Source organism: Perognathus longimembris, chromosome 26 (assembly GCF_023159225.1).
Source record: "Perognathus longimembris pacificus isolate PPM17 chromosome 26, ASM2315922v1, whole genome shotgun sequence".
NCBI classification, from domain to species: Eukaryota; Metazoa; Chordata; class Mammalia; order Rodentia; family Heteromyidae; genus Perognathus; species Perognathus longimembris.
The window spans coordinates 11,641,730-11,713,818 of NC_063186.1; the positions used below are offsets into that span (position 1 = coordinate 11,641,730).

Here is a 72,089-nt window from a genome sequence, read left to right on the forward strand (position 1 = left end):
ATGTTTCTTTTTTCCAACTTTCTCTGCACTTTTTTATTGTCAAGATGATGTACAGAGTGGCAACAGTTACATACTTAAGGTAGTGGATACATAAACATTTCTTGTCATACTTGTTACACTTTCCTCATTTTTCTCTCTCTTCCCCCCCAATTCCCCAACATACCCCCATTGCTTTCTTCATTTTTAAAAAAATCTTCCCCTTGATTTACATTGTCACTCTGGTCCACAATGCTATGATCTCTATGATTATTAACCATAAAATTCCTTCCAGATGGGGTGAGATATACATATATATTTATTTTCTTTTGCTTAGTCTTAGAAGAAAGGCACCAAAAAGTAAAACACAAACACTAATATGTAGATAAAATAATACCCAGGCTGTAAAAAACTCCAAAGATAAGGAATCAAAGGACTTATTCATAATTAGTCTTAGAGAATTTGGTTGTTTTGTTTTTTGCCAGTCTTGGGGCTTGAGCTCAGGGCCTGTGCACTGTCCCTGGCATCATTTTGATTAAGGCTAGCACTCTACCACTTAAGCCACAGCATCACTTCTGTTTTTTTCTATATATGTGGTGCTGTGGAATTGAATCCAGGGCGTTAAGTACACGAGGCAAGTACTCTACCACTAGGCCATATTCACAGCCCCAGTCTTAGAGAATTTAAAGGACACTATACCCTTTCCCTCACATAAGGTGTATGCATGTGAAAATCTGAAAGAAGCTGGGAAGAGGAACAGAATGAGTGCCAAATGGGGGTGGAGGAGTACAGTAGAAAGGGCCCAGCAGCTGCAATGGACACTGAGCACAAACTAAGCAAGTCACATAATATGTTTATTTAAACATATTGTTGGACCAAGTAATTTAGTTTGTTTAATAATCAGTACTGCAGTTCTCATAAAATGAAATATTAGAAATGTAGCATTTACTTGTTACCAACAATGCCCAGGTTTTAAGTTGAAGAAGCAGGACTGGAAACAAAAAAGAAATTTTAGGCAAATGATTAGCAAAGCACAATTGCAAAACCAGTAATAGTGAAAATATACTAGTGAAGATGATTGAAAAAGTATACAGTAAATCCAAACAAAAATATATAGAATTAAAGTCAAATTTACCTCACTGTGACTACAAGTTATGATTGTACTATGACTAGAGAAATGAGTAAGAGTCACTTATTCATTGAATTAATTCCAACAATATAAACTAATATCTGATGGAAAAAGGAAATGAAGATTTAGTCTTAACCTTCTTTATAATTAATCATATATGTAAGTTTAATCTTAAGAGGGCTTATTTCTCCCAATATGTGTTTTTTCCCTAAATCCATACAGAACATTTCTATCTGGCCTTAACAAGATGATGTAGCACTTGGGGGCAAAGATGCAGGCCAGGAGCCCTGCACTGGAAGCCAAGATTGAGAAGACCTCCACAGCCACCATGGCCTTTCCCTTGGCACTGTGGTAGACAGGCAGGAAGGTGAGCCACACACTGCAGAACACCAGCATGCTGAAGGTGAGGAACTTGGCTTCATTGAAGGTGTCGGGCAAGTTCCTGGCCAGGAAAGCCACAGTGAAGCTGGCCAGGGCCAGGAAAACTAGGTTTCCTAAGACACAGTAGAAGGCAGTGAGGGAGCCCTTGTTACACAGGATGATGATGTGACCATGTTCTGAGTGTACATCTGTATCAATAAAGGGAGGAGAAGTCCCTAGTCAGAGTACACAGAGAGTCACCTGAATCAGAGTACAGATGGGAATGATGAAGTTAGGAGCCCCCGCCACCAGCAACGACCTCATCCTTCTCCCTGGAAAAGTGACCTTGAAGGCCAGAACCACAGTTACTGTTTTGGCCAACACAGCAGAAACAGACACAGTGAATGCAACTCCAAATATGGTTTGCTGTAGAATGCAGGTGACTATGTTGGGATGGCCAATAAACAGCAAGGGACAGAGAAAACAGAAGATGAGGGAGATGAGCAGGATGTAGCTGAGACCTTGATTATTAGCCTTGACAACAGGAGTGTTGTGATGTTTCACAAAGATCCCAAGAACAACTGCTGTGAGTGTAGATAAACCAAGAGCCATGCAGGCCAAGGCCATCCCCAGGGGCTCCCCATAAGCCAGGAAAGTTGCATCTCTTTGTAGGCACTGGTTTCTCAGTGTGTTGGTATACTGATGATCTCGGCACTTTACACACTGCTCCATGTCTGGTGAGGATGTCAAATAACTATTATTCCCTTTACATTACTCAAAAGGATATTAGGAAATCCATAAATGGTGAGAATTCTAATATGTCAGTACTTAGTAGCAGAAAAGTAAATATGACAAGACATTTTCAGTATTATTTTATGTCTTCATCATATTCTCAAACACATTCCACATTCTCTTTTTTACCCATAGTGAGTCACACATATTATTTAATTGCTATGTATAATAACCTAACTGTAAATTTTGCACCTCTTCATGCTGCCAGTTATTCTCAGCCTTATGTGCTCTAGTCAGACCCCAAATCCAAAGCTGACATTTCCCTGTGTGTCTTTCTACAGCCCAAGTAGAAGCCATGTATCCCTTCCTTGCAATGGTTATGTTTGTCTTGCCTATTTACCTGTAAAGGGTTGGTCAACAGAAAATTAAAAAGTATTTTCAAGCTCTAAAGGCATGTTGCACACAATCCTTGTGCTTTTTACACAACACTCAACCTGTAGTACTTTTTGTGATGCAAGAATTTTTCTTGTCAGTAGGAATAAAGATGTGCACAATTTCTACTTTTTTGCTAAATTATTTTTGAAGAAAATGGAGACCTCATCTTCTTTTTTTTTTTTGGTTGTTGTTGGATGTGGGGCTTGAACTCTAGGCCTGGCCACTGTACCTGAACTCTTCAGCTCAAGGGTAGTGCTCTACTAGTTTGAAGAACAGCACTACTTCTAGTTTTCTGTTGGTTAATTGGAGATAAGAATCTCATGACTTTCCTGACCCGGCTGTCATTGAACCATGATCTTCAGGTCTCAGCCTCCTGATTAGCTAGGATGACAAGCGTAAGCCACGAGGATGGGTTTGGAGACCTTATTTTCAAAAAGGCTTTTCTCTTAATATGATAGATGTTAAACTTACATTAGTGGTTGCTTAAATACAACAGAGTGGAAAAAATCCTACATGTAATTCAGAACCCATAATATTCTTTTTCAAGGAACAGTATCAGTAATATTTGTTTACAATGAAAGTGCTAAGTGAAGCAGAAAAACCATAATGCTGAAATCCTAATACAGTGTTTTGCACTGCATGGATTTGGGGACACTAGGAGAGAGTATGAATTTCTTCAAGTCAAGAACTTACCTGTCCCATTAGCCATCTCATTTTCTGAGCAAGGGGTGCAATCAAAGCAACAGGCAGCCTTTCCCTCCTGAGGAGATTTCCTGAATCCAGGACTACAACTCTCACTGCACACAGAGTGAGGAGGCTGAGGAAAATCAGATACATGCCAATATCTGTTCAGACTTTTCTCTGACACTTCAACCATTTTTATCATGTTAATGAAAATGATTATTAAGCATAGTATTTTATGCACATACATGTGGTCAGTGAATTGAATGCTGTTATGGATTCCACATCATACCACAAAAGGTTTATATTCTATAACCTTGATTTCTATGTAGCCTGTTGAAGTATTGAGATTTGTGAGACCTTTAAAAATTGAAGATCATTGGTGAGAAAGTAAGTCCTAGTGGCTGGATCTATGGTGTTTACTTGAACTCATGTCATTATTTGTTATCTCCAGCTCATTTGTACTAATGAGGAGTAAGGATGAAGAATCCTCTTTGAAGCTTTAAAAGTATGCTGCAAGATAATCCACAGGCTTCCCCATTTTATGGTTATTGAACCCCAGGCCCATCATATCCTCTTCTTATTTATCCAGTGGCCATGTCGTGAGAAATGTTGTCTTTGTTCAGGCTCCTTTAACTATTCTTCTCACCAAAGATGCATAAATAGCAAGGAAATAATCATTGAATGGAACTTTAACAATATGGGGCAAAACAAACCTTTAAAATGCAAGAATTGTTTGCTCCAATACTTTGTCAGAGAATAGAAACCTGGTAAGAAAATGCAGTTGATATTTTAAGATAGCATTTTCAATAAATATTTAGAAATAACCTGTTAACTTTTTTTTTGAGCTCATCCTGGGGCTTGACCTCAGTCTGGGCTCTGCCTTTGAGGCCCCCCCCCCCAAGATTAGCATTCTACCACTTGAGCCAAATCTCCATTTGAGTTTCTTTGTAGTTAATTGAGATAGTAATCCCACAGATTTTTCTACCCAGTTTAGCTCTAAACTGACCTGTAATCTTGGATGAGAGGCTTTCAGCCTCCTGAGAATATAGGATTAGAAACATGAGCCACCAGTACCCAGCCCAATTATATTATTCTGCCACTTTCCTATCCAACAGTCAGTCAATACAATTCTTAATTTGGAAATATTCAAATGTACAACACTTGGTTGTTAATAAGCACATAGTGTGTAAATATTTTTGGTGTGTATGCCCAGAACTAAGTCTTAAAGTGGGAGCTGTGGCTATATATCTGAGGTTTATTGCTTAAGGTTACTAAGGTAATGCTTTATGCACAGCTCTACTTCCAGCATTATTGATGGTTAATTGAAGATTAGTCTTACAGGCTTTCCTTCTAGGATTGATTTGAAAACATGATATTCAGATATCAGATAACTAAATAGCTATATTACAGGAGTAGTTGTTGGCACCAAGCCAGGTATAAATTTTAATGGTGGATTTTGCTTACTTATAGGTCCAACCCACCTCTGTACTTTCTATGGCCCATTCTACCATATTTTCAGATAAAGAAAGTTGATGGCCATTTGGAGTATATGGAGAAAACTTTCCTACTTTTATTTCAAGTTCAAGACCTTCTGGAAAGTTCCAAATGTTCACAATGTCATACTCTGCCTCCAGATTCCTTTTGTCATGTAAAATCACTTGATCTCCAGCATGATTGTGAAATTGGATGTTCTTCAGAAAAGGATGCAGCTAAAAGAAATACATTGGATTGTGGTAAAGTACATCCCAGAGTTAAGAAGGAAAACCTGAACTAAGAATGTTTCTGATTGCCTTAAATTTCAGATTCAGAATTCAAGAACAGAAGAGACACATAATGAAGTATCCCAGAAGAAAATTTAGAGGGGAATAAAATTAATCTTTCAGGATTCTGATCACTCAGCAAAGAAATAGAATGCCTCTTTTCAAGAGGAACCAATTCCATTTAAATAGTCATGAGTAAGAAAATTGTCATTAGACTAGCTGCAGTTTTCCACACCCACTAATTTTGCAAATGTCTATAGTTCAAGCTTGGTAAAATTTTAATATGTAAAGTAAGACAAAATTTGATCACTTATGAAAACATATGCCCATGAATGAGTTCATTATTTGCAATTACTTAAGTAATGCAGAAGGAAATGGTGATTTTTACAGCTTTCAGAACATTAGCTAGTAGCATGCTGAGATTATTTGTAACTAAAAGGATCCTTAGAAACATGGAATACATCTTGTCCTTGTTCCTGGCATGGTTTTCCTGAAGATTACATGAATACATGTGTAGAGAATCTTAAGGACATTTGAAGAAGTATGGTTTTGTGGATTTTGGAAAAATACCTGAAATATTTAATACCATACATACAGTAAGAGACATCTCTACAGAGTGACTTTCTTCTTGGCGTGTACCATTCAACACAGAAGGCCTTACCTGTGCAGGGGAAGGTAGTGCCCCTTTTCTATTTCCCATGGCTTGTATTTCTGTTTGATGAAGAAGCATCTCATGGAGAGCCTGGGCCACAGCATACACAGCATTGTATATATCATAACTGTCTGCAGACATAATCATGTCAAAATTGTGCCCAGGCAACCAATCCAAGGAAGCATCATGAAGACAGTTCTCCCACGTTACACAGTCAGATTCAGGATCTGAGCAATTAAAATAGATTAACCACAGCCTAGCAAGGAAAAAGTCTTCTGGGTATTTGGAAGGGTTAACTTCCTTGACAAAATTTGTGAATCCAGGAATCTCTGTGTGATGGTGTGATAAAATGAGAGGTACATGGATTGAACTTAGAATGAAATATTTTCCCATGGTTAAATTCCACTGTGAATTCATGATAAAAACTTTGCCTTTTATTAAATATTTCTCAACACACACCATGAAATATAGTAGGAATTCATTATCAGCATATATGATGAAAACATTTGTTGAAGATTTATTAATCTGGTTATATTGTGCCATAATTTTGAAAATATTTGAGATGGCATAGTTTGAGAATGCTAGCTCAATAGCTATACAAACTCTATTCTTGGCCATCGCTTCTTTCAATGCAGGAAGAATCCACAAACCATTCTCATCTTGTAAGGTTATCATTCCCACCCAATTCCAGCTGAAGTGAAGCAGTAATAAGACCATGGCACTGACTATTGATGTGTCTTTTGGGGCCATCTGATAGAGACCAGGAAACTTGTTATTGTTGCTAATGGCATGATCAAAAGGTCCAGAAGTAAGCTAAATAGAATGAAAATAGGACCGTGTGTGAATGAGAAGGTTCCCAGCTATCACAATCCCAGTCGTGATGTATGTTATTTGACTATGTGAAGTAGGTGGATGATAGTTTTTCCTTTTACTTTAAGAATTTTCTTTAATTTTTAAATTATTGTACAATAGATCAATTTGTTTCTTGAATTCCTTTTGATCTCTTAAACTGTTTTTATCAACTCCTGTCAACTATATCCACTCCACATATTCTTAGAATTTCATAGTTCTATTTTTACATGTATACATTGAATATTATGTGGTATTTGCCCACCCATGTACTCCCTAGTCCTGTACCACTTTCCAGATTCCCATAACTCTCATTTCCTCCTCACCCTTGAGAAGGTATGCTTCATGTTCTAATGTTCATTTTTTATACTGTGTATTTTTCAGAGAGGTTACACCATGAAATTCTACCCCAACATGTATTCTAATTTAGTCAACTTGATCATGCATATATGTACATGGGTATGTGTATGTTCATATCTTTTTAATACTTCAAGTTTCTATTTTAGACCTAATATCACATATGAGAGAACATATATCTTTTTCCTTTTTGAGTCTGATGTATTTCATTCAATATATCTTACACATGAGTGTGTGTGTGTGTGTGTGTGTGTGTGTGTGTGTGTGTGTACACCAGGGGCCAGGGGATATCAGGGCCTCATGCACTTCTTGGCTTTCTCCTTCAAAGCTAGCACTCTACCACTTGAATGACACATTACTTCCTACATTTTCCTGGTTAGAGATGTTTCCTGGGTTGCTAGGATTACAGATGTGAGCCACAAGCATCCAATTTAACATATGTTGGTACTTTAGAGTCATTATCCATTTCCTGATTTTTAAAAGTAAATGAACGATAATTTGTAAAACATCAAAAAATTTATGTCTGCTCTAACTTTTCCATTCCCTTTTACAAACCAATGAGACTATACATATTCCTTTATGTTTGAATACTTACTCTTTTATATGACAAAATTGGATAGGTTCACAAATCTAGTCTTTTAAAATATTCTCTTCTAATGTCTCAAGAGGCATGAAATTAGACATTTTTAATATCCCCCACTCCTCCACTCTTACCTGGGGAAACTTGTACAGGTCTAACAGTGTCCCAATCTGGGAGGATATTTCTCTTGAAGTTCCTGTAAGTACTGCTATAGACTTCCTCTGTCTCATACAATTATAGTTTGGAATCTTTTGTTTCCCAAACAAGCAAATGAAGGGATTTTTAAATGCTGTCCATATTCCATATTGAATATCATAGATATCAAATCCCAGAGTCAAATTATGTAAAAGATCAGGGTTTTTGTTGATCTCTTCAATAGCAAAAGCAAAGGCCAAAATTAACTTGTAATTCTTGAAACTAAACCTGCATAATGAACATAGAAATTCAGGTGGAGTGTTTCAAACTTGTGACTTTGATGTATTGAATGTTTGCTTCTCTGCCAATGAATGTGTTGAAACATTTTTCCAATTGGGATGGAATAATATGAGAGTAGAGTCTTGTGCTTTTATTTAGGATTATGTAAGGACATGGAAGCAGTTTGAAATAAATCACATTTCTAAATTTAGTTAAGCTGAGAGTGAGCTGGGTTTATTTCCACTACCACATATATAGAACACAGCAAAAATTTTCCATTAAACCCTGTGTTGGATTTCATGAGACACAAAATGTTCTGTTGCCTTCACCTTGGGTAACTATCTCCACCTGTGTGAAAATTCTTGCGTTTCAAATCACCAAGTTCATTTATTTTTTCATTTTCATTTATTTATTATTGTGATACACAGAGGAGTTAGTTTCATATGTAAGGCACTGTGTACAATTCTTATCCAACATTTTACCTCATTCCTCATTTTCCCCCCATCTTCCCTCTTCCCAGTTTCCCTCCCCCATGAGTTGTACAGTTGGTACCATATAATTTTATAAGTATTGCTGTTTCATTGATTTGTCTTTTTATCTTTTGTCTCTTGATTTTGGTATTCCACTTCCCTTCCCTACTTCCAATAAACATATATAATATCCAGGGTACTAAAGTCAGTTACAGTGACTTCAGGGGTAAAACCATGGGAAATAAAGACAAAAGAATAATGACATAATTTCACATGGTATGTTGAAAATAACAACAATGATAGACCACTTGTTTCCATAACTTGAGTTCATTTCGTTTAGCATCATCTTATGTGTTCATATGGACATAGCTATTGAGCTACTGTAATCTTCTGCTAGGATTATCCTAGATGTGTACTAATTCCCAATAAGGGAGTCCATAGAATATGTTTCTTTGTGTCTGGCTCACTTCACTTAGTATGATTTTATCCAAATCTTTCCATTTCCTTACAAAAGGGGAATGTCATTCTTTCTGATAGAGGCATAGAATTCCATTGTGTATATGTATCACATTTTCTTGATCCAATCATCTACTGAGGTGGATCAAGTCACCCAGTTTATGATATTTCACCTTTGCTCATGGGCAAAACAATGAACAGCTCTTCTTGCAGTATGAACCAGAACAAAAGTGTAAATATCAAATGAGGGAATTTTATTTGATTTATGTAAAGAAATCAAAAGCAGTTATCTAACTCTAAGGCACTCATGTAAAGAAGACCCTCCAGCATGAGGGATGAGGAAAGAATTGGTGGGAAACTTTACATTGAAATTCACATTCCACAACTTCCATGGGAACTTGCACTAATTACCAATGTATTTAGATTGAAATACTGGAAAGGAAAGAACATAATGGAAGAAAGAGGATCAAAATACTTTTCATTCTCTTTTGTAATGTCTATGTGTGGATTAATTTCCAAAGAAAGTAATATAGTAAAATCAATGCAAATTATTCAAAGAAGGACACAAAGGAGGAAATAAGGAAATATAAATGGTTCATAAGCGACTAAAAGAATTCATAGAAATACAACAAAATGGGATTGGGAATGTGGCCTAATCATAGCGTGATTTCCTCATATACATGAAGCCCTGGGTTTGGTTCTTCAGCACCACATATATAGAAAAATCCAGAAGTGGCACTGTGGCTCAAGTGATAGAGTGCTAGTCTTGAGCAAAAAGAAGCCAACGACAGTGCTCAGGCCCCGAGTTTAAGCCAAAGGACTGGCAAAAAAAGAAATACAACAAAGTGGCAATTAAAGGAAGATTAATTATTGCAGGAAACAATCAGGCTATAGGGCAGAAAAATGAAGGACATAGAAGATAGTACCAAAAAGCTTCTAATACATTGAGATAATATGTGTATGAAAAGAAAGCAAACATGCACAAGGTAAATCATCAGCATAAGACTATTATCAGAATTCATGGCATCTACAAAGGGAAGCTAAATGAATATCACAAGATAGAGGTCCACTCCTTCCAAAAACATATGAAAGAAGACACAGATAAAGCAAAGAAGCAAAGAAATCCATATAAGACCAAAAAGAAAACATCAGGAAAGACATTGAAGACATCAAAAAAACATCAATTAGAATGGAAAGAAATAGAAAAGTAGAAAGTCTCAACAATGGAATGCATAACCTAGAAGACAGAATAGATAGAGGGGACAGTTTTCTAAAGAATCCAAGAAACAATGAGCTTGCAAGAACTTTATACCTCAATCAAATGACCTAGTATAAGGCTAGGTATTCAGGAAGGAATGAGTATACAATGGAAGAGATAGGAAACATTTAACATAATTCTAGCAGAGAAGTTCCTGACCATTTAAAAATATTGAGACATTCAAGTACAAGAGGCCATAGAAGTTCATACAGATCAAACCAGATCAAGCCAACTTGTAATTTCCACAGGATGAATAAAGACCAATCAAAGGATCTTTGAAGCTCGCAGAGTATAATAATTGATTAGTTAAGAAGGAAAAGCTATCAGAATAACTACAAATTTCTCATTTGAGACCATGAAAGCAAGTGTATGCCACAGCTTACAGGCAAACAACTAACGACCAAAAAATAACATACCTAGCAAACCACTCCTTCGTAACAGAGACAAATATAAAGCTATACAATAAGAAAAATGGAAAATTTCGCCACCAAATCATCAATGCAAAATATAGCTACAATGTCCTACATAGAGTAAATGAATAAGAACTGGATAGTGGCAGAGAGAAAGACCCTTAGTAGAGAGCTAGATTATTATGGTTAGCAAAGATGAGTAATGACCATCCAGTATGTGGATAACATGTAAGATTTTACCAAACACATCTCATCAATCAATATTAATGGATTTAATCCTCCAAATAAATGACACATTGAGTAATTGGGTGAAAATTCAAGACCTGTCTACAAGAGACCAATTTTGCCACAAACTTGATCATTCTCAAATGGAAAGCCTGGAATAAAATCTTTAGTGCAACTGGCACCCAAAAACCGAGTGGAGTATCAATTTAAATATCAGATGAAAGATTTCAAATTAAAACTAATGAAAATAAAGAAGGCCATTCTATACTAATAAATAGAACTCATGCTCAAGAGTGTATAACAATTCTAAATATGCAAAAAATATTGCAGATTTTGAAACCCATTGATCATTGGTGACATCAACACATCACTGTAAACACTGGATAGATCATCCAGGGGAAAACTGCAAAGAAACTTCAGACCAAAACAACTGCATTGACCAACTAGACATACCAGAAATCCAGTGAATATTTAACCTAGGAGCATCAGAATATACAGTCTTCTCAGAAGCTCAAAGAACATTCTGCAAAGTAGATCATACTTTAGGGGACAAAGTACACCTGTGCAAGTACAAAAATGTTGACATTATTCCTGGCATGCCGACAGATCACAGTCCAATAAAATTGGGGGTCAGAAGGCAGAGCTGTTACAGACAATTTTCTAAAATTTCTAAAAACATTGCAGAATGAGCAGAGGGTTACTGAAGAGATTAGAAGGGAAATTCATTTATGAAATTTAACAGAAATGAACATATAAAGCAACAGCTCATCTCAGGCACAACGGAAGCAGCACTCAGAAGAAAACTTATAGCTCTAAGTGCCTATAAAAACAAATTGGAGAAATCTCAAATCAGGTTAATGATGAACATTAAGCTTCTTGAACAACAGAAACAAGACAAACCCCATATGACTAGACAGAAAGAATAAAATTTCAAGCATAAGCAAACAAAATAGAGAAGAAAAATACCATGGAAATCATGAAGAAAACTGGTCCTTTGGAAAATGTAAGAGAATTTACAGATACTTAGTAAATCTGATCACAAAAAAAGAGGACAAACACATTATGGAAACAAGTGTTATATCAATGTTGTAATTATTTTCAACATGCCATGTGAAACCATACCCTTTTTTCCCTCTTGTATTTCCTTCCTGTGGTTTCACCCCTGCTATCAGTGTATCTGATCTTAGTACCCGGGATACTGTATATACATTTATAAGAAGTAGGGAAGGGAAAGAGAGTATCAAAATTGAGAGACAAACGATATAAAGGCAAACGATTCCCAAAGCAACACAAAACCATTTGGTATAAACCAACTGTACAACTCATGGGGGGGATAGGGGAAGAAATAGGGGGGAGGTGGAGGAAAATGAGGGAGGAGGTAACAAGTTGAACAAGAAATGTACTCACTGCCTTACATATGAAACTGTAACCCCTCCCTAATTCACTGTGACAATAAAGGGAAAAAATAAAACAGGAAAAAAGAAGAGAACACACTGAAAATTAGGGAAAGCCAAAAGTGGGAAAGCCAATACGGATTCTATCAAGAATTCAGGCCATTAGAAGGGAATGGTTTGTAAACTTGTATAACACATTTGAATATCTCAAGGAAGTTATAAAATTTCCAGAGAGTACTGATATACTGCAACTAACAAAAGAGTTTGGAAGTGACTAAATAGGCCTATAACAAGTAATGAAATGGAAATGGCAGTATGCATCCTCCTATTAAAGAGAAGACCGACTCAATGGATGTATTACTGAGTTCCATAAGGCCTTCAAAGAGAACTTATTCCAATATTCCTTAAACTATTCAATGAATACAAAATGGTAACATTGTTACCAAACTCATTCTTTGAAGTCAGCGGAACACACATCCCCAAACCAGATATAGACACATTTCTTAGATGAACATCAGTGCAATCCTTCTCAATAAAACTCTGGCCATGGGGCTGGGGATATGGCCTAGTGGCTAGAGTGCCTGCCTCGTATTCATGAGGCCCTGGGTTCAATTCCCCAGCACCACATATACAGAAAATGGCCAGAAGTGGCGCTGTGGCTCAAGTGGCAGAGTGCTAGCCTTGAGCAAAAAGAAGCCAGGGACAGTGCTCAGGCCCTGAGTCCAAGCCCCAGGACTGGCCAAAACAAAAAAAAAATACACTAGAATCAAATAGTATGCATTCCAGGGATTCAAAGTCCACTAAGTCAGCAAAGTCTATGATATACATATCTTCAGTTAACCAACCAAATGCCTGAAATGGAGGTGTGGCTCAAGTGGTGAGCATCATCCTTGGCAGGAAAGAGAAAAGAAGAGTGCAAATCATTCCAAGTAGTGATGATTTATACCTGCAATCCTAGCTAATTCATGAAGCTAAAATGCATAGAAGGAATTGGAGATATGGGAGAGAATAAAGAATGTGGGAGAAATTATAAAAATGGTTATAGAGTGAATGAGTAAAATTAAAGTTTGTTATATGCAGGGTGAAACTGCAATAAGTGTAATATTGCTTAGAAAATGGGAAAAAACTGGAAACATCCGTGGGTATAGAACTGAGTCTGATGAATTCTGATGTCTAATTGTATTGCTCCACTTCTCTACAAGAAAGACTTCAGGAATAAATATTGCCATCCAGTCAATACCATGCATAACATATTACTAACCTAGTTGATACTTCTCTTCTTATCTATGACAGTGGTCAGCTGAAACTATAATACCTAATGTGTCTATATTAGCACAGTAACCAAAGTACTCAAACTTGGTTCTTTTGGAAATGAGGAGAAGGAAAATGAGCTAAGTCTGGGTAAATATTGGAGAATAAGGAAAACAAGCCAAGCTAGGCACTGGTGCTTCATGCCTTTAGTTTTGGCTTCTTAGGAGGCTGAGATTGGAGGTCATGTTTTGAAGCTATCTTGAGCATAGCAACCAAAAATTTCCAGGTGTGGAACTGGGGTTCAAAGTGCAGAAGTACAGCCTGTAGCAAAAGAGGTCGCACACAATTTCCTGAGTTCCCAAGACAAGAACAACAGAAAAAAAGCAATCACGCTAGTGTAAAAAAGATAAGGATATCTATCTTGTATAGCTAGGAAGAGTGTAATTTCTACCCCTATCATCTCTGATCCCATCTGAGGCTACAGACCTGTCATATGAACATTTGATAAGGAGTGTACATGGTAGAGACAATGATATTTTATTAAAGTAGGTATGAAAATGGCTATATTTTCTTGGAGTTCTCTTTTTTAACAGCCATTTATTAGTAAGACCCTCTTCTATTGGACTGCTAGTAAGACTAATAGCCAAGGATATGCATGTGCAATAGTAAAGCAGACCTCATCTTGGGCAGATGAAATTCTCTCCTACAGTATCTTTGATAATGCTGACCTTCTTGGTTACACTTGGAATGTGGAGCATATGTACCAGGAAATAATGGCACAGTGCTTAATTTGAACTAGTAACTGTCTAAAGTGTGAGGGAGACTGACACACACTGTGTGTGTGTGTGTGTGTGTGTGTGTGTGTGTGTGTCCAAGAAAATCAGATTTCTTTCTCACTAGCAGGTCAAAATTTCCTCAACAGTAGATAGAAGATACAGTAGTGTAATTGAGCTGATTCTGGTCTAATAAGAATGGGTTGTCAGGGTAGAGAAGACAGAGAGTACTCATCTGTGCACCTTGAATTTCCTCAGCCATTGTCTTTCTTTAGAACAATAAAGTAAATGGAAATGAATTAATGAGTTACTTACGGCTTGCGTTCTTCATGCCCAGAAGCATAATGGTTACTGTCATCTATTCCCAAAGTGTAGAGAGGGAAAAACCCAGCAATCATGGCATCTCCATCCATGTGTGCTCGGTGCTTCATTGTAGAAAAGCAGGTAGGGCCAGCTAAGGACTGGACGAGGAGGGGAAGCTGGAGTAGAAGGAATGTGAAAGTCAAAAGGCTCATCCCTGAAGCATCTGCCAAGTTGAAATCCTGGCTGTAATTGAGGCCCACAGTTTCAGGTATATATTCATGTATCTTCATATATGTGCATAGGTGTGTTTTGTTGAGAAAGATGTGGACTACAGCCCACCTTTCATGTAAACTTCTTGTTAATCCCCAGGAAGAATCAAACCCTTCCTTTGGGTTCTGCACCTGAGGCCTTGCATCCACAAGGAAAACATGTTTTCAGATTCTTCTTCATCCCAAGTGCTATGACTTCCTCCAAGATCACAGATAGTGAGGCCCTAGGGATGAAGTAAACTTTGATACATTTGGTCCAACACCTGTGTCAAGAAACTTATTTTCATGAAATCCATTTGGGATGATGCAAATGGATTACATCAGAGGATGTCAAGTTATGCCAATGATGAAATGGATGGAAAAAGTATGCCATGATGGGATATCCACCAAAGTTCTTAGGGCATTACCCTCTGTGGGTCAGTTCACAAACTAAATGTTTAGAATAGTCACAGAACATTGCTGGTTGATCCAGGCAGGTTTTCACACAGAGTTCTAAAAAGGAACTTGGTTACTATTCCCTTGGAAGCAATGAACCAGCAGCATCTCATTGAGGTCTCTACATGGAATTTGTGTCTAATATAGTTTTACAAGTTCACGGCTCAAAATATGATAAAAAATCGTCCATTAGCCTCAATAAGACAAGGTAATTGCTGAAATTGAGTTTCACATTTGCATTTTTTAACCTGTCCTGGGGCCTGAACTCAGGGTGTTAGCACTATTCCTTCTTTTTGCTCAAGGCTAGCACTCTACCACTTGAGCTACAGCACCACTTCTGGCCTTTTTCTGTGTATGTGGTACTGAGATATTGAATCCAGGTCTTCATGCATGCTAGGCACGCACTTTACCAGTAAGCCACACTCCCAGCCCTCACATTTGTATTCACTTTCACCTTCATACAGGTAATTTTTACTAACCATGCTAACTTAGGTCAAGATACTTTTTTCAAAGTCTCCTCATCTGAGGACATGTGGTAAGAGAGGAAATCCTTCTCTATCACAAGCTTATGTCAAAATCAAAATCAAGTGTATGTTTTCTCTCCCGAGACAGCTGGCAGCGAAGAGGGAATCCTGACTGAGGGGGCAAGGACTAAAGAAAAAGAAAGATAGATAAGAGAAAAAAGACAAGAGACAAAAGATGGGCTTCAGGAGGTCTGCATCTCGAGATTGTACCTCAAGACTGCAGCAGCGTTTATTCTTAACTTCCAGCTTATATGCAGTTTTGGAACCAGGGAATAGCATAAGGTTGCTAAAATTAAAAAACACAAAGAGGTTTTGAAGTTTGCAACATTTGATTACAGTAAACACAGGATGAGGTTGATTAACATAGGAATGTACTCCAGCGGACATAGCAAGGCGGACATAGCAAAGGACATAGCAAAGCAATTCCGGATAGTGGCTGTAAACAAACGTCCTTGCATCTAGTATATCCTGGTGATAACAGCACAAGCAGAGGTCAGAATGAATTTAGCTGCAAGTTTGGCCCCGGACATTTTCCCCGTCTTTGTTTAAAGAAGCAAACCCGCCTGTCTTAGGTGGGGTGGGTCACTTAGCCTGCCTTACCCGGGATCTTCTTCAGAGCAATGCTGAAGGCCCTTGCCTTAGGTCTGTCAAGCTGGCCCCCCCCCTCAAACCTGTCTCTGGCTGCAGTTCACTTGGAGCTTGACCTTATGCAGCTGACTGGCTAAACGCATGAAAGAGTTTTGCAATATGCGTACAGTGCAAGGAAGGAATAGGAAAGCCATCAGCAAAAGTATCCCTGGGCTGAGCAATGTCATTAGCAGCCCCTTAACATTAGTCAAGGAAGGGATATACTGTTGAGGTTGTTCAAACAGTTTTATTGCTGTTTCTGCCACTTTGGAGTCCAGAGGCAGAGCTTGCTCTGGTCCAGCTATTTGCCTATGGAGTTGAAAGAGATCTAAGGACAAATTATTATGGTGCCAAATACCATTTAGATGTGCTACGACTTGTTCCCAAGGATAGCTCGACCCATTATATTTATGGAGGGTCACACAAATAAAGTCAAACCCAGCATGACAGCGCACCTGTTGCAAAGTTTGTAAAGCACGGATTTGTTCTCCCAGAGACAACACAGATTCATACAATGCTTCTAATTTTGTTCTATCTTATCATCAATCCTGCCTTGAAAGTGCAGGGCTTGCGTAGTATTATAAGCTAGCTGATTAACATAGTGAGCTGTCTGCACACTTTGTGTTAAAGCCACAGTAGCTGCTGCAGCAGAGTCAGCTAAGGAAATAAAGGCTACAATGCCTGCTATTAATAGCCCTACAAATCGTCTAGGGCACATGAGCTCTTTTATTTTTTTTTTTATTTTAGAATACCCTTTGTATTCTTTTTTTAAAATTTAATTAATTAATTAATTAATTTATTTTTTGGCCAGTCCTGGGCCTTGGACTCAGGGCCTGAGCACTGTCCCTGGCTTCTTCCAGCTCAAGGCTAGCACTCTGCCACTTGAGCCACAGCGCCGCTTCTGGCCGTTTTCTGTATATGTGGTGCTGGGGACTCGAACCTAGGGCCTCGTGTATCCGAGGCAGGCACTCTTGCCACTAGGCTATCTCCCCAGCCCTAATTTATTTATTAATTGAACACAAATTTTTTGACAAGGTGTTGTGCAAAAAGGGTACAGTTACACAGCAGGGCAGTGTGTACATTTCTTGTGATATCTTACGCCCTGTTTTTCTATGCCTTCTCTAGGTCAGGTAGACATATATACAATATACAATGTATCAAGAACATATACAGTAGCCACGTGGCCCCGCCCAAGAAAGTTCACCTAGGGCTTTAAATGCAATGTCGATATTAGACCATATGTCGACAGTAGTCTTATATGAATGTACATACATAGCTTTTGAGCTATTGTATTCCCGAGAGGTCAAGTTTTGACTTTTATATGTTGAGTAATTGTTTGGTTTTAGTTACATACTGTTGGTTCACTGCCCCAATCCTGTGGGGAATACTATTTGACAAGCAGTTTTTGGTTTCACAGACTTGGTCTCTACTGTCTTTCCGTCTTCCTTTGTTAACAGTCATATATCAGAGTTTTCTGCATATGGCTGCCCAGTTTTCCCAGCACACTAGTTGAAGAGGCTCTGTTTATTCCATTGTATGTCTTTAGCTCCTTTGTCAAATATCAGCTGGCTGTAAGAGTGCGGTTTTATTTCTGGATCTTCAATTCTAATCCATTGGTCTTCCGATCTGTTTTTATACCAATACCATGCTGTTTTTGTTATGATGGCCTTGTAGTAGAGCTGAAGTCTGGTATTGTGATACCTCCTGCACTGCTTTTTTTTTTTGCCTAGAATTGCTTTGGCTATTCTAGGTTTTTTGCTGTTCCATATGAATTTATGGGTTGCTTTCTCTATTTCAGTGAAGAATGTAGCTGGGATCTTGATGGGGATTGCATTGAATTTGTATAACAATTTGGGCAATGTGGCCATTTTCACTATATTGATTTTGCCTACCCATGAGCATGGGAGGTCTTTCCATCTCCTTGTGTCTTCTTTGATTTTCCTTTTTAGATTTTTATAGTTCTCATTAATTAGGTCCGTCACGTCTTTGGTTAGGTTGGTCCCTAGGTACCTTATTCTTTTTTTTTTTTTGGCTACTGTAAATGGAATTATTTCCATAATTTTCTTTTCTGCTTGTACATTGCTGGTGTACAGAAAAGCTGCTGACTTTTGTGGATTGATTTTGTATCATGCTACTTTGCCAAAATGGTTTATTAGGTGTAGGAGTTTGGGGACTGAGTTTTTTGGGTCCTTCAGATATAAGATCATGTCATCTGTGAACAGGGATAGCTTAATTTCTTCCTTGCCAATGTGGATCCCTTTGCTGTCCTCTTCTTGCCTTATTGCTATGGCTAGGGATTCCAGCACTATGTTGAAAAGAAGTGGGGAGAGTGGGCATCCTTGTCTTGTTCCTGAATTTAGGGGGAATGATTTAAGTTTCTCTCCATTTAATATGATATTAGCAGTTGGTCTGTTGTATATGGCTTTTATTGTTTTGAGGAATGTTCTACCTATTCCTGTTCTCTCCAAAGCTTTTAATAGGTATGGATGTTGTATTTTGCCAAAGGCTTTTTGGGCATTGACTGAGATAATGTAATTTTTAATTTTAAATCTCTTTATGTGGTGAATTACGTTGATTGATTTATGGATGTTGAACCATCCTTGTGACTGTGGGATGAAGCCTACTTGGTCATGATGTATGATTTTCTTGATCAGTTTCTGGATCCTGTTGGTTAATATTTTATTGAAGAGCTTTGCGTCTGTGTTCATTAGTGATATTGATCTGTAGTTCTCTTTTTTTGTTGGGTCTTTGCCTGGTTTTGGAATGAGTATGATATTAGCTTCGTAGAATGAGTTTGGGATTTCTCCCTCTGTTTCTATTTCGCGGAAGAGTTTGAGGAGTATTGGTATTAGCTTATCACTAAAGGTTTTGTAGAATTCGTTGGTGAATCCATCTGGGCCTGGGCTTTCTTTGTTGGGAGATTCATGATTACCTCCTGTATCTCACTGTAAGTTATTGGTTTATTTAGTTGATTTATTTATTCTTGGTTCAGTTTGGGCAGTTTGTACTTCTCTAAGAATTGATCCATTTCTGTAAAATAATTGTTTTTTGCTGAGTAGAGGTTTTGGAAATAGCTCCTTATGATTGTTTGAATATCATGTGTACTTGTTGTAATTTTTCCTGTGGAGTCCTTGATTTTACGTATATGAGTCTCTTCTCTTCTTTTTTTTTTTTTTGTAAGTCTTTCGAGGGGTCTGTCAATTTTATTTATTTTCTCAAAGAACCAGCTTTTAGTCTTATTTATTTGTTGAATGTTCTTTCTATTTTCAACCAGATTTATCTCTTCTTTAATCTTTGTGACCTCTCCCCTCCTAGTCGTTTCTTGTTTCTCCAGTTGTTTTAGTTTCATCATGAGGTTATTCACCTGCTCTGCTTCCATTCTTTTAATGTGAGTGCTGAGGGCAATGATCTTTCCCCTCAGTACTGCCTTAGCTGTGTCCCATAGGTTTCTTTGTGATGTGTTTTCTTTGTCATTGTGGCTTATGAATTCGTTGATTTCATTTTTAATTTGGTCTGTGGCCCAAGTGTTGGATAGCAGTGTGAGATTTAGTCTCCAAGAGTGTGTATAGCCTCTGTAGTATCCTTTGTTGTTGAGGGTTACCTTTAATCCACTGTGATCAGATATAATACATGGGATGACGTCAATACTTTTGTATTTGCTGAGGTTCTTTTTGTGGGCTATGATGTGGTCTATTTTGGAATATGATCCATGGGCTGCTGAAAAGAAGGTGTATTGGGTCTCTGTAGGGTGGAAGATTCTGTATAGGTCTGTCAGATCCATTTGGGATATGGTGTTACTTAGGTCCTCAGCTCCCTTGCTAATCCTCTGGGTGTTGGATCTGTCTCTTTGAGAGAGTGGGGTGTTAAGATCACCCACTATGATTGTGTTTGCGTCTATCTTGTTCTGTAATTCTGTGAGAATTTGCTTGACATATGTGGGGCCTCTTTTGTTCGGTGAATATACATTTATCACAGTGCTGTCTTGATTCTGGATTTTTCCTTGTATTAATATGTAGTGTCTTTCTTTGTCTTTTTGAGTTGATTTTAATGAGAAGTCCAGCTTGTCTGAGATCAGGATGGCTACACCTGCCATTTTGGTAGCTGCATTTTCTTGGTAGATCTTGCTCCATCCTTTCATTCGGAACCTGTTTTTGTCTCTTTCTGTAAGGTGGGTCTCTTGTAGGCAGCAGATGTCAACTTTTTGTTTGCAGATCCATCCTGCCAGTCTGCTCCTCTTTATTGGAGAGTTTAAACCATTTATATTTAAAGAAATCAAGGAAAAGGGTGTTTTTTCTCCTTCCATTTTCTTGTTGGGCTGTTTTTTCCTCTTTTTTTTCCCCTTGTCTTTAGTGAGCTGTTCTTTCTGTTGGACTTTGGCTATTGTAGTTTCTTTCTGTTTCTGTCTGTGTGTCTTGTACGATCTCTGTTGGGTGGGGCTCCACTCTTTGAATTCGCTGTAGGGCTGGTTTTTTATTCACATACTCCTTTAGCTCCTCTTTGGTGTGGAAAGATCTGGTTTTCCCTTCGAATGTGAACTCTAATTTCGCTGGATATTTGATCCGATGTTGGATAGTTTTAGCCTGAAGTACTTGGATGGTGTTCTTCCACTCACTTCGTGCTTGGTAAGTTTGTGTGGATAGGTCAGCTGTTATTCGAATTCTCTTCCCATTGTAGACAATTTCTTTCTTCGCTTTGGCTGAATTCAGAATTTGCTCTTTAATCTTGAGGTCTGAAGTCTTGGATATTATGTGCCTTGGGATGGCTTTTCTGGGGTCTGGTCTGCCAGGTGTCCTATAGGCTTCGGTTACCTGGATGGGGTCCCCTGTGAGATTGGGGAAGTTTTTTTTTTTGGCCAGTCCTGGAGCTTTGGACTCAGGGCCTGAGCACTGTCCCTGGCTTCTTTTTGCTCAAGGCTAGCACTCTGCCACTTGAGCCACAGCGCCACTTCTGGCCGTTTTCCGTATATGTGGTGCTGGGGAATCGAACTTAGGGCCTCATGTATACAAGGCAAGCACTCTTGCCACTAGGCCATATCCCCAGCCCTGGGGAAGTTTTTTTTTGCAATAACTTTATTGAGAACATGTTTAAGCCCCCCTGCTCTGGTATTTGGCTCCTTCTTCTATTCTAATTATGTGCAGATTAAATCTCTTGTCTTTGTTGGTTAGTTCCTGGATTAGTCTGCCCTGAAGCTTCACCATTTCTTGGAGTGTAGTCATTTTCTGGTTGTTGTTAGCTGCTTCATCGTCCAGGTGAGGGATTCTGGATTCCATATGGTCAACTCTTTGTTTTATGGTTTCAATTGCGGAGTTTATGGATGTCAGAGAGCTATTTATGGTTGTCAGATCAGCTCTGATCATGGAAATTTCTTTCTTTAAAGAGTTGTATTTTAAATCTATTTTTTCATGCATTTCAATTCTCAGGATGTTAAGATTTTCTTTAAAGGAGGCTTGCATTGTATCAGTTTTTGCTTCCATTTCTTCCTTGGCTTCCTGGGTGTCCTTCAAGATTTTTGCTCTAAACTCCTGGAATTGTTTTCTGATTTCCTTTCTGACGCTTTCCATCATTCCTGTTAACATGGCCTCATTTGCTTTTTTATTCTCCATCTCCTCTTCAGTCGTGCTGCTTTTTGGAGCTGGCGAGTTGGCTTGCTCTTTGATAAACTGTGTTATGTTTCTTCGTGATTTGCGCATCTGGAGATCTGTGGATAGCTTCTAAGGTTTTGTTTGTAGCTCTGCCCTCCCTCCTGTGTAGGCGCGTCTACCAGAGCAGGTGCTGCCGCCGTGGCCCCGCCCACCTGTGCAGAGTATGCCTACCAGAGCGGGCGCTGTCGCTGGGGCCCCGCCCACCTGTGCCCTGTGCACCCGCTATAACAGGCGCTGGTGCTGTGGCCCCGTCCAATTTAACGGGGTACACCTCCCAGAGCAAGCCCCGGGTTGTTGGGTTGTGTTTGCGCCCTCCTGCGAGTCCGTTGTGGGGGGCGGTATGTGTGGGGCTCAGTGGGATTGACTGTCCCTGGCACGGGTTAGCACCCTCAGACCTCGCCTCCGCTGGGAGGCGGGGGGCGTGATCAGGCCCAGGTGTCCCTGCTGTGCTGGTATTGCCCACCAGTGCCTGTGATTTTAGTTGTAAGAGTCCATGAGGTCCAGATGCCTCAGGTGGGGCTTGCACTGCCGGCCATCCCCCGGCCCCTGTTGGGAATGGGGCAGGGCCGATTCGGCCAGATCAGGATCCTGTGTGGCCTTGGGGCTGCTCTGCCCTTCCCCTGCTAAACTGACTTCCCAGCACCTGATGGGAGATTCTCGCCTGATTTGGGGGTTCTTTTTTCCCTCGGGGTGGGGAGGCAGAGGGAGGGAGCTCTAGCTTCTTTGTAGGGCTTGGGTCTCTGATAGCTGGTCTACTGTTGGGTGAGGGAATTATGGGGGACTCACTGATCCTGGATTGTGTGTGTCCCGCGCAGCCGTTGGTCCTTCAGGGGGTGGCGAAGTGTCGTGGTGGCGTCCTCCGTTCCCTCCTTCTGCCGCACTGGGTTCCCCAGCCGCCGTCCGTCCCAACCCGGTGTGGACCTGAACTTCTCGTCACTGCTGTCGTCTTGGTCCACAACCTCCCTAGTGACCGTGGGGTCTCCCGCTGTCTGAATTCTGCACTCCCAGCAGCCTGTTTGCCGATCGCCAGATTCCCCTTTCCCAGCCTGGCCCTGTTTGGGCCAGGGTCGGCTGGTGGGGGGAGGGTGCCCCGGAGATTCTCCGGCTCTGTGTAGGTTTTCGGCTTTTCTTTTTTACTCCTTTGTGTTTTCCTGCATATCTCCACTGCTTCTGGCTGCTGGTTTTGCTCTTTTCTGTTATCTTGAACCCACGTGATGAAGCAAGTGAATGAATTGGAGGAGGGGAACATGCTAACACAGGAAATCATTCCCCAGCAAGACACTTTTTCCTTTGAAGGGCAACAACATTCAATTCCTCCAAAACAAAATCACAAAGAACCAACAGCCCCCTCAACAATGGGCTAAAGACTTAGAGACTTCTCTGATGAGGAAATGAGAATGGCCAAGAGACATATGAAAAAGTGCTCTACATCACTGGCCATAAAAGAAATGCAAATCAAAACAACATTCAGATTCCACCTCTCCCAAGTAAGAATAAAAAAAACTAACAATAATAAATGTTGGAAGGGATGTGGCTAAAAGGGAACACTACTTCATTGGTGGTGGGAATGTAAACTGGTTCAGCCACTCTGGAAAGCAGTACGGAGATTCTTCAGAAGGCTAAACATAGAGTTCCCCTATGACCCAGCAGCCCCATTTTGGGACATCTACCCAGAAGACTACAAACAAGAACACACTAAAGCCACCAGCACAACAATGTTCATCGCAGCACAATTTGTCATAGCTAAAATATGGAACCAACCCAGATGCCCCTCGGTAGACGAATGGACCAGGAAAATGTGGTACATATACACAATGGAATTTTATGCCTCTATCAGAAATAATGACATTGCCCAATTTGTAAGGAAATGGAAGGACTTGGAAAAATTACACTAAGTGAAGTGAGCCAGGCCCAAAGAAACATGGTCTCTATGGTTTCCCTCATAGGGAATAATTAGCGCAGGTTTAGGCTAGTCACAGCAGAGGATCACAAGAGCCCAATAGGTATGCCCTCATGAACGCATAAAATGATGCTAAGGAAAATGAACTCCATGCTATGGAAACAAGTGTTATATCATTTCTGTAATTACTTTCAACATGCCATGTGAAACCATAGCCTCTATTGTTGTTGATCCTCTTGTATCCCCTTCTTGTCATTGTACCCGCACTAACACTGTATCTTATCTGAGTACCCTGAATACTGTACATACTGGTATTAGAAGTAGGAAAGTGAAAAGGAATATCAAAATCGAGAGACAAAGGATAAAAAGACAAATGATTTCAAATGCAATACTTGCAAAACCATTTGGTGTGAACCAATGGAACCACTCATGGGGGGACAGGGAAAAGGGGAGGGAGGAAGGGGAAATGAGGGAGGAGATAACAAAGAGTACAAGAAATGTACCCAAGGCCTAAATATAAAACTGTAACCTCTCTGTACATCACTTTGTCAATAAATCAGAAAAAAAGATAGCCTATTCCAACTTTAGTGCACAAGAAATTTTTGCTTTAGTCATGAAGTAACAGGGAATAAACAATCTCTCATTCTTGGCAAAAGTAACTTTTTGAATCTCATTAATAAAAAATTACCAGCCTAGCCTTATCTAGTCTTGTATGAGGCATTAGACAATACATACACATCCCATCCCAACTGGAGGTAATGTTTTAACATATTCCTTGGCAGAAAAGCAAGGATTCAATCCATCAAAATAACAAGTTTTGAAATACTCTGAGATTTCCATGCTCATTACACAGTTTTACCTTAAAGAACTACCAGTTTGATTTGGCCTTGAAGTTTGCTGTTGAAGAGATCAACAAACTCCTGATCTTTTACATAACTTGACTCTGGGATTTGATATCTGTCATGTTCAGTTTGGAGATTCACAGCATTTAAAAATCCCTTCATTTAGTCTGGAAGACACAGTGTGTATTTGATTAGGTCACATTGCTTGGATAGAAATGTCACAATAAAACCCCTTTGTTCAACTAATTGATGTCAGTAAAAGTCTTTTAAAAAATAAAAACAATCCGAGAGTCAAAAACATCTCTTCATTTGCTTTTTTGGGAACTACATAGTTCCTAACTACTCCTGTAGGAATGGCAGCAAGTCGATAGCAGCATTACAGGAACATTGGGATTAACATCTTGCCCAGATAGGTGTACTGCTGGACTTCTACAGGTTTCCACAGGTGAGAACGGGAGGATTGGGAGAGTATTTAAAAATTTCTACTTTGGTGCCATTTCAGGTGTTTAGAAGAGAATGAGAAGAAGTGCCTGCATTTATGATCCTATGAAATTTTGCGATACCAAAAAGTAAGTATTCAAGAAAATGGGCTATCTATAGTCCCATGGTTTGGAAAAGGATTGAACATTTAGAGCAGACAAAGAGACTGGAGTTTTTTTTTCATTGTCAATGCTTTTCTTTTTAAAAGTCAGGAAATGGAAAATGACTTTAAAGGGTAAAGTTATGCCTAGCTGTGTGTTGCTGTCTCACAGCTATAATCTGAGCAACTCAGAAAACATATATCTAATTATCCTGCAAAAATCAGGAAGTAATGTGTGGTTCAAGTCCTGAGGAAATAGCCAAGAAAGTGCATGGGGCTCTGACAGTTAATAGTCCTGTACTAACACACACACACACACACACACACACACACACACACACACACACACACCAGAATGTGAAAGATATTACATTGAATGAAGTAAGTTAGGCCCCGGAAGAGAAAGGAGGCATTGGTTCTCTCATATATAAATATTAAATTAACATATGAATATGAAATATGATATAAGTGCAGAACACACATAGGATTTACATATATATATATGTATATATATGTACATACATATACATATGTATGATTAACTTGTAAAGTAGGTTACATAGGTGTGGAATTCCAGGCTATAATCTCTCTAATGAAATAACTAAAAGTATACAAATGAACACCAGACAAATATAGCATATACTGTCTGAAGGGAGTAAGTGTTATGGAGATGCACAAAGGAGCAGATGAATAGGAAATAGATGGGTGGGAAAATACAACATGGTATTCAAGGTCCATATGGGAAAATGGAGCTAGGAGTATATAGGTGAGATTGTTAGAGAAGGGAGGATTTAACAGAAACAGTGACTAAGACTATCACTCTATCTTATCTGAGTACACTGGATACTGTATATATTGGTATTAGAACTAGGGAAGTAAAAGGGAATATAAAAAATTGAGAGACAAAAGACAAAAAGACAAACGACTCCAAAAGCAATGCTTGCAAAACCATTTTGGTGTAAACCAAATGAACATGAACATCTCATGGGGGGACAGGGGAAGGAGAAAGGGGGAGAGGGGAATGAGGAAGGAGGTAACAAACAGTACAAGAAATGTACCTAAGGCCTACTGTATGAAACTGTAACCTCTCTGTACATCACTTTGATAGCAAATAAGAAAAAAAAGAAATAGTCACTAAGATCAAGAGACAATGTAATAACAAGGTGATATGTTGTATACATATTAATTTTTTAAATTTATTTCGAAAAGTAAAAGAAAATCCTGTCACCCGGTTTAACAGGTTATTTAATATACATCATTACTGAGTTTGTAATGGATAGAAATCTTCTCATTCATGGAGCATCCAATTTTCATTCCCTTTAGCTTACCTTTGGACCTTTTGAGCATGCCCTGGGTGATCATAACAAGTGTCTTGCTCTCTATCAGATGGTCCCATAGGACACATCGATGGCCACTGCCATGGTCTCCTTACTGCTTCACTCCAGCTGGAACTGGGTGGGACTGTTCACCTTAGAAGACGAGAATGGCTTGTGGATTCTCCCGGAACTGAAAGGAGAGATGGACAAGAACAGAGTCTGTGTAGCATGTGAGCTAGCAATCCCAAACCATGCATGTCATTAAGATTCATGACATTTTTAACCAGATTAATAAATCTTCAGCAAATGTCCTTATCACATATGGTGATAATGAATCCCCACTAGATTTGATGGCGTATCTTTTTTTTTTTTTTTTTTTTTTAGTATTTTAAAATTTTTATTTATTAGGGCTGGGAGTATAGCCTAGTGGCAAGAGTGCTTGCCTCCTACACATGAAGCTCTCAGTTCGATTCCCCAGCACCACATATATGGAAAACGGCCAGAAGGGGCGCTGTGGCTCAGGTGGCAGAGTGCTAGCCTTGAGCAAGAAGAGGCCAGGGACAGTGCTCAGGCCCTGAGTCCAAGGCCCAGGACTGGCCAAAAAAAAAAAATTATTTATTAATTAAATTTTGTTGACAAGGTGTTGTGCAAAAGGGGTACAGTTACATAATTTAATGGTGTATCTTGACCAGTATTTAATAAAAGGCAAAGTTTTTTTTTTATGAATTCACAGTGGGATTTAACCATGAAAAGGAGATATTTCATGCATGGTTCATTCCATGTACCTCTCATTTTTTTCACAACATCACCCAGATGTTTCTGAATTTACAGATTTTGCCAAGGCAGTTAACTCTTCCACATACCCAGAAGACTTTTTCCTGGCTCAGCTATGGTTTCTCTCTTTCAATTGCTCAGATTCTGAGTCAGACTGTGTAACATGGGAGAACTGTCCTCATAAGGCCTCCTTGGATTGGTTGCCTCAGCACATTTTTGAAATCACTGTGTCTGCAAACAGTTACAATATATACAATGCTGTGTATGCTGTTGCCCAGGCTCTCCATGAGATGCTTCTTTATCAAAAAGAAGTACAAACAATGGGAAACAGGAAATGGACAGTGCCTTCCCCTGCACAGGTAAGGCCTTTGGTTTCTAATGGCATACACCATAAGCACAGTCAATTTCTAGAGGACTTTCTTGCTACATGAAATTAAATATTTTAGTTATTTTTCAGGAATCAAAGAAATTATATTTCTGTAAATGTCTGTTACTATTTCTAGACATGTGTTCCTGTACTCTTCAGGAAAAACAGGCCAGTAACAAGGAAGAAATCAATTCCATGTTTCTGTCAATTCTTTTAACCTGAATATACACATAGGTAATGTTTTGAAATGTGTATAATTACCTTTTTCCTATGAGTTTCTAAGGATGACCAGCTGACCAAAAGTATCTATATTTTTCATGTGACCTAGTCTCATTCTCCTTTAGGTATTAAAACTTGAACAAGCTCAAGCTATAACTATAGACACTTACAGAATTCGTTGTTGTGGAAAACTCTGCTGCATTTATGATTATTTAAATGAAATAGTTTTCTCCTGGAAAGAGGCTTACTAATACTTTGCTGAGTGACTAGCATTCAGGAAAATTATTTTTATTCCTCCAACGATTTTCTTCTAGAGTACTTCACTAGGTATGTTTTCTTTTTGGAATTCTGAATCAGATTAAAGACACTCAGGAGCTTTGTTTCATTCAGTTTTTGTGTCTAACCACTGGGATGTACTTTACTTTAACATGTTGTATCTCTTGTGCCTGCATCCTTTTCTGAAGTACACCAATTTCACAGTCCTGCTGGAGATGGGGTGATTCTAGGTGACTAAAGCATACTGGAGGCAGAATATGACATTGTGAACATTTGGAATTTTCCCGAAGGTTTTGATCTTGAGGAGAAAATAGGAAAGTTTTCTCCATTTTCTCTACATGATCACCAAGTGTCTTCATCTGAAGATATGTTAGAGTGGGCCATAGGTACTACAGAGGTGAGTTGTTATTTAATTCAAATGATTTTAAGAATATATAAGTAAGTAAAACGAATACCTGGTTGAATGCCAGCAACTGACTCCTGTAATACTAGCTATTGAGTTCTGAATATCTTGGTTTAAAGTCAGGCCAAGCAGGAACACCTGTGAGACCCTTATCTTCATTTAACCACCACAAAAGAGGTCCTGGGTGCTTGCTGATGCTTTTAATCCTCTCTACTTGGGAGGCTGGCATCTTCAGACCTCATCTAGCTCATATTAAAGCCCCACAAGGCAAAACATCTGTCAGACTCTATGTCATTAAACCACTAAAAATCTAAGCTAGAGCAGTGGATCAAGCAGCAAATTACTAATCTTGAACAAGAACAGCTCAAGGACATTGCTTAGACACTGGGTTCAAGTTCCAGGATCAGCACCCTCCAAGATAAATGTTGATAAATGTTAGTTTTGAATATTGTCATAAAAACAGATTGCATATTTCTTAGCAGGGTTATAACACCAATGAAGTACCAAAGGAATTACTTTATGTATTTGAAAGGTTTACTTTGTTTCCTTCTCTGGTTGTTTCATTTAATGATTAGTTGAGCTGCTCCTTAGGTATCTTTCATGAGAGAAATCATTGAATGAGGTAGCACATAAACCTTTTGTGGTCATATGATGTGGAATCCATAGCAGCATTCAATTCACTGACTGGATTTATGTACATTGACAAGGCTATGCTAAGGAATCAAAGTCGTTCAAATAATGGAACTTTTGGAATGTTAGGAAAAACCTGAACAGTTTCTGACACAAATCTGATTTTCCTCAGCCTGTCCATTCTGTCTGCAGCGAGAGCTGCGGTCCTGGATTCAGGAAATCCCCTCAGGAGTGAAAGGCTGCCTGCTGCTTTGATTGCACTCCTTGCACAGACAATGAGATTGCCAATGGGACAGGTAAGCTCACAGCAGAGGGAGAAATACTTGTTCTTTCCTAGAGCCCCACAAACCATGCAAAACACTGCAAAAGCTGTGTATTGGGGTTGCAGTCAAAGTCCCCCTTTATTCACATAGTAGTAATTTCATTGTAACAATGGATGATACTGCTTATTTAGGGGGAAAAAGAACAAATCACGGGCTCCGAATTATGTATAGGATTAACTTTTTCCAGCATATATATGTATGTTTATTTAATGACTCAGTAATGTCAGTATATTTTCTATCATATGATGTGCAAAGTCCTTTTAAGAATGTGGTCTCTGCTAGCCTTGAGCAAAAAGAAGCCAGGGACAGTGCTCAGGCCCAGAGTCCAAGCCCCAGGACTGGCCAAAAAAAAAAAAAAAGAATGTGGTCAGAATCTTTCACAAAATTGCTTTTACATTATAAAGAAAACAGGCAGAGGAGGACTTCTGGGAAGACGGCGGAGGAGAAGCAGAGCCCTAGTGGAGCTCCCTCCGACATCGCAGTTTTCTCACCCCATAGAAACTTTTACTCCTAGAAAGACAGCCAAAGTAAGTTCTAACAGTACAGGGATTCTGGCCAGGAAGGAAAAATCGACTTGACTTTGCTGGTCTGAAAACACAGATTTGAGCTCTGGGCGACGTCCTGCCGCCGCGCCAGTGCCGGCACCGGCACAACGCCCAGCACAGCAACCTGCACTCCGCGCGGCTAAAGCACACAGCGTAGACCAGCGAGAAATACTCCAGACGGCGGCTGAGCATGGAAGACCTGAAATCGCAGAGAAAGTGTGAGTACCCCACAAAAGATATTCCCACTCGCGCCTACAGAGTAGCTTCTGGAAGGCATCCCTGCCCCCACCGCCAGAGCAAAGCGCCATCTTTGCCACTGGCATAGGGTCAGACCAGATTGGAACTGAAGCGGGCCTGGGGAAAGCGAGGTCAAAGTAGCCATCTTTGAAAAGGGCAGGAGGGACAGAACAGTGAGAGCCAGCTCCGCCCAGGAGAACGCCCCCTGCCCTGGTGGGAGGCTAGTGCTGGGCCGCAGCTTAGCCAGAGGTGCCCCGTCCTGCCCGCCGGAATTTCTAAATTTAAAGCAAAAGCTGGGAGCAGCTACCGGTGGCACAGAAACACCAGAGGGAGGAACAAACAGTTCCTGGGACAGCTAAACGGTCCTGTCACAGAGGAAGCCCAATTCCCAGCCCCAAACGGAGCTGCATTCCATAGCCACCTCTGCCAAGGAGGCCGCCTCCCCCAGGCAAGCAACTCTCAGCTGAGCAAAACAGGCCAGAGGCGCCCCGCCCTGCTGAGTCCACAGCCTATTCAAAGCCAGGCATCAAAGGCAGCGGCCCCACAGCAGACAGAGGAGCCACAGTTCCTGAGACTGCTCACATCCCCATCTACAGAGGACGCCAAGGCCCACCTGCAAGCTGTGCTAACCTCAGAGACCCAGGATTGCACCAACAGGGGAGAAGGGTCAGAACAGATCCACCCCTTGCAAACTGAAATCAAGTCAAACCAGCCAATCAGGAAAATAGACTGCAGACCATTGCAAGGAAACCAGAGACTGGGGAAAGACCACCTAAACAAGGAGGACTCCATTTTTTTTTTCTTTTCAAACATTTTTTAAACTTTTTTTTTGTAATTTTCTTTTTAATTTTTTCACATCTGAAACATCATTGGTTTTTTTTGTTTGTTTTTTATTTGTTTGTTTGTTTTCCATTTTTACCGGTTTGTTTTATCAAGTTTTTTTTTTGTTTTGTTTGTTTGTTTGGGTTGTTCCTTTTCTGATTTTTTCCTTTTTATTTATTTTTTCTTCTTTTTAAAATAATTTTTCTCTGTTTTGTGTATCTGTCTTCCAGTATTTTTACTTTATTTCTCTTTGCATCCTCTTTCTTTAAAAATTACTTTCCTATGAATAACACCTCCACTCTTTTCTGCTAACTCTCCATTGTCTGTCATTTTAACCTTGTTCTTTCTACTGATTCTACTCTTCTCCACATTTCCACGTCACTGAAACTAAACCAAAATCACCACCAACCCCCCAATACATTTTACTCTATTCTCTTTACTACCTCCAACTTACCCTCCTGACTTACTCTGGACCTCCAGGTTCCATTGACTCCTGGTTATTGGATAGAGGGTATCCCAGCTTAATCTGAGTGAATCAAAGGGGTTCATAGAAAAAGCCAGTCCTAAAAGAACTTAATATAAAAACAAGAATTGCGTATAGGGTTGTAAATAAGTAACTACTGAATACAGGGCCCAGGATCTTTTGTTATATTGAAATTGTATTCTTTAGGAACACCAAATCTAATTTTATAGACAGGTATACAAGTTATCTGTATATAATTGTGAACTTGTAAGATTTACACAACAGTGCTTGGTAAGGGCTGCTTTGGGTCTTAAACGGTGCTCACAGGTGCTGGTAGACTGGCATTCCCAATTCAAATGGGCAGAAGAAACACAAGAAAGATGGCAAACAATGAAGTCTTATCCCCCACTCAAAACAAGCAGGAAGCAGAGCAGTCAATCAAAGACATAGAAGAGAACCCCCAAAATGCTCTACAAAGTCTATTGATAAACATGATAAATGAAAAGTTTGAATCTCTTCAGTCAATTATGCTAGAGCGTGAGGAGGCAAAGCAAAAATTAATTGAGAATTTCATGGCATCCACAAATAGAAAGATAAATGAACTTCAAGACAACACTCAAAACCAAATTAATGAAGTTAATGAAGTAAAGAAGTCCATACAGGACCTAAGAAATGACATGGAAATCATCAGGAAAGACCAGTCAGAAGGAAAAGAGATTCGAAATCAAGTAGCTAGCCTACAGTCCCGACTAACTGAAGCAGAGGATCGAATCTCAGGAGCTGAAGATTCCTTAGATTCTATGGAGAAATATCAAAAATCAATACAAATCCAGTCCAATCAACAAAACAGATCGCTACAGGAGATTCAAGATACGATCAGGAAGCCCAATTTAAGAATAATAGGTATTGAGGAAAACTTGGAGAAAGAAGTTAATGGGATAGGCAATCTATTTAACAGAATATTAGCTGAGAACTTCCCAAATATCCAAAAGGAAAGGCCTATACAGATACAAGAAGCATTTAGAACCCCAAACTGACCAGACCAGAATAGGACATCCCACCGACACATTGTGATCAAAACAGGATCAGTAGAGTACAAGGAAAGAATCCTTAAAGCTGTTAGGGAGAAGAAAACAATCACATATATAGAAAAAGCAATCAGAATTACCCCAGACTTCTCAGCAGAGACCATGAAAGCAAGGAGAGCCTGGAATGAAGTATACCAAACACTAAATAAAAATAACTACCAAGCAAGAATTCTGTACCCAGCCAAACTCTCATTCATAGCCAAAGGTCAAATAAAAGTCTTCCACAGTAAGGAAAAACTGAAACAATATATCTCCACCAAACCAGCTTTACAGAAAATCTTCAAAGATGTACTACACAGGGAAAATAATCAAGATCCCAATACAGACAGAGAAATGAACCCTAAATAGTAATCATCAGATCAAGAAATGGGAAGACACCACTTTAAACAAGATAGTAATAATGAAAGGAACAAACGATCATCTCTCAATCCTAACTCTCAACATTAATGGAGTTAATTCTCCAATCAAACGACATAGGCTCATAAATTTGATCAAAAATCAAGATCCATCTTTCTGCTGCCTCCAAGAGACACATCTATCCAGCAAAAGTAAACATCTTCTAAAAGTGAAAGGCTGGAATCAAATCTATCAAGCAAATGGCCCCCATAAGCAGGCTGGAGTTGCAATCCTAGTATCAGACAAAACTGACTTCAAAGTAAAAAAGGTAAGAAGAGACAAAGGTCACTACATACTACTAAAGGGATCTCTCCTACAGGAAGATATAACCATCCTAAATATCTACACACCAAATGCAGGAGCACCCAACTTCATCAAACAAACACTACTGACTCTAAAATCACTCATAGACCCAAACACATTGATAGTTGGGGACTTTAACACTCCACTATCACCTTGGGACAGATCAACACGCCAAAAACTGAACAAAGAAACCACAGATCTTAATTATTGCATAGACCAAATAGACTTAACCGACATCTACAGAATATTCCACCCAGCAACCACAGAATACACATTCTTCTCTGCAGCACATGGAACATTGTCCAAAATAGATCACATCTTAGGGCACAAAGAAAATCTGTACAAATTCAGAAGTATCAAAACCATTCCCTGCATTCTCTCAGACCACAATGGAATAAAATTAGAGCTCAACTCAAACAGCCACCACAGAAAATCCTACAATTCATGGACACTAAACAACACACTGCTGAACCATCAGTGGGTCATTGAAGAAATTAAAACGGAAATTCAAAAGTTTATGGACTTCAACCAAGTTGAGGACACAAAGTACCAGCTCCTTTGGGACACAGCAAAGGCAGTACTCAGAGGAAAATTTATATCTCTGAGTACATACATCAACAAACTGGAGAAACAGCAACTCAGTAATTTAAGGAAGCACCTTAATTTTCTGGAGAGAGAACAGCAAGCCAAACCCCAAGTCAATAGATGGAAGCAAATAATTAAAATCAAATCAGAATTAAATCAATTAGAGACGAAAAAAACCATTGACTTTTTTTTTTTTTTTTTTTTTTTGCCAGTCCTGGGCCTTGGACTCAGGGCCTAAGCACTGTCCCTGGCTTCTTCCCGCTCAAGGCTAGCACTCTGCCACTTGAGCCACAGCGCCGCTTCTGGCCGTTTTCTGTATATATGGTGCTGGGGAATCGAACCTAGGGCCTCGTGTATCCGAGGCAGGCACTCTTGCCACTAGGCTATATCCCCAGCCCCCGAAAAAAACCATTGAAAGAATCAACAAAACAAAGAGTTGGTTCTTTGAAAAAATCAATGAGATAGACAGACCCCTGGCAAACCTGACCAAAAAACGAAGGCAGCACACTCAAATAAACAAGATAAGAGATGAAATAGGTAACATCACCACAGAAATAACCAAAATTCAGAAAATAATAAGGGACTATTTTGCAAACCTTTATGCCAACAAAATCAAGAACTTGGAAGAAATGGATGATTTCCTAGAAAAAATTCATATCCCCAAACTCAACCATGAAGATTTAAACCTTCTAAACAGACCCATATCCAGTATTGAAATAGAAACGGCAATAAATGATCTTCCATCCAAGAAAATCCCAGGTCCAGATGGATTCACTGCAGAATTCTACAAGGCCTTCAAAACAGAACTCACACCAATATTTCTCAAACTCTTCAATGAAATTGAAAGAGAACGTTCACTACCAGACTCATTCTAGGAAGCCAGTGTAACCCTCATCTCAAAACCAGGCAGAGATTAATCACGGAAAGAGGACTACAGATCGATCTCCCTGATGAACATAGACGCAAAAATTCTCAACAAAATTCTGGCTAATTGACTTCAACAGGTCATCAAAAAAATTATACACCACGATCAAACTGGATTCATCCCAGGGATGCAAAGTTGGTTTAATATACGCAAGTCAATTAATGTAATCCACCACATCAACCGGAGCAAGGTAGAGAACCACATGGTTTTATCTCTGGATGTGGAAAAAGCGTTCGATAAAATCCAGCACCCATTTATGCTAAACACCCTGGAAAAACTGGGACTCCAGGGAACATTCCTGAATATAATCAAGGCAGTTTCTGACAAACCAACAGCAAGCATAACTCTAAATGGTGAAAAACTAAAGCCATTCCCTTTAAAATCAGGAACAAGGCAGGGATGTCCACTCTCTCCCCTGCTCTTCAACATAGTACTAGAATTCCTAGCCCGAGCAATTAGGCAAGAAGAAAATATAAAGGGGATCCAAATAGGAAAAGGTGAAGTTAAACTTTCTCTCTTCGCAGATGACATGATCCTATTACTAAAGAATCCCATAGACTCTACCCCCAAGCTACTAGAGCTGATCCAAAACTTTGGCAAAGTTGCAGGATATAAAATAAACCAAATATCAACGGCCTTTCTCTATGCTAAGGACCCGAAGACTGAGGCTGAAATCAGGAAAGCAACTCCTTTTGCAATAGCCCCCCAAAACATAAAATACCTGGGAATAACCTTAACCAAAGAAGTGAAAGACCTCTTTGATGAGAACTTTAAAAGCTTGAAAAACGAAATTAAGTCAGAACTACAGAAATGGAAAAACCTCCCATGCTCCTGGATTGGGAGGATTAATATAATCAAAATGGCTATATAGCCAAAGGCTATCTACAAATTCAATGCAATACCCATTAATATCCCAACACCATTCTTTAATGAAATAGAGGAAGCAAGCCAGAAATTCCTATGGAACAATAAAAGACCTAGAATAGCAAAAACACTCCTAAGCAGAAAGAACAGTGCTGGAGGAATTACAATACCCAACTTCAAGCTGTATTATAAAGCTATAGTAATAAAAACAGCTTGGTATTGGCACTGGAACAGGCTTGAATACCAATGGAACAGAATTGAAGACCCAGAAATGAACCCACAGAACTATGCCTACTTAATCTTTGATAAAGGAGCTAAAACAATAGTATGGAAGAAAGATAGCCTCTTTAACAAGTGGTGCTGGCAAAACTGGCTCAACATATACAACAAACTAAAACTAGATCCTTATATATCACCCTGCACCAAAATCAATTCCAAATGGATTAAAGACCTTAAAATCAAAACAGACACCAAAATCAATTCCAAATGGATTAAAGACCTTGAAATCAAAACAGACACCGTGAAAACACTAAAGGAAGGAGTAGGAGAAACACTTGGGCTCCTTGGCGCAGGACGGAACTTCCTTAACAAACACCCAGAAACTTTACAAATCAAAGAAAGGTTGGACAAATGGGACTGCATCAAACTGCAGAGCTTCTGCACGGCAAAGGACATAGCTCGCAAGATAAACAGAAATCCCACAGACTGGGAGAAGATCTTTACCAGACGTTCAACAGACAAAGGCCTCATCTCTAAAATATATGCAGAACTAAAAAAATTGCCTTTTTCCAAAACAAAACCGCAAAGAACCAATCGCCCCCTCATCAGGTGGGCTGAAGACTTACAAAGAGACTTCTCTGATGAGGAAATGAGAATGGCCAAGAGACATATGAAAAAATGCTCTACATCTTGGCCATAAAAGAAATGCAAATCAAAACAACATTGAGATTCCATCTCACCCCAGTAAGAATGTCATATATCAAGAAAACTAACGATAACAATTGTTGGAGGGGATGTGGCCAAAAGGGAACCCTACTTCATTGTTGGTGGGAATGTAAACTGGTTCAGCCACTTTGGCAAGCAGTATGGAGATTCCCCAGAAGGCTAAATATAGAACTCCCCTATGACCCAGCAGGCCCACTTTTGGGTATCTATCCAAAAGCCCACAAACAAAATCACAGTAATGCCACCAGCACAACAATGTTCATTGCAGCACAATTTTTCATAGCGAGAATTTGGAACCAACCCAGATGCCCCTCAGTAGACGAATGGATCAGGAAAATGTGGTACATATACACAATGGAATTTTATGCCTCTATCAGAAAGAATGACATTGTCCCATTTGTAAGGAAATGGAAGGACTTGGAAAAAATTATACTAAGTGAAGTGAGCCAGACCCAAAGAAACATGGACTCTACGGTCTCCCTTATTGGGAATAATTAGTACAGGTTTAGGCAAGTCATAGCAGAGCATCACAAGGCCCAATAGCTATACCCTTATGAACAAATAAGATGATGCTAAGTGAAATGAACTCCATGTTATGGAAACAGTTGTAACTACTTTCAACGTCTTATGTGTATCTGTAGCTTCTATTATTGATGATGTTCTTTTATCACCTTCCTGTGGTTGTACCTCCACTATCTCTGTAATCTTATCTGAGTATATTGGAAACCGTGTATACTGATATTGGAAGTAGGAAATTGAAAGGGAATACCAAATTTGAGAGACACAGGGTAATAAAAGACAAACAACTACAAAGCAATACTTACAAAACTGTTTGGTGTAAGTGAACTGAACACCTCCGGGGGGGGGGAGGGAAAGGGGGAAGAGGGAGGGGGGTATGAGGGACAAGGTAACAAACAGTACAAGAAATGTATCCAATGCCTAACGTATGAAACTGTAACCTCTCTGTACATCAGTTTGATAATAAAAATTTGAAAAAAATACATTATAAAGAAAACAGAGATCTTTATTTCCTAGTACCCAAAACTGTTCTAAAACAGAGCAAATACTCTAGTTTGGTACAAGTGTCATGCAGGGCATGACTCTATAACTTCAAAGAATGATTTTTACCCCTGTTCTCTACTGCTTTACAAGTGAGTAGGAGAAAAAAATATCACAACTGCAAGGAAGATCCACACTGCTTCTATCTATAATGAACAGAAACACAGAGAAAAGCACAAAATCTTCTAGTTATTTTGAATAAGGACATTGACTTGTACACAAAAGGCTGAGAATGTTATTTGCCAGACCTGAGGCTTGAACTCAAGGCCTGAATATAGTCCATGGCATCCTTTTGCTCAAGGCTAGCACACTGCCATTTGAGCCATAGCACCACTTCTGGCTTTTTCTATATATGTGGTGCTGAGGAATTGAACCCAGGGCTTCATGTATGCGATGCGAGCACTCTACCACTAGGCCTTATCCCCAGCCCTAAGGGTAAGAATTATTATGGAAACATGAAGAGATGTTTAAAATTATTGTCAGGACATTACAAATGGCATGAATGATAGAATATGAATGATAGTCATTGCAAATAAATAGTTTGAACTAGACTTGTGGAAATGAGAGTAGGAACATGAGGAAGGTATAAAAAATACTAACTATGTCTGGTAATATTTGATCATGAGAAATTCATGCTAGTAATTATTGATATGTCATAATTTTCTCCAGGTAGAGATTTCCTAATTTCCTTTGTAGTAGTGAAAAGGGAATAATGGTATTTGACATCCTCACCATACATGGAGCAGTGTGTAAAGTGCCAAGATCATCAGTATGCCAATTCACTGAGAAACCAGTGCCTACAAAGAGATGCAACTTTACTGAATTATGGGGAGCCCCTAGGGATGAACTTGTCCTGCATGGCTCTTGGTTTATTTACACTCAGAGCACTTGCTCTGGGGGTCTTTGTGAAACATCAGAATACCCCTACTGTCAAGGCTAATAACCTGGATTTCAGCTACATCCTGCTTATCTCCCCCATCTTCTGTTTTCTCTGTTCCTTGCTCTTTATTGGCCATCCCAACACAGTCACCTGCATTCTACAGCAAAGCACATTTGGAGTTGCATTCACTCTAGCTGTTTCTGCTGTGTTGGCCAAAATGGTATCTGTGGTTCTGGGTCACTTTTCCAGGGAGAAGTATAAGGTGGATGCTGGTATCGGGGCTCCTAACTTCATCATTCCCATTTGTACCCTGATCCAGGTGACTCTTTGTGGACTCTGGCTGGCAACCTCTCCTCCCTTCATTGACATAGATGCACACTTTGAACATGGCCACCTCGTAGTCCTATGTGAAAAGAGGTCCCTCACTGCTTTCTACTGTGTCTTGGGACACCTGAGCTCCCTGGCCCTGGCCAGCTTTTCTGTGGCTATTCTGGCCAGGAACCTGCCTGACATCTTCAATGAAGCCAAGTTCCTGACCATCAGCATGCTGGTGTTCTGCAGTGTGTGCTCACCTTCCTGCCTGTCTACCACAATGCCAATGGAAGGTCATGGTGAGTGTGGAGGTCTTCTCCATCTTGGCCTCCAGTGCAGGCCTCCTGGGCTGCATCTTTGCTCCCAAGTGCTACATCATCTTGTTAAAGCCAGATAGAAATTACACCATGGCTTTCAGACAAAACATGGATGGAAAGAAATAGGCCCTCCAGAGATGAAAATTACATGGTTAATGAAATACATAAAAACTGTAGACTAAATATACTACCTTTATTACTTTCAAAGATTAGTTCACATTGGTGGTTTCACTGGTTGAATAAGTAAAGCTTACTCATTTCTCTCAAAAATGTCATCATATCCAGCTAAATTTGAATATTATACAGCATACTTTGGTTCTTTCTATTTACTCTGCAGTTGTCCCATTATTTACACTTGTATGTTTTCACTGTGGGCTTATGTCGTAATTTTTCTTTCTTAATCATGTGCCTTAAGTTTCTTCTTTGGTGCCAGTCTTGGGGATTTTGAACTTAAAGTCTGAGTACTATCCCTGAGTTTATTATTCAAGCGTAGATCTTTATCACTTCAGCAAGAGAATTATTTTTGGCGCTCTGGTGTTTAACTGGTGATAAGATTCTCTTGGACTTTCCTGTCCAGGTTGGCTTCAAACCATTATCACCAAGTCACAGCCACATGAATAACCAAGATTATGGGGATTAATTCGAAATTTTAACGTACATTAACTTCCTACTGGGAGGTCTAAATTCATAAATCTCATTTTTGTATAACTGAAGGAAGATCTCAACACCTGGAAGACAATGTTTCACAGAACCCTAAGGGATTTAGGATGGAGAATCTGTAGATGGCTGTCCATCCCATTTCTTTCCATAATGCCTTCCCAGTAGTGTTGCATCCTAGGTACCAGCTCTTGGCACCCTTTATCCAGAGAGTGCAGTTTCTGCTAGCCATGGTAAGGACACGACCCTTAGATTTAAAATATTGTGGGGGGGGGCAGAGCCTTTCCTTTCTATCTTTCCCCTGCTACAGGGGTCCCGTGTGTAGAGAGTTGGCGAAGCTTGGGTGAAAGCCAGGATCAAGAAATCACTGAAGTCTACCTGGGAGGGGAATGGAGACCAGTTTCATATAAGGTGTCTTCAAGCCTGTTATGCATTCTCAAGGAATCTGCTTTTCTGTGTTTGAACTCTCCTTTCTACCACTGCTACCATTTCTGATATCAATATTCTGACTGCATGACAAATACACACGGGTGTGGGGAAGGAAGATGAGAGTGTATCTTGGTCATAGAAGGATGGAGAAGTTCTCTAGGAGTTAAGCCCTGTTTGAATCCTACAGGGTCAGATATAGGGTGACACACAGAGGACAATGAGGGCTTTGTAGATTGGACATCCAGGAAGTGGTGGGACCTGACTTACAACCTGGTATCCCCGAGGGTAAGAGGAGCTGAAAAACCAAAGACAGAGGTTTTGAAAAACAGACCTGAGTGAACTCACCTGAATGGGGCCAAGACCTCCTCCAGGAGCATCCATCTTCTTTTCACCCTGCAGGAAATGGTGGGGAGGCTGGATCCTCAGTGTATATGGCAATGATGTAGAGGGTGGGGTTCCTAGAGGGGTGGATCTTCCATTAAAGTGGGTTGTGCTGGCAGGGGAGTGACCAGAGAAAGGGAAGGCCTCTTTGAGATTGGGTGAAGCTTGTGGGACATCGCCAGAGAGAGGTGGAACAGAGGTGAAGAAACAGCTTATGGAGAAATGGGCCTGCTTGTGGGATGTTGAACCAGAGACAGGTAGAACTTCCAGGAAAATGGTGGCACCTGCTCAGGGACAGAGGTGGAGAAGGGTAGTACCTTGGTCAAAATGAAGCATGCTTCAAGGGAGGCTAGTGGAGCCCCCTGTTGGTTGGGCAGGCTGGAGAGGTTTGGGAACCTGATGATAGTGGCAGATGTTGGCTAGCTGGGCCTGTAAGGAGCAAATCACTACCCTAGACAACTGAAGAGTTTCCATTACCAGTAGTTGGCTGTGGAAGTGAAGGCGAGACTGAAGTTCTGGAGACTTTTGTACTGGACTTTAAAAAAAATCACAGATTTAGGAGAACCTCACCGAACAGAAAACGTATAGGACCCCCAGACAGAAACAGAAAGAAACTACAATAGCGAGAGCCCAACAGGAAGAGCAGCTCAATAAAGACAAGAAAGAAGGGAGAGTTGCAACAGCCTAACAGGAAAATGTAAGGGAAAAAAACACACATATCCATGATCTCTTTGAATATAAATGGTATAAGCTTTCTGATAAAGAGGAGCAGACTAACAGAGTGGATCCATAAACAAAAAGTTGCTATATGCTGTCTTCAAGAGACCCACCTTACAGCAAGGGACAAAAATAGGCTCCAAATGAAATGATGGAGCAAGATCTTCCAAGCAAACCCACCTACCCAAACGGCTGGGGTGCCATCCTGATTTCAGACAAGCTGGACTTCTCATTAAAATCACCTCAAAAAGATGAAAAAGGGCAGTACATTTTAATATAAGGAAAAATCCAGAATCAAGACATCACAGTGATAAATCTATACTCACCGACCAAAAGAAGGCCTAAATATGTCAAACAAATTCTCCCAGAACTACAGAATAAGATAGACCCAATCGCAATCATAGTGGGAGACTTTAACACTCCACTATCTCCAAGAGACAGATCCAACCAACACACAGAGGATTAGCAAGGTAGCAGAAGACCTAAGTAACACCATATCCCAAATAGATCTGACAGACCTGTACAGAGTCTTTCACCCTACAGAGACCCAATACACATTCTTCTCAGCAGCCCATGGAACATACTCCAAAATAGATTATGTCATAGTCCACACAAAGAACCTCAGCAAATACAAGCATTTTCGGGGTATGGGCCCGAGAGCTTAAATTAGCTTACCTTACTAGAATTTAGTGTAATTGGTAGCACTAAGAATTTTGAGTTCTTAAGTTAGGTTCGAGTCCTATAATTCTAGAAATAAAAGGGCTAGTACCTTTATACTTTACTCTATTGACTTCATCCCATGTATTATATCTGATCACAGTTGAATCAAGTTAACCCTCAATAACAAAGGATACCACAGAGACTATACAAATACTTGGAAGCTAAACCCCTCACTGTTATCTAACACTTGGGTCACAGAGAAAATTAAGGATGAAATTAACGAATTCATAAGCCACAAAGACAATGAAAATATATCACAAAGAAACCTATGGGATACAGCGAAGGCAGTGCTGAGGGGCAAGATCATTGCACTCAGCACTCACATTAAAAGAATGGAATCAGAGCAGGTGAATAACCTCACGATGAAACTAAAACATTTGGAGGAACAAGAAATCTAAAATGACTAGTAGGAGAGAGATCACAAAGATTAAAGAAGAGATAAATCAGATTGAAAATAGAAAGAACATTCAACAAATAAATAATACTAAAAGCTGGTTCTTTGAGAAATTAAATAAAATTGACAGACCCCTTGCAAGACTTACAAAAAAAGAAGAGAAGAGATTCATATCCATAAGATCAGGGACTCCACCAGAAAAATTACAACAAATACACACGATATTCAAACAATCATAAGGAACTATTTCCAGAACCTCTATTCACTAAAGAACAATAATTTTACAGAAATGGATCAATTCTTAGAGAAGTATAAACTCCCCTCCCTCTTCATCCCCCCTCCCCTTTACCCTCCTCATTCCCCCCTTCCCCTCCTCATCTCCCCTCCCTTCCTCTCCTCACCCAGGTCCTTCCCCTCCTCATCCCTGCTCTCCCTTCCCATCTCTCCCTTCCTCCTCCCCTCCCTCTTCATCTCCCCTACCCTTCTCCCCTCCCTTCCCTACACTCCTCCTTCCCCTTCTTCCTCTTCCCCTTCCTCCTACATCCACCCTCCTCTTCCCCTCTTCCTTTCTTCCCCCACCCACGCTTCCCTCCTTCTCCTCCTCCTCTTTCTCCTCCTCCCCTTCCCTTCCCCTCTCCTTCCTAGTCCCCCATCCTACCCCTGCTCTCTTCTTTCCTTCTCCCCCTCCCTCCTCCTCTCCCCTCTTCCCCTCCCCTTCCTCCTACTCTTCTTCCCCCTCTCTGCCCTCCCCCCTCCTCCTCCCCTTCCTCCTTCCTCTCCCTCCCACCCCCTGATCTCCCAGCTCCACTCCTCCAGCCATGCCTACAATCACAGTTTTCCACCGTGAAGCCATCTAAGGGACCCATGGAGGCCACCCATGTTGGGATGGTCAGGTGTGCACTGCGGGCTGGGGGGGGGGCTGCTCCCCAACCAAGGATCCCACGGATTCACCAGCCTCCACCATCATCACCACCATCATCATCACCATTACCACCACCATCGTCACCACCACCACCATCACCACCACTATCACCATCGTCATCAGCACCATCACCACCATTACTGTCATCATCACCAAGGCCACGCCCCACGCTCCATAGCTGCCCCCGTTGTTACAAAGGTGATGGATCAGGAGTTACTGGTCCATCAGTCGGATCTCCCCTCCCCTCGCTCTCTCCCACCTTTTCTCTCCCCGCCCCCAGTCCCCCTTCTTGCCCCCTCCATCAGTTGTATCATTCATTTTCCATAGTGGCCTACTGCGTGGGGGCCCACTACTGCATTTGCTCGCCCTCCCTCCCTCCAGCTCTGTGCCCTCCTCCTCCCCAAAGACAGAAACAGGAACAAACCGGACAAAAGGAAAAAAGACCGAACCCCAGATTCCCCTGGAGTCACGTTCTCACGTTCTCACGTTCTCTCTCAGAGTTGGAGGCCCTGTGGTTCCTCCTAACACGCCCTGCATATATATACATATATATCAAATATATGTTATAAATGAATATATAATAAAATCGATTCGTATATAGTAAACCATATGCATTATATGGTATGCATATATAAAATGTGTATATGTAAACATTTTTAAAGCCTGGGGCAAAATGCATTGTGTATATGTAAACGGTTTGGTGAAATGATTAAAAAAAAGTTTCTCTATGGTAAGAAATGAAGGAGGGGAGGGCGTGGAGGGGGCAGGAGTCGAGGACCTTCAGTCCCACACCTGTATCAGGGAGCAGGGTTACCTGAGCCCTGGGCTGCGAATGGAGATGGGTGGGTTCTCCGCCACGGGCCACCCTGAGCCCACGGCTGCCTTCCCGGCCCACGGAGGACCTGTGCTCCCAACACCAAGGAGGGAGGAGGAGGGAAGGAAAAGAGGGAGGGAAGGTGGGAAGGGAAGGTGGGAAGGGAAGGAGGAAAGAAGGAAAGGTGGGAAGGGAGGGAGGGAGGGACGGAAGGGAGGAAGGGGAAGAGAGGAGGAAGGGAAGTAGGGAAGAAAGGAAGGGAGAGGGAGGGAGGGAAGGAAGGGAAAGGGAAGGAAGGAAGGATGGAAGGGAAAGGAAGGAGGGAAGAAAGGAAGGACAGAGGGAAGGAAGGAAGGAAGGAAGGAAGGGAAGGAAGGACAGAGAGAAGGAAGGAGGAAGGGGTGGTGGTGGAATCGATGGCCGGAAGCTCTAAGACTCCAGGAAGTCAGGTTTGGGGCTTCCAAGAGCAGGAAAGGGAGGAGGCCTGGGAGGGGAAGTGGAAGCAGGTGGGGTGCAGGAAGGACAGGAGGCCGATGCCCAGATGCCCACAGCGGGGTAATGGGGGAACCGCAGGCTGTGCAGGCCCAGCCAGGAACCGGATGCGGAAGTGCAGGAGGCCGGGGGCAGGGTCTGTGTTTATGCAAATGACCATGGGCGGTTGAAGGGGGCGTGGCTCCGCTGCTGGGGTGTGTGGCCACACTGCTGGGAGGCTGGGGCGGTGGGCGTGGCCCAGTGTTGGAGAGCAGTGGGCATGGCTCTGGGGCTGGGGTGGGCAGTGGGCATGGCTCTGCTGCTGGGGTGGGCAGTGGGCGTGGCTCCGCTGCTGGGGTGGGCAGTGGGCGTGACTCCGCTGCTGGGAGGCAGGGGGAAATGGGCTTCACTCCGCAGCTGGGAGGTTGAAGTGGTGGGCGTGGCTCCGGGGCTGGGAGGCTGGATGAGCTTGGCTCTACTGCTCAGAGGCTCTGGGCAATGGGCATGCATGGCAGGGAGGCTGGAGACGGTGGGCGTGGCTCCAGGGCTGGGAGGTTGGGTGGGCGTGGCTCCGCGGTTGGGAGGCTGGGGCTGGAGGCCAGCCTCTGGAGGCTATCCTGCCCGACCCAAGGCTGGGGGGAGGCACCACCAGAAAGGCCAGGGTGGAGGCGTGGCTCAAAGGTACAGCACCTCCCTCAAGGAAAAACAAAATTAAAAAGGTGGGCTGGGAATATGGCCTAGTGGTAGAGTGCTTGCCTCCTCGTATACATGAAGCCCTGGGTTCGAGTCCTCAGCAGCACATATATAGAAAAGGACAGAAGTAGCGCTGTGGCTCAAGAGGTAGAGTGCTAGCCTTGAGCAAAAAGAAGCCAGGGACAGTACTCAGGCCCTGAGTTCAAGCCCCGGGACTGGCAAAAAAGAATAAACCCAGCAGCTTCCCTCCTTGCAGTGGGGCCATTGTGAATGAGCAAAGTCAGGCATGGTCAGAGGACGAGGTCATAGATGTGGGTCCTAGAACCTAATATATAAAGATATGTAAATATGTCTATATAAATACACTTTTATAACTACAAATATAAATATGTACTTATAAATATATACTTTCTATGAATATATTTATATATAACAAAGATGTATATAACCTACAATATTGAATGCATAACATTATATAATATATGTTATATAGTAATATAACATACATTGTATGCACAATATATACTTATGCATGGTATGTATATTCTCATGCAAACATAATATATTAAATATTAGATTAAATATATAAATATATATGAATATATTATAACTTTATAATATATTATTTTATTGTATTTATATAATTATATATACTATCCAATGTAGTAGATGGATAAAATAGTTATATAATATATGTTTATATAAATGCACCTTTATATAAATACATATTTACAATCTATATTTTATATAAAATGTATTTTATTATTTTCTTTTTGTGTGTGTGCCAGTCCTGGGTCTTGAACTCAGGGCCTGGACACTGTCCCCTGAGCTCCTTTTACTCCAGGCAAGCAATCTACCATTTGAACCACTTCTGGTCTTTTCTGTCATGAATTGGAGATAAGAGTCTCACAGATTTTGCTGCCTAGGCTGGCTTTGAACCTGGATCTTTAGATCTCAGCCTCCATCCTGCGTTTGTCTGGACAACAGTCCTCTTGTCGCTGGCAACTAGGAGTGACTTTGACTATGCCACTCAAGGAGCTGGGATTACAAGCAGGAGCCACCACACCCGTTCATAAAACTCCTGCTTATTGGAAAGTTGGAGAACTTCGTGTTTCATGGAAGTCACAGGTTTTCATGGACTTTGGCTACTTTTATTTCTCCACCAAACCTCAGGAGTCTTCAGTGTAGTGTATCTGATGGAAAACATACATTCTGTTATCTTAGTTATTCCTGTCTACATTTTACCAAAGTCTTGAACTTCTTTGAGTTTCCGGGACACATTATTATATTATTATAAATTATTATTATGACTTGTATGTCAGTCTTGGGGCTTCTAAGCAGGGCCTGGGCACTATCCCTGAGCTTCTTTTGTTCAAAGCTAACACTCTACCAATTGAACCACAGCCCCACATCCAGTTTTTTGCTGGTTCACTGGAGAGATTAGAGTCTCATAGACTTTCCTGTCTGGGCTGGCTTTGAACCCTGATCCTCAGGTCATGAGGAACACAGTTGGAGTTATGCCCAACTCCGCAGCAGGCTTACAGTGCACTGCAGCCAGCCCCAGTTGCCATTCTCTGCCTCAGTTTCCATAACCGTGTCCTTTTCATACTAAGCCTCCACCTCTATGCCAGGCAGCAGCCTGGGCTTTCTGAAGTTCTCTGAAGATCTTGTTCCAGAAGCTCATGTTCTCTTCTCTCCCTTCAAGCAATATTTGTTCTACTCCTGTTAAACTCCTGTTTATTTGTGATAAAAAAAAAATTAAGGCTAGGTGTGATAGCTTATGCCTGTAATTCCAGCCACTTGGGAGACCAAGTCAGGAGAATTGAGATTCAAGATGAGCCCAGGAAAAAAGTGTGAGGGTCTATCTGGAAAAAAACGGGGAAAAAAGGCAAAGACAGGTACCGCTGGCTCACGCCTCTCATCCTAGCTACCCTGGAGGCTGAGATCTGGAGAATTGAGTTTAACAGCCAGCCTAGGGAAGGAAAGTCTGTAAGACTCATCTCCAATGAAGCACCAGAAAGCTAGAAGTGGACCTGTGACTCAAGTGGTAGAGTGCTAGCTTTAAACCAAAGAGAGCTTAGGGACAAGTCCAGAATTCAAGCCCCAGGACCAACATACATACACACACACACACACACACACACACACACACACACACACCACTCAGAATGGTAGGGAAATAGCTCAGTGTGTAATTAGAGCAAGATCCTAGGTTCAACCCTCCTGTGCCACAAAATGGAAAACCATCTTCCACTAGCTCCTTTCCTTTTTTCCCTTCCCTTCCCTTCCCTTCCCTTCCCTTCCCTTCCCTTCCCTTCCCTTCCCTTCCCATCCCTCCCTCCCTCCCTCCCTCCATTCTCAATCTCTCTCTCTCTCTCTCTCTCTCTCTCTCTCTCTCTCTCTCTCTTTTTCTTGCCAGTCCTGGGGCTTGAACTCAGGGCCTGGGCTCTGTCCCTGAGCTTCTTTTGCTCAAGGCTAGAGCTCTACCATTTGAACCACAGTGCCACGTACAGCTTTTTCTGTGTATGTGGTGCTGAGGAATCAAACCCAGGGCTTCCTGCATTCTAGGCAAGCACTCTACCACTAAGCCATACTCCCAGCTCCCTTTCTTCCTTTCTTGTCTCACATTTCTGTCCCCTCGCCCTCCCACCTGCCCATCAAAAGAATTGCTTGTGTATCACAGAGTTTTGTGTGTGTGCATGCATGTGGCATGTATGTGTGTGTGTGTGCTCTTGTGTGTGCTTGTGTGCACGCCAGTACTGGGTCTTGAACCCAGAGCCTGGGCACTCTTCCTTAGCTGTTTCACTCAAGGCTGGCCTCTACCTCTTGAACCACAGATCTGCTTCTTGGCTTATTTTCTGGTTCCTGGGCGATAAGAGTGTAGAGCAGAGTTTCCTGAATCAGCTGGCTTTGAACCACACTCAGACCTCGGCCTCCTGGGGAGCTAAAATGACAGGCTTGAGCCATTGACACCCAGCTCTGAGCTTTATTATAGTTGCTATTATTGTCTTGTTTTTTTTCCCCCTAATGTGAGTGAACCCAAAATCTTGCCTAGAATTTTGTTGTGGGTTTTGGTTTTTCTTTTTTGGTTGGTTGTGGGACTTGAACTCAGGGCCTGGGCACTGTCCTTGAGCTCTTTACTCAAGGCTAGCACTCTACCACTTTGAGCCACAGTTCCACTTCTAGTTCTCTGGTGGTTCATTGGAGACAAGACTCTCATAGACTTTCCTGCCTAGACTGCCTTTGAACTGCAATCTTGAGATCTCAGCCTCCTGAGTGGTTAGGATCACAGGTGTGAAGTAGAATTAATTTTTTTTTTTGCCAGTCCTGGGGCTTGAAATCCTGGCTTCTTTTTGCTCAAGGCTAGCACATTACCACTTGAGCCACAGCACCACTTCTGGCCTTTTCTATCTATGTGGAGCTGAGGAATAGAACCAAGGGCTTCATGTATACTAGGCAAACACTCTTGCTACTAGGCCATATTCCCAGCCCTAGAATGAATTCTTGAGCCCTAGTGTCAAGTGTAGTGGGATAAGAGGTGGGGAGAGGCAGGGTAAGCTGTTCCTGCACTATGAGGACAATGAAAGCCAAACAAAACCTAGCCCTCTCTTGCATGGTGCACTGTAGCAAATTTCCTCCCTGTTCCTAAATTTATCACATGTAGCCAAGTGAAGCCTTGGATTGAAGATGAATAGATTCCTTTTTTCTCTCTCTGGGATTTAGGGAAGAAATCAGCCAGTAAAAAGCAGCCTCCACGGAGAATAGAAAAACTTGGCAATGGGGCAGCTGACTTAACTGAAGGAATGTGACAGGCAAACACAGTTGATTTTATTCTTGTAAAAACAAAACAAAAACCATGTCCTTGGGCTGATCAAATTGCACACACAGCATTAAAAGACTACCTTAAAGGAAGGAGATGCAGAGCTGGGTACTGATGGCTCACACCTGTCATCCTAGCTACGCAAGAGGCTGAGACCTGAGGATCGTGGTTCAAAGTCAGTCTGGACAGAAAAGTCCTTGAGGGTCCTTATCCCCAATGAACCACCACAAAATGATACAAGTAGGGTTGTGTCTCAGTGTGGTAGAGTGCTGGTCTTAAGCCAGAAAAGAAAAGAGCTCAGGGATAGCACCCAGGCCCTGAGTTCAATTCCCAGGACCAGCATCAAAAATAAAGGATTATGGGGCTGGGAATATGGCCTAGTGGCAAGAGTGCTCACCTCGTATACATGAAGCCCTAGGTTCCATTCCTCAGCACTACAGGTATAGAAAAGCCCAGAAGAGGTGCTGTGGCTCAAGTGGTAGAGTGCTAGCCTTGAGCAAAGAGAAGCCAGGACAGTGCTCAGGCCCTGAGTTCATGCCCCAGGACTGGCCAAACAAAAAAAGGTAATAAATAAAGGTTTATATGAAGTCCACTTAAATCCTGTGGCCAGCCCAGATAGTGCCCATTACAGGAGTGAGTCCCAGGGCTTTGAAAAGGATTATCTTCTTTAGGGAATCACCACCACTCCACATTTTTGGGGGGTGGGGGTTTCAGTCATGGGACTTTGTTGCCAGTCCTGGGGCTTGAACTCAGGGCCTGAGCACTGTCCCTGGCTTCTTTTTGCTCAAGGCTAGCACTCTACCACTTGAGCCACAGCGCCATGTCTGGCTTTTTCTGTATATGTGGTGCTGAGGAATTGAACCCAGGGCCTCATGTGTACGAGGTGAGCACTTTACTACTAGGCCATGTTCTCAGCCCAGGAAGCCTAATTTGAGAAGCAGATTTTTGCCTTGTCAGAGGCTCTGGTTAGATGGTACAAAATGTCCTTGGGACAGGAGCCGCTTATCAGGAAGTGAGTGCTGAATTCCATCTGTCATAAAGATGGGTGTGCCAAGCTGGAACACCTCGTTATTTAGGGCCTAAAGATATAAGACCTGCCTAGCTTTGCATATTTACATTTCTAGTATGCCACCCCCAGTACTGAGGTTTGAACTCAGAACCACACATGTGCTAGGCAGATGTTCAACTACTGAGCTAGGACCTTTAGCCCCTCAACTTTTATATTTATTTTTATTATTACTTTCTGTGCTGCTTGGTGATGAGGCTTGAATTCAAGGGGCCTGGGCACTGACCTTGAGCGTTTGTGCTCAAAGCTTTGAACCACAGCTCCACTTCTAACTTTTGTGGTGGTTCATTGGAGATAAGAGTCACATGGACTTTCTTGCCTGGGGCTGGCTTCGAACCACCATCCTTGTGCAGACCTCAGCCTCTAGATTAGCTAGGATGACAGGTGTGGTGGGCCACTGGAGCCTGGTTTTATGTAGGTCTTAAGATTGCTTTTCTCTGCACAAGGACCTGGGCCAAATCACAGCTACTTTGCTCTGTAGCCTGGGCAGACAGAAGGCTACTTCTTGTTCATAGACACAGCCAAATCTGTCCTTTCCCCCATTTCACAATAAATTCAGAATTGTGGCTGAGGATGGCTCAGACACCCAAAGAAATCTATCAAACATTGTCCATCTGTCTCAGGACTAAGGCTACAGAATGTGCCTGGCTACTGGAGTGGGAAACGGACCTGGCCTGGGTCAGCCAACCTTTGTGTCTTTGTATCTAGATCCTAGGACCTATTGATTGATGTGTCTCCAAGAATTGAGTCCAGAGGCCTGGAAGGAAAATTAAACTGGCCAAGATTTATGGAAGAGATAAGCAGAACTGCAGCAAAACGGGAAGGGTGCCTCCCAAGGCAGGGTACTGCCCTGGCCTGTGTCCTGCAAGGGTTAACAGGATGTCTCTAGGAGACAGCCATGTGACAGATGCTCAAGCTCATTGGACAGACTGTGTTCCTCCCCATCAGTTTCCAGAGCCAATCCAGTGGCTCTGTGCAGCCTGCCAGAACTTTCCAGGTGTCCTTTAGCCCTATTGATTGGATGCCCACTTCTGCACCTGCCTTCTGGGTACCATCAGCTAATGAATGCTGTTGAAGCACAATTCCTCCTGGGGCAGTGAGCCGGAACCCAGGGCAAAGTTTACTCCATATTCTCTCAGCCATGTGTGGGTTCTAAAGTTTATACTACAGATAATCTGAGGAGGAGAGAGACCAGATAAAAGATTAAAATGTCCTGTATTTTTAAAATTTGCATAGTAAGATGACTAGAGCTAACCATAATATACTATGTATTTCAAAAGTTAGGTAAAAGGATCGTGAGTGCTTTAATCACAGAGAAATATGGTGGCCTGGTATGGTGGTACACACCTGTAACTCCAGCTACACCGTTTTTATAGGTAAGAGAAAAGCTTTCAGTCCAAACATGTGACTCTGAGAAATAAGGAAAGCAAAAAGTACTGGAGCTGGTTGAGTGGTAGCCTACCAAGGAAGAGGCGGGGGGGGGGGGAGAGAAAGAGAGAGAGAAAGAGAGAGAGTGTTTGAGAGATAGCTATGTGTAATGGGATAGAACCATCATTTACCTCTTTATACATGCTAATAAAAAATAATTTAATCCAAGTGCTGGTGGCTCATGCCTATAACACTAGCAACTCTGGAGGCTGAGATATGAGGATCCAGGTTTTAAGTTATCCAGGTATCCAGATCTTTGAAAGACTCTTTATCTCCAATTAAACTGCAAAAAGCCAAAAGTTGAGGTGTGGCTTATGTGGTAGAATGCCGGCCTTGAGCAGAAAAAACTCAAGTGAAAGGGTGATGCTGTAAGTTCAAGTTACATTACTGGCACCAAAAAAAGAAAAAGAAAAAGATTTCATATAAGTACAAGCACATGCCAGTGTAGGTAATTTTCCTTCCTTCTTTCTTTCCCTTCCTTCCTTTCTTTCCTTTCTTTCTTTCTTTCTTTCTTTCTTTCTTTCTTTCTTTCTTTCTTTCTTTCTTTCTTTCTTGCTTTCTTTCTTTCTTTCTCTCTCTCTCTCTCTCTCTCTCTTTCTTTCTTTCTTTCTTTCTTTCTTTCTTCCTTCCTTTCTTTCTTTCTTTCTTTCTTGGCCAGTCCTGGGCTTTGGACTCAGGGCCTTAGTACTGTCCCTGGCTTCCTTTTTGCTCAAGGCTAGCACTCTGCCACTTGAGCCACAGTGCCACTTCTGGCCGTTTTCTGTATATGTGGTGCTGGGGAATCGAACCCAGGGCCTCATGTATGCGAGGCAAGCTCTCTTGCCACTAGGCCATATCCCCAGCCCCCTCCTTCCTTATTATATAAATTTAAAATTTAAATTAAGAACTGTCTCCAAGTAGTGCAAAAATAGCCAAATGGAGCAGACCTAATAAGCTAGGAATAGACTTTAATGCATTATTTAAAAGTTTGGCCTATATTGAGGAAGATATCATAAATTTCTGGAGAAAAGGAATGTGTGTGTGTGTGCACGCGTGTGTGTGCACTAGGATAATTACCCAATTATTTTGAGCCATAATAAAATTCTACCATAACACCCAGTGTTCACTGGAATCAATTCCAGATGGGTTAGATAATCCGTTATAAATGTTGGACAACAGTTGGGCCACGCAGGGCTCATGCCTATCATCCAAGCCATTCAGGAGGTAGCCATCTGAGGATTCAAGTTTGAAGCCAGCCCAGGGAAGGAAAGTCTGGGAGACTTACTACCAATTAATCACAAGCACAAAAAGCAGTGGGCTGGGAAAGGTGCCTCAGTGGTAGAGTGCTCGCCTAGCATGCATGAAGCCCTGGGTTCGATTCCTCAGCACCACATACACAGAAAAAGCCAAAAGTGGCACTGTGGCTCAAGTGGTAGAGTGCTAGCCTTGAGCAAAAGAAGCTCAGGGACAGCGGCCAGGCCCTAAGTTCAAGCCCTAAGACTGATACAAAAACAAAAATAAAAGAAGTAATGAAAGTAGAAAAATGGCAAATATCTAATGTTTGTTTAATGCCTTGATGAGTTTGAAGACGTGTTAGGGCTGAAGATTGTAGATCAATGGTAGAGTATTCTGCCTAGCATTCCTGACACTGTGGGTTTGATCTCCAGTACTGAATAATAATAATAATAATAATAATAATAATAATAATAATAATACTAACTTGTTAAAAAAAGTTACTGAGGCGCCAACACCTCACGTCTGCTGTCATCCCATCTACTCAGGAGGCTGAGATCTGAAGGCCACAGTTCAAAGCCAACTCGGGCAGGAAACTGAGCCTTACCGCCAGGTAATCACCAAAAAGTTGGAAGTGGAGCCATATCTGCTTGGTAGCCAATAGAAGCTGACATCTGGGGGTCGTAGCCAATCAGAAACGGAGAGTCTGCACCAGCCAATCATCGCCCTCCTTTCTTTCCGGCGTCCTGATTGCTGCCATGGATGCAGGGGGAGGGGGGAAAAGGGGTTGAGTCTGTAAGCTTTTCCCGTTCGTTCTTCCCGCCAATCAGTACTGTGAAGGGAGGTGGGGTGTGGGGGAGGGCCTTCTTGGCTAGACACTTCCGGACACCAGCCAATAGGAACAGAAACCGCTCAGCCAATCAGCGGGCCGCTCATCTTCTCGCGTCTCGTGCGCTACCTTGGAAACGGACCGGGTGAATCCAAACGCAGAGGGGTGGGAGTCGCGCGACGTCGGTTCGCGCTTGCGCAGTCCGCGCTGTCGGCCTGGTCTCTCCCCCTCCCTAGCCCGGACCAGTGGACCCGCCCGCACGGGGAGCCCGAGCCGCCGGGAGCCGCGGGAGTCGTGAAGTGGCCTCCGTGGCGTCTTTCCCGCCGAGGGTCGGGCGAGAGAGCCGGGGGCCTTCCAAGGGCTCGTTTCCCGGCTTGGCGTCTCCCTCAGCCGCCTCAGGTATCGGGCAACACCCCGGGTCGCTCTTTACGCCTGGCTCTCGGCTTTTCCTCCTCAAAACTCCGCTCCGTGGTGGCCTGGGGCCGAGGTCCCCGGGTCCCCGGACGTGGGTGAGCCGGGGTGGGCGGTGGGGAGAGGGGGAGAAGAAACGCGGGGTGCTCCGGTGTCGACCCCGAGCCTTGGCCCCGCTGGGTGGCGCCGGTGGGGTGAGATGGTGGGGCTTCCGGGGGATCCCCAGCTCCCAACCCCAGCCGTTCCCAGCCCCGCGGGGGTTCATTGATGTCAGCCTGCAAACGAGCCCCAGTGAAGAAAGCCCCCGTTGGGTGCTGAGCAAAGTCTTCCTTCGGAAAGGCCGGGTCTGCTCGGCTGGGAGGAACTCTGATTGTTCACGACTGGGGCAGGACCCCCCTCTTCTCCCCTCTCCTCCCTTCCCTGTTAAATAACAGGCGAGAGCCCTCTGGAAGCTTCCAGGAAGGTGGGGAGTGAGGGTTTTGTTTTTGTTATTGCCAGTCCTGGGGCTTGAACTCAGGGCCTGGGCACTGTCCCTGGCTTCTTTTTGCTCAAGGCTAGCACTTTGCCACTTGAGCCACAGCGCCACTTCCGCTTTTTCTATATATGTGATGCGAGGAATCAAACCCAGGGCTTCATGTATAGGAGGCGAGCACTTTACCACTAGGTTCCATTCCCAGACCTTCTTTCACATTTTCACTCAAGGCTGGTGCTTATCACTTGAGCCCCACCTTCACTTCGGATTTCTGCTGGTTAATGTGAGGGGAGGTTCTCTTGCCATTTGTGTGCCCGGGCTTCGAACTGGGATCCTCAGAGCTCAACCTCCCTAGTAGCCATCCTAACAGGAGTGATGTTTGTAAAGATCATGCATTGTTAGCCTGTTTTCCCTATGGCCAGTGTTCCTCACCCTCCTTTCTAATGTCTGGAAATAAATAAATTACATCATAAAGTCAAGTAGGTTTTACGATCAAGTGTTCAAGAACTTTTTTTCTCCTCTCTTCCCGGTAAGTCCGCCTCACGTATGAAATTAAGCACAAGAATATTGTGACTTTTCACGAATGGTTTGAGGCCAGTGATCACCTGTGGCTTGTGGTAGAGCTCTGCACAGGTGAGAGTGGGCGCCAGGTCTTGCGAGAATTGCTGTGAGTGTATTCATACCACAGTCTAGTGTATTCCTTGAGCAGATCAGTGACCCTTGTGGTGTTCGCCATGTGTGAACAGACTAGGAAGAATGGGAGCCCAGCACACGCCTGTAATCCCAGCTGCTCTGGAGGCTGTGAGCTGAGGATCGTGGTTTGAAGCCAACTGGGCCATAAAAGTCCATGAGACTCTTGATCTCCAATAAAATACTCAGAAAGAGCCAAAAGTGGTGCTGTGGCTCAAGTGGTAAAGTGCTAGCCTTGAGCACAAAGAGGCCCAAGGACAGTGCCCAGGCCCTGGGTTTGAGGCCACAGGACTGGCAAAAAGAAAAAAAAAAAGTACTGTTGTTTCTAAGAACTTTAATAGCAGAGAGGGAATGAGGGAAAGATTCAAACCCCATATGCCAGACTCAGAGCAGACTTGTCAATAATTTCCATCTCACACCTTCAGTGTCTATCAAGAAAGAAGATGGTTCCTACTTTCAACCCTCTGAGGTTAAAATAATAATCCCTTCAAGTTGGATTCTCGTTGGCTCACACCTAGAAAATCCTAGTTACTCAGGAGGACACCTGAGGATCACAGTTCAGAGCTAGGCTACGATAGAAAAGTCCAGTAGGTGAGACTATCTGCCATTAACCAGTCAAGTGCCGGAAGCATGGCCCAAAGGGCAGAGACCACACCAGCCTTGAGCAGAACAGCTAAGCAAAGCTGTGAAGCTGGCACATACTTCCTAAAGAAAAACTTATAAGACAGAGCCTCATCCACTGTACATTTTTTTTTGCCAGTCCTGGGACTTGAACTCAGGGCGTGGGCACTCTCCCTGAGCTTCTTTTGCTCAAGGCCAGCACTCTACCACTTGAGCCACAGCACCACTTCTGGCTTTTTCTGTGTATATGGTACTAAGGAATCAAACCCTGGGCTTCATACAAGCACTCTACCACTGAGCCACATTCCCAGCGCATACCCTCCACTTTGATATGGTTTGTTACTATTATTATTTATCATCATCATTATTATTATTGTGGAAAAGAGGATTGCACTTGAGAAAAGCTTGAAGAGAGTTGAGCTCGCAAATGTCGCCACCTAGTGGCCGTTCTACGCCACTGCAGTTTCTTTGTACAGTTTGCTCTGAATCCAGACAGTGGAAAAGATGGGTGTGTCAATTGTCACCTTGGCTTTTAGCTCCAAACTTTTTATTTTTTAGCAGTGTAATAGAGGTGGGGAAAAATGGAACTAGACACCAAACTTATTACGATGATAATAGCAAGCCAACTAATTCAAAATTATTTTTATTTCTATCACAATTTATTGTTTGATGGAGAGATGAAGGGTAGGCAAATGCAGTTTCAACGTTCAGTGTGTGTATATATGTGTATATGTATATATATATATACACACCTATGCACACACATATATGTGTGTATATGTATGTATATATATAAAACCAGGGAACCTGAGAGGAGGGGTGGATTGAAAGAGAATGGGGAGGAAGTGAGATGATGAAGGAGGCCAGAACACAGATCAGGACACATTGTGCTCGATTCAGGTTGAGTGAAAGAAATTCCTTTTTACAGGTACTTAAAGAGGGCTGGGAATATGGCCTAGTGGCAAGAGTGCTCGCCTCATATACATGAAGCCCTGGGTTTGATTCCTCAGCAACACATAGAAAATGGCCAGAAGTGGCGCTGTGGGCTCAAGAGGTAGAGTGCTAGCCTTGAGCAAAAAGAAGCCAGGGACAGTGCTCAGGCCCTGAGTTCAAGGCCTAGGACTGGCAAAAAAAAAAAAAAAAGAATATAGGTACTTAAAGATAATAAAAAAAACCAAAAAGTTGCTCACTGCCAGTGGCCAGTGGCATGATGCTTTGTATCCTGACTCCTCCGAAGGTTGAGATCTGAGAATCACAATTTGAAGACAGCTTGCCCAGGAAGTGAGACTCTTATCTCAATAAACTACTCAGCAAAAGCTGGAAGTGGTGCAATGGCTCAAGTGGCACAGTGCTGGCCTTGAGTGAATATGGTGAGTTCATGCTACAATATCTGCAGAAAAACACACAAAAATGTTGCCCCTAGGGGACATACAGAGGGAGGAGCTTGCTTATATCCTTCAGAGGCTCACCATAGCCTTCCCGTGTTTTGAGACTGATGCAGCTCCATATCCCATTTCCGGGCCACTTTAAGCAGTGTAGTTGCCAATAAGCAGCATAAAAGGTGAGAACCATCTTGTTATTTGTAGAACGCAAACAAGAAGAAATAATAAAGTAGGATGTCACCCACTTCAGTGGGGGAACATTTTTTGCCACTCCTGTGTCTTGGGACACAGCTTTCATGTGCTGAATTGACATGGGGTTTTAACAAGTAGAACTCATAAATATGTGATATTTGGATTGATGGTATTTGCACAAATTTGTATAAATAAAGTGTTTGTGAATGTAATGAACTCTTTTAAAAGACAAAATATTGGAAAATACAGCTAATTAAATTTGTGTTGGAAAACAATTCTATTATTTTATATAGTGTCAGAGTCGGGTAATTATTGCTTTAATGTTCTTCTTTGAAAAATAACAGCCTGAGAAGCCAGGCATGATGGCACACACCTGTACCCCCAGCATTTCAAGTTGATTGAAGTATTGAAGGTTTTGAATAGCTTCCAAGTGCTGATTATGTATTTATTTACTTACCTGTTTTTAGAACCTACAGAGCAGAGCTTGGTGTCAGAGCCTTGTTTTTATTGGCTGGCCGCCTGATGGCCGGCGCTCTACCACTTGAGCCATATGTCTAGCCTGGTTATTTTGGAGATAGAATCTCATGATTGTTTTTTGTCCAGGTTGACTTCTAATTTTAAACTTACAGATCTCAGCCTCCGGAGTGGCTAGGATGTTAGGTATGAGGCACTGATGTCCAGCTTAAGTGCTAGGGTCCTGGGCCTTTACTCAGGGCCTGAGTACTGTCCCTGGCTTCTCTTTTGCTCAAGGCTAGCACTCTGCCACTTGAGCCACAGCGCCCCTTCTGGCCGTTTTCTATATATGTGGTGCTCGGGAATCGAACCCAGGGCTTCATGTATACAAGGCAAGCTCTCTTGCCACTAGGCCATATTCCCAGTCCCTATATCTTAAAATTTTAAAACATTTTCCTGACATATCCTATTATTTAAAACATTTTTTCACGTCAGTAACCAAGTGCTGCTAACTTTTTTATTATTAATTAAATTTTATTGATAAGGTATTGTGCAAAGGGGGTACAGTTACATAATAAGGTAGTGAGTACATTTCTTGTCATGTCTGTTACACCCTCATTTTTCTTTCCCTTTCCTAGTTCAGGTAGGCATATGTACAATATCGAGTGTACCAAAACCATATACAGTAACCACGTAGGGTACACCAAAGAAAATTCACCTAGAACATTAAACATAACAACAACAATAGAATCCTCATGCGTCCTCTTGGATTTCTTTTTGCTTATCCTCGTCTTATATAATCACGTGCACATAGCTGTTGAGCTATTATGATCCACTGATGGGTCTATCCTAGGCCTTTTTGTATTTGTTTAGTAGTTGTTTGGTTTTAGATACATAATGCAAAGTTGCTGACTCAAACATGTGGAAATATTTGAAAAGAAGTTTGTTATTTTGCAGACCTGGTCTCTACTATTCTTCCCCACCCCCCACCTTGCCTACAGTCATGTATCAAGGAGACCATGCCCCTTTGTTCTCTGTGTTCTAGGCTTGTCTTGCTCAACATTATTTGTTCAAGCTCTGACCATTTCCCTGTGAATACATTTTATCATTTGTAATCACTATGTAGTATTCCATTGTGTACAGGTACCACATCTTTTGGATCCATTCATCTGTAGTGGGGCATCTGGGTTGTTTCCATATTTTGACTATTGTGAATTGTGCAGTGATAAACATGGATGTGCAGATGTCTTTATGGTATCCTGAGACCTTTTGTTCAGGATAGATGCCTAGGAGTGGTATGGCTGGATCATACGTTAAATCTATGCTGAGCTTTCTGAGGAACCTCCATACTGTTCTTCAAAGTGGTTGCACTAATTTGTACTCCCACCAACAGTGGAGAAGGTTTTCTCTTTCCCTGCATCCCCTCCAGCATTTGTTGTTGCCTGAGTTCAGAGTATAGGCCATTCTAACTGGAGTGAGGTGGTATCTCAGGGTTGTTTTTATTTGCATTTCCTTTATTTACTGCCACGGATGTTTCTTTGCCTCATATGTTTCTTTGCCATTTTTATCTCTTCTCCTGTGAAGTCTCTCTTTAGCTCCTTTGCCCATTTCCTAATTGGTTTACTGGGTTTTGAGGGGGTTAGTTTTTTGAGTTCTCTGTAGATGATGGATATTAAGCCTTTGTCTGTTGCTGTGCTGGTGAAGATCCTTGCCCATATGGTTGGCTGTCTTTCTAGTTTGGTGGCTGTCTTTAGCTGTGCAGAAACTTTTTAGTTTGTAGTAGTCCCATTTGTCGAGAGTTTCCCCTATCTGTTGTTCCCCTGGGACTATATTCAGGAAGTTCCTACCTGTGCCTATATAAGTTCTAGCGTCTTTCCTACTCTGTCCTTCAGTAGTTTCAAGGATTCAGGTCTGATGTTGAGGTCCTTGATCCATTTTGAGTTGATCTTGATGCATGGTGATAGGCTAGGGTCTACTTTGAGTTTTTTACATGTGGATGCTCAGTTTTCCCAGCACCAGTAGTTGAAGAGGCTCTGTTTTTTTTTTCCATTGTATGTCTTTAGCTCCTTTGTCCAATATCATCTGACTGTAAGAATGTGGTTTTATTTCTGGGTCTTCTATTCTATTCCATTGGTCTTCAGGTTTGTTCTTATACCAATACCAGGCTGTTTTTGTTATGATGGCTCTATAATAGAGCTTGAAGTCTGGTATTGTGATTCTTCCTGCACTGCTTCTTATGCCTAGAATTGCTTTGGCTATTCTAGGTCTTTTGCTGTTCCATATGAATTTATGGGTTGTTTTCTCTATTTCAGTGAAGAATGTAGCTGGGATCTTGGTGGGGATTGCATTGAATTTGTGTAACATTTTGGGCAATATGGCCATTTTCACTATATTGATTCTCCCTCCATGAGCATGGGAGGTCTTTGCTTCTCCTTGCATCCTCTTTGATTTCCCTTTTTAGATTTTTATAGTTCTCATTAAATAGGTCATTCATGTCTTAGTTTGGTTAATCCCTAGGTAATTTATTATTATTATTTTTTAGCGATTGTAAATGGTATTATTTCCATAATTTCCTTTTCTGCTTGTGCATTCCTGGTGTACAGAAAAGCTGCTGATTTTTGTGGGTTGATTTTGTATCCTGCTACTTTGCCAAAATGGTTTATTAGGTCTAGAAGTTTGGGGACTGAGTTATTTTTGGTCCTTCAGATATAAGTTCATGTCATCTGCGAATAGGGATAGTTTGATTTCTTCTTTGCCAGTGTGTATTCCTTTGCTGTCCTCCTCTTGCCTTATTGCTATGGCTAGGGATTCTAGCACTATGTTGAAGAGAAGTGGGGAGAGTGGGCATCCTTGTCTTGTTCCTGAGTTTAGGGGGAATGGTTTTAGTTTCTCCCCATTTAATATGATGTTAGCAGTTGGTCTGTTGTATATGGCTTTTATTGTTTTAAAGAATGTTCCCTTGATTGCTGTTCTCTCCAGGGCTTTTAACATGTATGGGTGTTTAATTTTTTCAAAGGCTTTTTGGGCATGGGCTGAGATGATGATGTGGTTCTTGGTCTTAGCTCTGTTGAGGTGGTGAATTACGTTTATTGATTTGTGGATGTTGAACCATCCTTGGGTCTGTGGGATGAAGCCCACTTGATCCTGATGTATGATTTTCTTGATCTTTTTCTGTATCCTGTTAGCTAATACTTTGTTGAGGAGCTTTGCATTTGTGTTCATTAGTGATATTGATCTGTAATTCTCTTTTTTTTTTTGTTGTGTCTTTGCCTGGTTTGGGAATGAGTATAATATTAGCTTGATAGAATGAGTTTGGGATTTCTCCCTCTGTTTCTATTTCTTGGAAGAGTTTGAGAAGTATTGGTATTAGCTCCTCATTTGAAGGTTTTATAGAATTCATTAGTGAATCCATCTGGGCCTGAACTTTTCTTTGTTGGGAAGCTCTTGATTACCTCTTGTATCTCTCTGTAAGTTATTGGTTTATGCAGTTGATTTATTTATTCTTGATTCAGTTTGGGCAGTTTATACTTCTCTAAGAATTGATCGATTTCTGTAAAATTTTCATTCTTTAGTGAGTAAAGGTTCTGGAAATAGTTTCTTATGATTGTTTGAATATTGTGTGTATTTGTTTTAATTTTTCCAGTGGAGTCCCTGATCGTACGGATATGAGTCTCTTCTTTTTTTTTTTTTTTGCCAGTCCTGGGCCATGAACTCAAGGCCTAAGCATTGTCCCTAGCTTCTTTTTGCTCAAGGCTAGCACTCTGCCACTTGAGCCACAGCGCAACTTCTGGTCGTTTTCTATATATGTGGTGCTGAGGAATCGAACCCAGGGCTTCATGTATACAGGCAAGCACTCTTGCCACTAGGCCATATTCCCAGCCCAAATGGGAGAAGGATCAGCAGCAGGAAGTGTGGATTTTGTGGGAGATTGCTGACAGATAACAGCCCTTGAGTATTCTGATATATTTGTTTGGCTTTGCTTTTTTTTTTTTTTTGCCAGTTCTGGAGCTTGGACTCAGGGTCTGAGCACTGTCCCTGGCTTCATTTTCCTCAAGGCTAGCACTCTGCCCCTTGAGCCACAGTGCCACGTCTGGCCTTTTCTATATATGTGATGCTGAGGAATCGAACCCAGGGCTTCATATATACGAGGCAAGCAGTCTTGCCACTAGGCCATATTCCCAGCTTTTTTTTTTTTTGGTAAGTCTTGCAAGGGGTTTGTCAATTTTATTTATTTTCTCAAAGAACCAGCTTTTAGTTTTATTCATTTGTTGAATGGTCCTTCTATTCTCAATCAGATTTATCTCTTCTTTAATCTTTGTGACCTCTCCTCCTAGTCGTTTTAGAGTCAGTTTTTTCTTGTTTCTCCAGTTGTTTTTAACTGCATCATGAGGTTATTTACCTGTTCTGATTCCATTATTTTAATGTGTGCGCTGAGGGCAATGATCTTGTCCCTCAGCACTGCCTTTGCTGTATCCCATAGGTTTCTTTGTGATGTATTTTCATTGTGGTTGTGGCTTATGAACTCATTAATTTCGTCCTTAATTTGTTCTGTGACCCAAGTGTTAGATAACAGTGAGGGGTTTAGCCTCCAAGTATTTGTGTAGTTTCTGTGGTATCCTTTGTTATTGAGGGTTACCTAGATTCCACTGTGATCAGATAGAATACATGTGATAATATCAATTCTCTTGTATATGCTTAAGTTCTTTTTGTGGACTATGACATGATCTATTTCAGAGTATGTTCCATGGGCTGCTGAGAACAATGTGTATTGGGTCTCTGTAGGGTCAAAAACTCTGTACTGATCCATCAGATCAATGTGGGATATGGTGTTACTTAGGTCTTTGGCTTCGTTGCTAATCCTCTGTGTGTTGGATCTGTCTCTTGGAGAGAATGGAGTGTTAAAATCTCCCACTATGATTGTATTTGGGTCTATCCTGTTCTGTAGTTCTGAAAGAATTTGCTTAACATATTTAGGGCCTCTTTTGTTCAGTGAGTATAAATTTATCACTGTGATATCTTGATTCTGGAATTTTCCTTGTTTTAAAATGTAGTGTCCTTCTTTATCTGTTTGAAATGATTTTAATGAGAAGTCTAGCTTGTCTTGTTGTGTTTGCTTGGAAGATCTTGCTCCATCCTTTCATTTGGAGCCTGTTTTTGTCCCTTGCTGTAAGATGGGTCTCTTGAAGACAACAAATAGCAATTTTTTTGTTTACGGATCCACTCTGTTAGTCTGGTCCTCTTTATCGGAGAATTAATACCATTTACGTTCAAAGAGATTATGGATAGGTGTGGTTTTTTTTCCCTTCCATTTTCCTATTAGGTGTGTTTCTTTTCCCTTCTTTCTTGTCTTTATTGAGCTGCTCTTCTTCTTGGGCTCTGGCTATTGTAGTTTCTTTCTGTTTCTGTCTGGAGGTCCTGTACGTTTTCTGGTGGATGGGGTTCTCCTCTTAGAATTCGCTGTAACTCTGGTTTTTTTATTCACATATTTCTTTAGTTCCTCTTTGCTATGGAAAGATCTGGTTTTTCCCTCGAAGGTAAATTCCAATTTTGCTGGGTAACTAATTCTGGGTTGGCAGTTGTTGGCCTGCAGGACTTGGGTTGTGTTCTTCCAGGCTCTTCATGCATTGTAAATTTGTGTGGAGAGGTCGGCTGTGATTCTGATCTTTTTTTTTTTTCCGTCGTAATATAGTTCTTTCTTTGTTTTGACTGCATTCAAAATATGTTCCTTGCTGTTGAAATCTGAGGCCTTGACTATGATGTGTCTGGGTGTGTTTCTTTTAGGGTCTGGTCTGCCAGGTGTTCTTTATGCTTCTGTTATTTGGGCGAGGTTTTCCCTTTTGAGATTGGGGAAATTCTCTGTAATAATTCTATTGAATATGTGTTGTATACCTCTGTTCTGATACTCCTGTCCTTCATCTATTCCAATTATATGCATATTAGATCTCTTCTCCCTGGCTACTATCTCCTGGATTAGTCTGCCCTGGAATTTGACAGTTTCTTGGAGTGTGGTAATTTTCTGTTCTTTATCTCTTTATCAGCTGAATCATCATCCAAAAGAGAGACCCAAGATTCAAGATGATTGATTCTTTGTGATGTGGCTTTCAGTATGGTTTGCATTGAGGCAGGTGAGCTGTTTATGGTTGCCAGATCAGCTCTCATTTTGGTAATTTCCTCTTTCAATGAATTGTGTTTTGAATCTATTTTTTCATGGATTTCGTTTCTCAGGATGTTAAGGTCTTCTTTAACGAAGGAGTATACTGTATCTATTTTTGCTTGCATTTCTTTCTTGACTTCTTGAAGGTCCTTCGAGACTTCCATTCTAAATTCCTGGAATTGTTATTTATTTATTTATTTATTTATTTATTTATTTATTTTTGGCCAGTTCTGGGGCTTGGACTCAGGGCCTGAGCACTGTCCCTGGCTTCTTTTTGCTCAAGGCTAGCAATCTGCCACTTGAGCCACAGCGCCACTTCTGGCCGTTTTCTGTATATGTGATGCTGGGGAATTGAACCCAGGGTCTCATGTATATGAGGCAAGCACTCTTGCCACTAGGCCATATCCCCAGCCCACCCTGGAATTGTTTTTTGAATTAGTTCCTGAGGCTTTCAATCATTTCTGCTTAGCCTCAGTTGTTATTTTATTCTCCATCTCTTTGGTCGTACTGCTTTTTGGAGTTGGTGAGTTGGCTTGACTTTTCATAAAATTGGCAATATTTCTTTGTGATTTACGCATCTGGCATGAAGCAGTTATGGATTACCTCTTGCACTTCCTTTCGGGGGCCTGTAGGTTTCAGCCTTGGCTTGGCTTTGTGTTGGTTCCTGCTGGTCCGCCAGCAGGAATTGTTTGTATCCTGACTCCGGGTTTGAGTTCGGCTGTTGAACCTTGCTTCCCCGTGGATGAGCATGACCATCTCAATTGTTGCCAACACAGTTACCCTCACCGCAGTTAGAGTGGGCAGGTTCTTTGGCTTTCTCTGTGGGACCGTGCTCTACTGCTGTGCTGTGCTGACCCTTGTCAAGCCTGCGACTGTTGTTCAAAAACAAACCAGGGCATCGCAAGTGGAGGTCAAATGCTTACCAGTCCCTGGGTCCCTGCTGGGGGGGTTGGTGCGCGCAGATTCAGGCTCCCCAGCTGGGGCTTTGGGGAACGCTGGCCTAATGTGTCTCTCAGGCCACTTTGTTGAGAGTTGCTCCACTTGCTGCTAGCTCCTGTGTTCTCCCAGGAGATGTAGGGTCCTAGAGCTGCCTAGTATGGTTTTTTTTCCAAGATGCACTTTTCTGAGAATGTGTGGTAGTAGAGGAAATTCTATATCTCAAACAGAAATCAATATGAAAACCAACTGTATGTTTTCTACTTTTCATAATATGTTGGACCCCAATTCCATGCAGAGACTTAAAGGGCACTGAAGACCAGAGCTACTTCTGGGTAATGAACACCCTCTGCATAAGGCTGCAGTTGTGGCTGCCCATACACATCACAGTATAGACAAAGCAGCATATATGTTTTAAAATCCTGGGAGGAAAATACTTGCTAATGAGGTTTCCACTGGCCTTTTATTCTTGTATCCTCATTACCTTATATAGGATTTATCATTTATGTTTTCAATTCTTGGTAGCATACATTAGCTTTCCACAGGTTTATTTATTCCTGTCCATGTATACATGGAATGGATCTCAGTTTCACAAGGTAGTGGCAATGGTTCTTATCCTAAATCTATAGTTTCTTGGTGAGGCTACATACATTTGCATAGTGGCTGCATGAAATGCCACTCCCATGAATTGTGTGGAAGTGTTCCCTTTCACTTCATTCTTTTTTTTTTGCCAGTCCTGGGCCTTGGACTCAGGGCCTGAGCACTGTCCCTGGCTTCTTCCCGCTCAAGGCTAGCACTCTGCCACTTGAGCCACAGTGCCGCTTCTGGCCGTTTTCTGTATATGTGGTGCTGGGGAATCGAACCTAGGGCCTCGTGTATCCGAGGCAGGCACTCTTGCCACTAGGCTATATCCCCAGCCCTTTCACTTCATTCTTGACAGCATTTCTTATTTGTGTTCTTGATTATTGAAATTGCCCCTGGAGTGTGATCAAGTTCAATGACATTTGGCTTTGCATTTTCTTTATGTCATGGACCTTGACAATCTCTTTGTGTATTTTTTGTTATCCATTTATTTTCTGTATTTGAGAATTATCTTTGACTTCATTGGTCATTGTGTTGTCATGTTAATTTCTTTTTTTTATTGTCAAGATGATGTACAGCAGGGTTACAGTTACATACTTAAGGTACTGACTACATACACATTTCTTGTCATACTTGTTATCCCCTTCCTCATTTTTCTCTTCTTCCCTGTCCCCAGCCCCTCAACCCACCCCCTTTCTTCAAAAAAGAAAAAAAATCTTATCCTTAATGTACATTGTCAATCTAGTCTGCAGTTGTTATGACCACTATGATTATTAACCATAAAACAATTCCTTCCAGATAAGGTGATATATACACATATATTTCTTTTCTTTTGCTTAGTGTAATCTGTTCCTTCTTTTTCTCTACTTTCTTCCCTCCTCCCTGCTGCCCTTGAGTTGCTTATTTGTTCTTCATAGTGTCCATTGCAGCTGTTGGGCCCTTTCTACTGTATACCCCCCCCCCCCGCCCATTTTCCATTCATTCTGTGTCCTCCTCAAAACATAGCGTAGACATATTATATGACCCAGCCATACCACTAGTAGGCATCTGTTCTGAGCAACAGGACCCAGGATATGATAAGGACACCTGCACATCCATGTTTATTGCTGCACTGTTCACAATAGCTAAGATAATGAAACAACCCAGATGCCCCACTACAGATGAATGGATCCAAAAAATGTTATCTATACACAATGGAATTCTACACAGTGATTAGAAATGATAAAATATTGCATTCATAGGGAAATGGACAGGTCTACAACAAATCCTGTTGAGTGAGACAAGCCTAGAACATAGAAACCAGTGGGCCATCGTCTCCCTGATATGTGGGTGTTAGAAATTACTAACAAAGAGACATGACAAAGAAAGCAGGACCCTAGGTACCAATTCACAGGGAGACCAAAACTTGGGAGAATGAGTCTTAGAGAATTTCAAGTGTGGTGCGTGCCCGGCTGGCGCTCCCTGTTCCCGCCCTGGGGGTCACGTGTGGCTGTTATGCCGCATCCCAGAAGGGAGGCCCTAGAAAGCCCCGCCTGTCTTCAGGCCCCAGGATCACGCGTGGCTATTACGCAGAACCGGAAAGGAAGTCGTAGCTGGTCCCGCCTCCCAGCCTTGGGGACCATGTGGAGCCAAAGATGGCACCTGGTGGTGAGCCTGGAAGCAGTTCTGTGAGCTGTGACATAGATTTAGGCCATCCCTTAGGGAGGTTCCATGGCTCTCATGATGGACAGCCCAGGCCGCCACTGATAACCCCTACGTAGGTGCACGTACCCCTTCCCTTCCGCTGCTCCCTGCCCTGTTTAAAGGCGGCTCCCCTCCACCCAATAAATGAGTTTTTGGCACTAACCTGGCTCCCGGGCTGTCTGTCTGTCCTCCAACGAAAGGGGGGGCTGGGGTGGCAGTTTGTTGGCCCTTTCCTCTTCTTGGCTCGTCCGTCTTGGGCCTGTTTTCCCGTCTCTCCCGCAGGTCAGGTGAGCGTGGGAGGTGAAGCTATCGGTGGGCCAGGCCAATCGAGTTATGCGGTAAGGGTACCCCCAAAAAGATGGAGCAGGCTCAAACTCAGCATGACGACCGAGTGCTCAGAGTACTGAGCTTCATGCTCCAAAATGTAGGTTTGGAGATCTCGGACTGCCAGGCCAAGAGGGTCTGGGAAGCGGTGAAGCATGCTGCACCCTGGGTGGCATCCGCCGATCTTTTCAACCTAGCTACTTGGGATGGAGTAGAACAAATGGTGAGGTGGAGGGAAGTTAGCTTGGGAGAGGAACCCCCTCCCGGACTCTACTCAGTCCTCTCTGCCCTTAGGATTTGCCTCGCTGCAGGCCCCTCCAGGGAGAGGCACTCGGCCGGGGAAGCATCTGCGGGGGAACATCGTAGGGGGTGGGGGAGACAGTTCTCTTGCTGCCCAGAAGGGGAGGGATGAGCCTGGGCCAAATCCCCCAGGTCCCCAGCCACGTGCCCCTGCCCTGGAACACGTGGCAGATGTGCAAGGTGAAGGATGGCCTCCGCCATACCCCTCCCTTGCTGGAGGCTCCCCACCACCTTGTGTGAGCCTGGGAGAGCCCACTGAGCTGCCGGCTAGTAGCTGCAGCCCAGGCTCACTATGCATGGCCTTCCCAGTGAATGCTAACCCGGGATGCAATAGGCCGGCCTGGTGGTACCCTGGGAGACCCAGGATCTTAAAAAGGCGGTTTCTGAGGATGGACCTAATTCGCCCTGGGCCGAAGTCATCCTCCAAGGTCTGGCTCATCAACAGTGCACCACCCAGGATTGGAAAAATTTAACTAAGGCCGTATTCCCTGGCCCACTGTCCCTAAAATGGAGTGCCTTTTTTACCAACGAGTGCCAGGCTCAGGCTGAGAGAAATCAAGCTACTGATCCCCCAGTCCCCATAACCTTTGGAATGTTGTCAGGGTCCAATGATCAATTCTCTACAGGCCTCCAACAGGCCGCTATTCCTGCCCCCTATCAAGAGCAGGTGCGGGCCTTGGGACTGGTGGCGTGGAAGAGGTTAGAGAAGGGCCCCTCTGAGCCCCTGATAACAGGAATTACTCAGAAGGTTACGGAGGACCTTGCCACTTATATTGACAGGGCAGAAAAAAGCCTCCAAAGGAAGTTCCCTCCTGGGTCCCTATGGGACCAGTTTGTTAAGATGTTGGTTTGGGAGGGAATGACCACAGACCATAAACTAGCCTGTGCAGGGATGAAGGATAAATCTATGCAAGGGTGGATAGTCACTGCCAAGGATGTTGGCACTCAGGCCCACCAGACACAGTTGCTGGTTGCAGCTTTACAGGCCCAGGTGGCTTTGCTTACCGAGGCATTCACCCTTGCCACCTGCAGCGGAGCACACAAGGGGGTCTGCTTTGGGTGTGGCCAACAGGGCCACTTTAAGAGGGAGTATCCTACAGGCCGAGGAAAACCTGGTGCCTTGCAAGGACATCCCTCAGGCCAGATTAAGAGGCAGCCTAAATCGCCCTGCCCCCGGTGCAGGAAGGGACTTCATTGGCAAAGGGAGTGTAGGTCTAAATTTGATATCGAGGGGAAGCCTTTAAACTGGTAGCGGGGCGCCCTCCAGCCCCGTCACCTAAAGGAGGTGACCAGTCCAGCGACCCGACTGGGGTCCACTGGACAGTCTCAAGAGTCCTGGGAATTAGGCCAAAAATAGACGTCTTTATAGCAGGGAAAAGGTTCCGATGCTTGATTGACACTGGAGCAGACCGGACAATATTAAGAAAAGAGGAGGTTCCCCCACAATGGAGGCTGATCCTGGGCCTCCGTTGTGGGGGATGGGGGGTGGTGCTAGGTCTGAGGAAACCTGGGACTGGCTTACCTGGAGGGATATGGATGGTAGTCAGGGAGAAGTACGCCCCCTGGTGGTGTCCGGCTTAACAGCTAATCTGCTGGGACAGGATATTTTGGGGGATGCTGAGGCCTTTATCACCACAGATCATGGCCTATTAGGTAACTTTAGCCACTATTGGGGAGTTCCTCTCTTTAAGGCCTCGAGGCAGAAGGTTCCTGTCTCCCTTATGAGGCCTCACCCCCAATCCTAGAGGTCACTGTTCCTACCATCCCTGCCATTCAATGGCTCCCGGGCCCCCCGGTGTGGATGGAACAGTGGCCATTTCCCCTAAACAAACTAGAAAAATTAAGAGAAATAGTATCAGAACAACTGACCCTAGGACATATTAGACCCTCATTAAGTCCTTGGAATAGTCCTGTATTTCTTATACAAAAGGCTACAGGTAAATGGAGAATGTTACAGGACCTAAGAAAAATTAATGAGCAGATGATTCCCGCAGTCACCCCTTTACGAGGGCTGCCGTGGATCCCTTCCATTCCTTGGGATCTGACTCTTATTGTAATAGACATAAAGGATTGCTTCTTTTCCATTCCTCTTAACCCACAGGACTGTGAGAAATTTGCCTTTTCTATCCCCTTGGTTAACTACCAGGGGCCAGACCAAAGATATGAATGGGTGGTGCTACCTCAGGGCATGGCTAACAGTCCAGGTTTCTGCCAACATTATGTGTCACAGATCCTACAACTTCTTCAGAGTCAATCAGATTTTACTTTATATGTTTATATGGATGATATCATTATTGGGGCGGCAGACGCCCAAGTGTTGGACGCCGCCTATAGGAAGCTCCGGACGCTCCTACAAAAGGGAGGATTGCACATATCTAAAGACAAGGTTCAGACCTTACCTCTCTTTAAGAGTTTGGGGGCTGATTTTAGGCTAGACTCTGTTTGCCCCCTTAAGCCTCAATTATCCTTTCAGTCATCCTATACTCTGGCGGAGTTGCAAAAACTTTTGGGTGAGATTAAGGCCTTGGCTTCACCTACCTACAGAAGATTTGCTTCCACTTTTTGACTCCTTGAAGGATAAGGTCCCCACTGATATTATTACAATAACTCCATCACTTCAAGTAATATTTCAAAAAATTCAGACGGCCTTAAATATGGCACAATTGGCTCGTTGTAGGCCCGAATGCCCCCTTTGTCTCTGGATCCTTCCCAACTCAGAGCTTTCCTCAGCTGCCATTACTCAGGTGGGTGAGCCTCTCCAATGGGTGCATGCATCAGTAGGAGGGGCTCCCAGGGCTTATTCCCCGCTAGACCAGCTAGCTGACCTGGTAATCAGGGATACATCCCTGAGGCATTATGGGTGGGATCTTGATGTGCTAGTTATTCCCTAACGGCTGTCAGATTGAGTGGGTTAAAAGAAACCATGACCCGGTGTCTAGTGCCTTAGAGGGCTTCATGGGGAAATTGGACTGCCATTATGGCACTTCAAGATGGGTGACCTCATTCTGGAGGTTACAGTGGACTTCCCCCATACTTTTCTCTACCAAACCTCTTATTAAAGCTGTAAATGTTTTTTTTCCTGTTTTCTTTTTCTCTTTCTTTTCTTCTCATATATATATATTTATTTTCAAACTGAATTACAGAGAGGTTACAGTTTCATACATTAGGCATTGGATACATTTATTGTACTGTTTGTTACCTCGTCCCTCATTCCCCCTCCCTTCCCCCTTTCCCCCTCCCCCCATGAGTTGTTCAGTTGTTCAGTTCATTTTCACCAAACAGTTTGTAAGTATTGCTTTTGTAGTTGTTTGTCTTTTTTTTTTTTTTTTTTTTTTACCCTGTGTCTCTGATTTTGGTATTCCCTTCCAGTTTCCTGGTTCTAATACCAGTATACCCGGTTTCCAATATACTCAGATAAGATGCAGAGATAGTGTAGGTACAACCACAGGAAGGTGATACAGGAATATCATCAATAATAGAGGCTACAGTTACATATGGCACGTTGAAAGTAGTTACAACTGTGATATATAAAGCTGTAAATGTTTTTATTGATGGAGGAAGAGCGGGGTCTGCCGCAGTGGTATACTCCACTTCCTCCCCTGCCAATAGAGAAGAAAGCACCTACTACTTTGAGCCAGTTACAGGGTCTGCACAGTTGGTGAATTCTTCAAAATATTCAACCCATCCTTTCTGTCCATCTCCTGGAAGTTTGCCAACACCCACCCAAGGCATGGAAGCATCTGTTCCAATACTAACAACGATTCTTTTTTGGTAATAACTACTTTATTTGCATATAGTAGGCAATTATTTTAAGGTATCCTTTTATCATGTAAAATATACATTGATTTAGGGTTCAGTAAATTCCACTTAAAAGTCTTGAATGTATTTGTACCATACTGGGAAACCCAGTCCAGGAAATAATTACCTGGGTTTTAAAAAAAATACATATTTATTTCCAACATAATGTATAGAGCAGTTATAGTTTCATATGTAAGGCAGT

General features: G+C 42.2%; 1 pseudogene; it reads right to left on the reverse strand.

Annotated features, from left to right (window-relative positions):
• Positions 1-1,276: 1,276 nt before the first annotated feature.
• Positions 1,277-53,783, reverse strand: LOC125342371 (annotated as a pseudogene).
• Positions 53,784-72,089: the final 18,306 nt, after the last annotated feature.